Here is a 72089-nt window from a genome sequence, read left to right on the forward strand (position 1 = left end):
TATCCTTTGTAGGGACATGGATGAAATTGGAAATCATCGTTCTCAGTAAACTATCGCAAGAACAAAAAACCAAACACCACATATTCTCACTCATAGGTGGGAATTGAACAATGAGAAAACATGGATACATGAAGGGGAACATCACACTTCGGGGACTGTTGTGGGGTGGGGGGAGGGGCGAGGGACAGCATTGGGAGATATACCTAATGCTAGATGACTAGTTGGTGGGTGCAGCGCACCAGCATGGCACATGTATACACATGTAGCTTACCTGCACGGTGTGCACATGTACCATAGAGCCTCAAGTATAATAATAATAATAATAATAATAATGATAAAAAGAAAAAAAATTAAAAAAAAAAGAAAGGGATAAATTCCTCGACACATACACTCTCCCATGACTAAACCAGGTAGAAGTTGAATCTCTGAATAGACTAATAACAGGAGCTGAAATTGTGGCAATAATCAATAGCTTACCAACCAAAAAGAGTCCAGGATCAGATGGGCTCACAGCCGAATTCTACCAGAGGTCCAAGGAGGAACTGGAACCATTACTTCAGAAACTATTCCAATCAATAGAAAAAGAGGGAATCCTTCCTAACTCATTTTATGAGGCCAGCATCATGCTGATACCAAAGCTGGGCAGAGACACAATCAAAAAAGAGAATTTTAGACCAATATCCTTGATGAATATTGATGCAAAAATCCTCAATAAATTACTGGCAAACCGAATCCAGCCGCACATCAGACAGCTTATCCACCATGATCAAGTGGGCTTCATCCCTGGGATGCAAGTCTGGTTCAATATACGCAAATCAATAAATGTAATCCAGTATATAAACAGAACCAAAGTCAAAAACCACATGATTATCTCAATACGTGAAGAAAAGGACTTTGACAAAATTCAACAACCCTTCATGCTAAAAACTCTCAATAAATTAGGTATTGATGGGTCGTATCTCAAAATAATAAGAGCTATTTATGACAAACCCACAGCCAATATCATACTGAATGGGCAAAAACTGGAAGCATTCACTTTGAAAACTGGCCAAGACAGGGATGCCCTCTCTCACCACTTCTATTCAACATAGTGTTGGAAGTTCTGGCCAGGGCAATTAGGCAAGAGAAGGAAATCAAGGGTATTCAATTAGGAAAAAAGGAAGTCAAATTCTCCCTGTTTGCAGATGACGTGATAGTATATCTAGAAAACCCCATTGTCTCAGCACAAAATCTCCTTAAGCTGATAAGCAACTTCAGCCAAGTCTCAGGATACAAAATCAATGCACAAAAATCACAAGCATTCTTATACATCAATAACAGACAAACAGAGAGCCAAATCATGGGTCAACTCCCATTCACAATTGCTTCAAAGAGAATAAAATACCTAGGAATCCAACTTACAAGGGATGTGAAGGACCTCTTCAAGGAGAAAACTACAAACCACTGCTCAAGGAAATAAAAGAGGATACAAACAAATGGAAGAACATTCCATGCTCATGAGTAGGAAGAATCAATATCATGAAAATGGCCATCCTTCCCAAGGTAATTTACAGATTCAATGCCCTCCCCATCAAGTTACCAATGACTTTCTGCACAGAATTGGAAAAAACTACTTTAAAGTTCATATGGAACCAAAAAAGAGCCCGCATCACCAAGTCAATCCTAAGCCAAAAGAACAAAGCTGGAGGCATCACGCTACCTGACTTCAAACTATACTACAAGGCTACAGTAACCAAAACAGCATGGTACTTGTACCAAAACAGAGATCTAGATCAATGGAACAGAACAGAGCCGTCAGAAATAATGCCACATATCTACAACTATCTGATCTTTGACAAACCTGCGAAAAGCAAGAAATGGAGAAAGGATTCCCTATTTAATAAATGGTGCTGGGAAAACTGGCTAGCCACATGTAGAAAGCTGAAACTGGATCCCTTCCTTACACCTTATACAAAAATCAACTCAAGAGGGATTAAAGACTTAAACGTTAGACCTAAAACCATAAAAACCCTAGAAGAAATCCTAGGCAATACCATTCAGGACATAGGCATGGGCAAGGACTTCATGTCTAAAACACCAAAAGCAATGGCAACAAAAGCCAAAATTGACAAATGGGATCTAATTAAACTAAAGAGCTTCTGCACAGCAAAGGAAACTACCATCAGAGTGAACAGGCAACCTACAAAATGGGAGAAAATTTTCGCAACCTACTCATCTGACAAAGGGCTAATATCCAGAATCTACAATGAACTCCAACAAATTTACAAGAAAACACCAAACAACCCCATCAAAAAGTGGGCGAAGGACATGAACAGACACTCCTCCAAAGAAGACATTTATGCAGCCAAAAAACACATGAAAAAATGCTCACCATCACTGGCCATCAGAGAAATGCAAATCAAAACCACAATGAGATACCATCTCACACCAGTTAGAATGGCAATCATTCAAAAGTCAGGAAACAACAGGTGCTGGAGAGGATGTGGAGAAATAGGAACACTTTTACACTGTTGGTGGGACTGTAAACTAGTTCAACCCTTGTGGAAGTCACTGTGGCGATTCCTCAGGGATCTAGAACTAGAAATTCCATTTGACCCAGCCATCCCATTACTGGGTATATACCCAAAGGACTATAAATCATGCTGCTATAAAGACACATGCACACGTATGTTTATTGCGGCATTATACACAATAGCAAAGACTTGGAACCAACCCAAATGTCCAACAATGATAGACTGGATTAAGAAAATGTGGCACATATACACCATGGAATACTAGGCAGCCATAAAAATTGATGAGTTCATATCCTTTGTAGGGACATGGATGAAATTGGAAATCATCGTTCTCAGTAAACTATCGCAAGAACAAAAAACCAAACACCACATATTCTCACTCATAGGTGGGAATTGAACAATGAGAAAACATGGATATATGAAGGGGAACATCACACTTCGGGGACTGTTGTGGGGTGGGGGGAGGGGCGAGGGACAGCATTGGGAGATATACCTAATGCTAGATGACTAGTTGGTGGGTGCAGCGCACCAGCATGGCACATGTATACACATGTAGCTTACCTGCACGGTGTGCACATGTACCATAGAGCCTCAAGTATAATAATAATAATAATAATAATAATGATAAAAAGAAAAAAAATTAAAAAAAAAAGAAAGGGATAAATTCCTCGACACATACACTCTCCCATGACTAAACCAGGTAGAAGTTGAATCTCTGAATAGACTAATAACAGGAGCTGAAATTGTGGCAATAATCAATAGCTTACCAACCAAAAAGAGTCCAGGATCAGATGGGCTCACAGCCGAATTCTACCAGAGGTCCAAGGAGGAACTGGAACCATTACTTCAGAAACTATTCTAATCAATAGAAAAAGAGGGAATCCTTCCTAACTCATTTTATGAGGCCAGCATCATGCTGATACCAAAGCTGGGCAGAGACACAATCAAAAAAGAGAATTTTAGACCAATATCCTTGATGAATATTGATGCAAAAATCCTCAATAAATTACTGGCAAACCGAATCCAGCCGCACATCAGACAGCTTATCCACCATGATCAAGTGGGCTTCATCCCTGGGATGCAAGTCTGGTTCAATATACGCAAATCAATAAATGTAATCCAGTATATAAACAGAACCAAAGTCAAAAACCACATGATTATCTCAATACGTGAAGAAAAGGACTTTGACAAAATTCAACAACCCTTCATGCTAAAAACTCTCAATAAATTAGGTATTGATGGGTCGTATCTCAAAATAATAAGAGCTATTTATGACAAACCCACAGCCAATATCATACTGAATGGGCAAAAACTGGAAGCATTCACTTTGAAAACTGGCACAAGACAGGGATGCCCTCTCTCACCACTTCTATTCAACATAGTGTTGGAAGTTCTGGCCAGGGCAATTAGGCAAGAGAAGGAAATCAAGGGTATTCAATTAGGAAAAAAGGAAGTCAAATTCTCCCTGTTTGCAGATGACGTGATAGTATATCTAGAAAACCCCATTGTCTCAGCACAAAATCTCCTTAAGCTGATAAGCAACTTCAGCCAAGTCTCAGGATACAAAATCAATGCACAAAAATCACAAGCATTCTTATACATCAATAACAGACAAACAGAGAGCCAAATCATGGGTCAACTCCCATTCACAATTGCTTCAAAGAGAATAAAATACCTAGGAATCCAACTTACAAGGGATGTGAAGGACCTCTTCAAGGAGAAAACTACAAACCACTGCTCAAGGAAATAAAAGAGGATACAAACAAATGGAAGAACATTCCATGCTCATGAGTAGGAAGAATCAATATCATGAAAATGGCCATCCTTCCCAAGGTAATTTACAGATTCAATGCCCTCCCCATCAAGTTACCAATGACTTTCTGCACAGAATTGGAAAAAACTACTTTAAAGTTCATATGGAACCAAAAAAGAGCCCGCATCACCAAGTCAATCCTAAGCCAAAAGAACAAAGCTGGAGGCATCACGCTACCTGACTTCAAACTATACTACAAGGCTACAGTAACCAAAACAGCATGGTACTTGTACCAAAACAGAGATCTAGATCAATGGAACAGAACAGAGCCGTCAGAAATAATGCCACATATCTACAACTATCTGATCTTTGACAAACCTGCGAAAAGCAAGAAATGGAGAAAGGATTCCCTATTTAATAAATGGTGCTGGGAAAACTGGCTAGCCACATGTAGAAAGCTGAAACTGGATCCCTTCCTTACACCTTATACAAAAATCAACTCAAGAGGGATTAAAGACTTAAACGTTAGACCTAAAACCATAAAAACCCTAGAAGAAATCCTAGGCAATACCATTCAGGACATAGGCATGGGCAAGGACTTCATGTCTAAAACACCAAAAGCAATGGCAACAAAAGCCAAAATTGACAAATGGGATCTAATTAAACTAAAGAGCTTCTGCACAGCAAAGGAAACTACCATCAGAGTGAACAGGCAACCTACAAAATGGGAGAAAATTTTCGCAACCTACTCATCTGACAAAGGGCTAATATCCAGAATCTACAATGAACTCCAACAAATTTACAAGAAAACACCAAACAACCCCATCAAAAAGTGGGCGAAGGACATGAACAGACACTCCTCCAAAGAAGACATTTATGCAGCCAAAAAACACATGAAAAAATGCTCACCATCACTGGCCATCAGAGAAATGCAAATCAAAACCACAATGAGATACCATCTCACACCAGTTAGAATGGCAATCATTCAAAAGTCAGGAAACAACAGGTGCTGGAGAGGATGTGGAGAAATAGGAACACTTTTACACTGTTGGTGGGACTGTAAACTAGTTCAACCCTTGTGGAAGTCACTGTGGCGATTCCTCAGGGATCTAGAACTAGAAATTCCATTTGACCCAGCCATCCCATTACTGGGTATATACCCAAAGGACTATAAATCATGCTGCTATAAAGACACATGCACACGTATGTTTATTGCGGCATTATACACAATAGCAAAGACTTGGAACCAACCCAAATGTCCAACAATGATAGACTGGATTAAGAAAATGTGGCACATATACACCATGGAATACTAGGCAGCCATAAAAAATGATGAGTTCATATCCTTTGTAGGGACATGGATGAAATTGGAAATCATCGTTCTCAGTAAACTATCGCAAGAACAAAAAACCAAACACCACATATTCTCACTCATAGGTGGGAATTGAACAATGAGAAAACATGGATACATGAAGGGGAACATCACACTTCGGGGACTGTTGTGGGGTGGGGGGAGGGGCGAGGGACAGCATTGGGAGATATACCTAATGCTAGATGACTAGTTGGTGGGTGCAGCGCACCAGCATGGCACATGTATACACATGTAGCTTACCTGCACGGTGTGCACATGTACCATAGAGCCTCAAGTATAATAATAATAATAATAATAATAATAATGATAAAAAGAAAAAAAATTAAAAAAAAAAGAAAGGGATAAATTCCTCGACACATACACTCTCCCATGACTAAACCAGGTAGAAGTTGAATCTCTGAATAGACTAATAACAGGAGCTGAAATTGTGGCAATAATCAATAGCTTACCAACCAAAAAGAGTCCAGGATCAGATGGGCTCACAGCCGAATTCTACCAGAGGTCCAAGGAGGAACTGGAACCATTACTTCAGAAACTATTCCAATCAATAGAAAAAGAGGGAATCCTTCCTAACTCATTTTATGAGGCCAGCATCATGCTGATACCAAAGCTGGGCAGAGACACAATCAAAAAAGAGAATTTTAGACCAATATCCTTGATGAATATTGATGCAAAAATCCTCAATAAATTACTGGCAAACCGAATCCAGCCGCACATCAGACAGCTTATCCACCATGATCAAGTGGGCTTCATCCCTGGGATGCAAGTCTGGTTCAATATACGCAAATCAATAAATGTAATCCAGTATATAAACAGAACCAAAGTCAAAAACCACATGATTATCTCAATACGTGAAGAAAAGGACTTTGACAAAATTCAACAACCCTTCATGCTAAAAACTCTCAATAAATTAGGTATTGATGGGTCGTATCTCAAAATAATAAGAGCTATTTATGACAAACCCACAGCCAATATCATACTGAATGGGCAAAAACTGGAAGCATTCACTTTGAAAACTGGCACAAGACAGGGATGCCCTCTCTCACCACTTCTATTCAACATAGTGTTGGAAGTTCTGGCCAGGGCAATTAGGCAAGAGAAGGAAATCAAGGGTATTCAATTAGGAAAAAAGGAAGTCAAATTCTCCCTGTTTGCAGATGACGTGATAGTATATCTAGAAAACCCCATTGTCTCAGCACAAAATCTCCTTAAGCTGATAAGCAACTTCAGCCAAGTCTCAGGATACAAAATCAATGCACAAAAATCACAAGCATTCTTATACATCAATAACAGACAAACAGAGAGCCAAATCATGGGTCAACTCCCATTCACAATTGCTTCAAAGAGAATAAAATACCTAGGAATCCAACTTACAAGGGATGTGAAGGACCTCTTCAAGGAGAAAACTACAAACCACTGCTCAAGGAAATAAAAGAGGATACAAACAAATGGAAGAACATTCCATGCTCATGAGTAGGAAGAATCAATATCATGAAAATGGCCATCCTTCCCAAGGTAATTTACAGATTCAATGCCCTCCCCATCAAGTTACCAATGACTTTCTGCACAGAATTGGAAAAAACTACTTTAAAGTTCATATGGAACCAAAAAAGAGCCCGCATCACCAAGTCAATCCTAAGCCAAAAGAACAAAGCTGGAGGCATCACGCTACCTGACTTCAAACTATACTACAAGGCTACAGTAACCAAAACAGCATGGTACTTGTACCAAAACAGAGATCTAGATCAATGGAACAGAACAGAGCCGTCAGAAATAATGCCACATATCTACAACTATCTGATCTTTGACAAACCTGCCAAAAGCAAGAAATGGAGAAAGGATTCCCTATTTAATAAATGGTGCTGGGAAAACTGGCTAGCCACATGTAGAAAGCTGAAACTGGATCCCTTCCTTACACCTTATACAAAAATCAACTCAAGAGGGATTAAAGACTTAAACGTTAGACCTAAAACCATAAAAACCCTAGAAGAAATCCTAGGCAATACCATTCAGGACATAGGCATGGGCAAGGACTTCATGTCTAAAACACCAAAAGCAATGGCAACAAAAGCCAAAATTGACAAATGGGATCTAATTAAACTAAAGAGCTTCTGCACAGCAAAGGAAACTACCATCAGAGTGAACAGGCAACCTACAAAATGGGAGAAAATTTTCGCAACCTACTCATCTGACAAAGGGCTAATATCCAGAATCTACAAAGAACTCCAACAAATTTACAAGAAAACACCAAACAGCCCCATCAAAAAGTGGGCGAAGGACATGAACAGACACTCCTCCAAAGAAGACATTTATGCAGCCAAAAAACACATGAAAAAATGCTCACCATCACTGGCCATCAGAGAAATGCAAATCAAAACCACAATGAGATACCATCTCACACCTGTTAGAATGGCAATCATTAAAAAGTCAGGAAACAACAGGTGCTGGAGAGGATGTGGAGAAATAGGAACACTTTTACACTGTTGGTGGGACTGTAAACTAGTTCAACCCTTGTGGAAGTCACTGTGGCGATTCCTCAGGGATCTAGAACTAGAAATTCCATTTGACCCAGCCATCCCATTACTGGGTATATACCCAAAGGACTATAAATCATGCTGCTATAAAGACACATGCACACGTATGTTTATTGCGGCATTATACACAATAGCAAAGACTTGGAACCAACCCAAATGTCCAACAATGATAGACTGGATTAAGAAAATGTGGCACATATACACCATGGAATACTAGGCAGCCATAAAAAATGATGAGTTCATATCCTTTGTAGGGACATGGATGAAATTGGAAATCATCGTTCTCAGTAAACTATCGCAAGAACAAAAAACCAAACACCACATATTCTCACTCATAGGTGGGAATTGAACAATGAGAACACGTGGACACATGAAGGGGAACATCACACTTCGGGGACTGTTGTGGGGTGGGGGGAGGGGCGAGGGACAGCATTGGGAGATATACCTAATGCTAGATGACTAGTTGGTGGGTGCAGCGCACCAGCATGGCACATGTATACACATGTAGCTTACCTGCACGGTGTGCACATGTACCATAGAGCCTCAAGTATAATAATAATAATAATAATAATAATGATAAAAAGAAAAAAAATTAAAAAAAAAAGAAAGGGATAAATTCCTCGACACATACACTCTCCCATGACTAAACCAGGTAGAAGTTGAATCTCTGAATAGACTAATAACAGGAGCTGAAATTGTGGCAATAATCAATAGCTTACCAACCAAAAAGAGTCCAGGATCAGATGGGCTCACAGCCGAATTCTACCAGAGGTCCAAGGAGGAACTGGAACCATTACTTCAGAAACTATTCCAATCAATAGAAAAAGAGGGAATCCTTCCTAACTCATTTTATGAGGCCAGCATCATGCTGATACCAAAGCTGGGCAGAGACACAATCAAAAAAGAGAATTTTAGACCAATATCCTTGATGAATATTGATGCAAAAATCCTCAATAAATTACTGGCAAACCGAATCCAGCCGCACATCAGACAGCTTATCCACCATGATCAAGTGGGCTTCATCCCTGGGATGCAAGTCTGGTTCAATATACGCAAATCAATAAATGTAATCCAGTATATAAACAGAACCAAAGTCAAAAACCACATGATTATCTCAATACGTGAAGAAAAGGACTTTGACAAAATTCAACAACCCTTCATGCTAAAAACTCTCAATAAATTAGGTATTGATGGGTCGTATCTCAAAATAATAAGAGCTATTTATGACAAACCCACAGCCAATATCATACTGAATGGGCAAAAACTGGAAGCATTCACTTTGAAAACTGGCACAAGACAGGGATGCCCTCTCTCACCACTTCTATTCAACATAGTGTTGGAAGTTCTGGCCAGGGCAATTAGGCAAGAGAAGGAAATCAAGGGTATTCAATTAGGAAAAAAGGAAGTCAAATTCTCCCTGTTTGCAGATGACGTGATAGTATATCTAGAAAACCCCATTGTCTCAGCACAAAATCTCCTTAAGCTGATAAGCAACTTCAGCCAAGTCTCAGGATACAAAATCAATGCACAAAAATCACAAGCATTCTTATACATCAATAACAGACAAACAGAGAGCCAAATCATGGGTCAACTCCCATTCACAATTGCTTCAAAGAGAATAAAATACCTAGGAATCCAACTTACAAGGGATGTGAAGGACCTCTTCAAGGAGAAAACTACAAACCACTGCTCAAGGAAATAAAAGAGGATACAAACAAATGGAAGAACATTCCATGCTCATGAGTAGGAAGAATCAATATCATGAAAATGGCCATCCTTCCCAAGGTAATTTACAGATTCAATGCCCTCCCCATCAAGTTACCAATGACTTTCTGCACAGAATTGGAAAAAACTACTTTAAAGTTCATATGGAACCAAAAAAGAGCCCGCATCACCAAGTCAATCCTAAGCCAAAAGAACAAAGCTGGAGGCATCACGCTACCTGACTTCAAACTATACTACAAGGCTACAGTAACCAAAACAGCATGGTACTTGTACCAAAACAGAGATCTAGATCAATGGAACAGAACAGAGCCGTCAGAAATAATGCCACATATCTACAACTATCTGATCTTTGACAAACCTGCCAAAAGCAAGAAATGGAGAAAGGATTCCCTATTTAATAAATGGTGCTGGGAAAACTGGCTAGCCACATGTAGAAAGCTGAAACTGGATCCCTTCCTTACACCTTATACAAAAATCAACTCAAGAGGGATTAAAGACTTAAACGTTAGACCTAAAACCATCAAAACCCTAGAAGAAAACCTAGGCAATACCATTCAGGACATAGGCATGGGCAAGGACTTCATGTCTAAAACACCAAAAGCAATGGCAACAAAAGCCAAAATTGACAAATTGGATCTAATTAAACTAAAGAGCTTCTGCACAGCAAAGGAAACTACCATCAGAGTGAACAGGCAACCTACAAAATGGGAGAAAATTTTCGCAACCTACTCATCTGACAAAGGGCTAATATCCAGAATCTACAATGAACTCCAACAAATTTACAAGAAAACACCAAACAACCCCATCAAAAAGTGGGCGAAGGACATGAACAGACACTCCTCCAAAGAAGACATTTATGCAGCCAGAAAACACATGAAAAAATGCTCACCATCACTGGCCATCAGAGAAATGCAAATCAAAATCACAATGAGATACCATCTCACACCAGTTAGAATGGCAATCATTAAAATGTCAGGAAACAACAGGTGCTGGAGAGGATGTGGAGAAATAGGAACACTTTTACACTGTTGGTGGGACTGTAAACTAGTTCAACCCTTGTGGAAGTCACTGTGGCGATTCCTCAGGGATCTAGAACTAGAAATTCCATTTGACCCAGCCATCCCATTACTGGGTATATACCCAAAGGACTATAAATCATGCTGCTATAAAGACACATGCACACGTATGTTTATTGCGGCATTATACACAATAACAAAGACTTGGAACCAACCCAAATGTCCAACAATGATAGACTGGATTAAGAAAATGTGGCACATATACACCATGGAATACTAGGCAGCCATAAAAAATGATGAGTTCATATCCTTTGTAGGGACATGGATGAAATTGGAAATCATCGTTCTCAGTAAACTATCGCAAGAACAAAAAACAAAACACCACATATTCTCACTCATAGGTGGGAATTGAACAATGAGAACACATGGATACAAGAAGGGGAACATCACACTTCGGGGACTGTTGTGGGGTGGGGGGAGGGGCGAGGGACAGCATTGGGAGATATACCTAATGCTAGATGACGAGTTGGTGGGTGCAGCGCACCAGCATGGCACATGTATACACATGTAGCTTACCTGCACGTTGCGCACATGTACAATAAAGCCTCAAGTATAATAATAATAATAATAATAATAATGATAAAAAGAAAAAAAATTAAAAAAAAAGAAAGGGATAAATTCCTCGACACATACACTCTCTCATGACTAAACCAGGTAGAAGTTGAATCTCTGAATAGACTAATAACAGGAGCTGAAATTGTGGCAATAATCAATAGCTTACCAACCAAAAAGAGTCCAGGATCAGATGGGTTCACAGCCGAATTCTACCAGAGGTCCAAGGAGGAACTGGAACCATTACTTCAGAAACTATTCCAATCAATAGAAAAAGAGGGAATCCTTCCTAACTCATTTTATGAGGCCAGCATCATGCTGATACCAAAGCTGGGCAGAGACACAATCAAAAAAGAGAATTTTAGACCAATATCCTTGATGAATATTGATGCAAAAATCCTCAATAAATTACTGGAAACCGAATCCAGCCGCACATCAGACAGCTTATCCACCATGATCAAGTGGGCTTCATCCCTGGGATGCAAGTCTGGTTCAATATACGCAAATCAATAAATGTAATCCAGTATATAAACAGAACCAAAGTCAAAAACCACATGATTATCTCAATACGTGAAGAAAAGGACTTTGACAAAATTCAACAACCCTTCATGCTAAAAATTCTCAATAAATTAGGTATTGATGGGTCGTACCTCAAAATAATAAGAGCTATTTATGACAAACCCACAGCCAATATCATACTGAATGGGCAAAAACTGGAAGCATTCACTTTGAAAACTGGCACAAGACAGGGATGCCCTCTCTCACCACTTCTATTCAACATAGTGTTGGAAGTTCTGGCCAGGGCAATTAGGCAAGAGAAGGAAATCAAGGGTATTCAATTAGGAAAAAAGGAAGTCAAATTGTCCCTGTTTGCAGATGACGTGATAGTATATCTAGAAAACCCCATTGTCTCAGCCCAAAATCTCCTTAAGCTGATAAGCAACTTCAGCAAAGTCTCAGGATACAAAATCAATGCACAAAAATCACAAGCATTCTTATACATCAATAAGAGACAAACAGAGAGCCAAATCATGAGTGAACTCCCATTCACAATTGCTTCAAAGAGAATAAAATACCTAGGAATCCAACTTACAAGGGATGTGAAGGACCTCTTCAAGGAGAAAACTACAAACCACTGCTCAAGGAAATAAAAGAGGATACAAACAAATGGAAGAACATTCCATGCTCATGGGTAGGAAGAATCAATATCATGAAAATGGCCATCCTTCCCAAGGTAATTTACAGATTCAATGCCCTCCCCATCAAGTTACAAATGACTTTCTGCACAGAATTGGAAAAATCTACTTTAAAGTTCATATGGAACCAAAAAAGAGCCCGCATCACCAAGTCAATCCTAAGCCAAAAGAACAAAGCTGGAGGCATCACGCTACCTGACTTCAAACTATACTACAAGGCTACAGTAACCAAAACAGCATGGTACCGGTACCAAAACAGAGATCTAGATCAATGGAACAGAACAGAGCCGTCAGAAATAATGCCACATATCTACAACTATCTGATCTTTGACAAACCTGACAAAAACAAGAAATGGAGAAAGGATTCCCTATTTAATAAATGGTGCTGGGAATACTGGCTAGCCACATGTAGAAAGCTGAAACAGGATCCCTTCCTTACACCTTATACAAAAATCAACTCAAGATGGATTAAAGACTTAAACGTTAGACCTAAAACCATAAAAACCCTAGAAGAAAACCTAGGCAATACCATTCAGGACATAGGCATGGGCAAGGACTTCATGTCTAAAACACCAAAAGCAATGGCAACAAAAGCCAAAATTGACAAATGGGATCTAATTAAACTAAAGAGCTTCTGCACAGCAAAGGAAACTACCATCAGAGTGAACAGGCAACCTACAAAATGGGAGAAAATTTTCGCAACCTACTCATCTGACAAAGGGCTAATATCCAGAATCTACAATGAACTCCAACAAATTTACAAGAAAACACCAAACAACCCCATCAAAAAGTGGGCGAAGGACATGAACAGACACTCCTCCAAAGAAGACATTTATGCAGCCAAAAAACACATGAAAAAATGCTCACCATCACTGGCCATCAGAGAAATGCAAATCAAAACCACAATGAGATACCATCTCACACCAGTTAGAATGGTAATCATTAAAAAGTCAGGAAACAACAGGTGCTGGAGAGGATGTGGAGAAATAGGAACACTTTTACACTGTTGGTGGGACTGTAAACTAGTTCAACCCTTGTGGAAGTGACTGTGGCGATTCCTCAGGGATCTAGAACTAGAAATTCCATTAGACCCAGCCATCCCATTACTGGGTATACACCCAAAGGACTATAAATCATGCTGCTATAAAGACACATGCACACGTATGTTTATTGCGGCATTATACACAATAGCAAAGACTTGGAACCAACCCAAATGTCCAACAATGATAGACTGGATTAAGAAAATGTGGCACATATACACCATGGAATACTAGGCAGCCATAAAAAATGATGAGTTCATATCCTTTGTAGGGAAATGGATGAAATTGGAAATCATCGTTCTCAGTAAACTATCGCAAGAACAAAAAACCAAACACCACATATTCTCACTCATAGGTGGGAATTGAACAATGAGAAAACACGGATACAAGAAGGGGAACATCACACTTCGGGGACTGTTGTGGGGTGGGGGGAGGGGCGAGGGACAGCATTGGGAGATATACCTAATGGTAGATGACGAGTTGGTGGGTGCAGCGCACCAGCATGGCACATTTATACACATGTAGCTTACCTGCACGTTGCGCACATGTACCATAGAGCCTCAAGTATAATAATAATAATAATAATAAAAATAATAATGATAAAAAGAAAAAAAAATTAAAAAAAAAAGAAAGGGATAAATTCCTCGACACATACACTCTCCCATGACTAAACCAGGAAGAAGTTGAATCTCTGAATAGACTAATAACAGGAGCTGAAATTGTGGCAATAATCAATAGCTTACCAACCAAAAAGAGTCCAGGATCAGATGGGTTCACAGCCGAATTCTACCAGAGGTCCAAGGAGGAACTGGAACCATTACTTCAGAAACTATTCCAATCAATAGAAAAAGAGGGAATCCTTCCTGACTCATTTTATGAGGCCAGCATCATGCTGATACCAAAGCTGGGCAGAGACACAATCAAAAAAGAGAATTTTAGACCAATATCCTTGATGAATATTGATGCAAAATTCCTCAATAAATTACTGGCAAACCGAATCCAGCAGCACATCAGACAGCTTATCCACCATGATCAAGTGGGCTTCATCCCTGGGATGCAAGTCTGGTTCAATATACGCAAATCAATAAATGTAATCCAGCATATAAACAGAACCAAAGTCAAAAACCACATGATTATCTCAATACGTGAAGAAAAGGACTTTGACAAAATTCAACAACCCTTCATGCTAAAAACTCTCAATAAATTAGGTATTGATGGGTCGTATCTCAAAATAATAAGAGCTATTTATGACAAACCCACAGCCAATATCATACTGAATGGGCAAAAACTGGAAGCATTCACTTTGAAAACTGGCACAAGACAGGGATGCCCTCTCTCACCACTTCTATTCAACAAAGTGTTGGAAGTTCTGGCCAGGGCAATTAGGCAAGAGAAGGAAATCAAGGGTATTCAATTAGGAAAAAAGGAAGTCAAATTGTCCCTGTTTGCAGATGACGTGATAGTATATCTAGAAAACCCCATTGTCTCAGCCCAAAATCTCCTTAAGCTGATAAGCAATTTCAGCAAAGTCTCAGGATACAAAATCAATGCACAAAAATCACAAGCATTCTTATACATCAATAAGAGACAAACAGAGAGCCAAATCATGAGTGAAATCCCATTCACAATTGCTTCAAAGAGAATAAAATACCTAGGAATCCAACTTACAAGGGATGTGAAGGACCTCTTCAAGGAGAAAACTACAAACCACTGCTCAAGGAAATAAAAGAGGATACAAACAAATGGAAGAACATTCCATGCTCATGGGTAGGAAGAATCAATATCATGAAAATGGCCATCCTTCCCAAGGTAATTTACAGATTCAATGCCCTCCCCATCAAGTTACCAATGACTTTCTGCACAGAATTGGAAAAATCTGCTTTAAAGTTCATATGGAACCAAAAAAGAGCCCGCATCACCAAGTCAATCCTAAGCCAAAAGAACAAAGCTGGAGGCATCACGCTACCTGACTTCAAACTATACTACAAGGCTACAGTAACCAAAACAGCATGGTACCGGTACCAAAACAGAGATCTAGATCAATGGAACAGAACAGAGCCGTCAGAAATAATGCCACATATCTACAACTATCTGATCTTTGACAAACCTGACAAAAACAAGAAATGGAGAAAGGATTCCCTATTTAATAAATGGTGCTGGGAATACTGGCTAGCCACATGTAGAAAGCTGAAACAGGATCCCTTCCTTACACCTTATACAAAAATCAACTCAAGATGGATTAAAGACTTAAACGTTAGACCTAAAACCATAAAAACCCTAGAAGAAAACCTAGGCAATACCATTCAGGACATAGGCATGGGCAAGGACTTCATGTCTAAAACACCAAAAGCAATGGCAACAAAAGCCAAAATTGACAAATGGGATCTAATTAAACTAAAGAGCTTCTGCACAGCAAAGGAAACTACCATCAGAGTGAACAGGCAACCTACAAAATGGGAGAAAATTTTCGCAACCTACTCATCTGACAAAGGGCTAATATCCAGAATCTACAATGAACTCCAACAAATTTACAAGAAAACACCAAACAACCCCATCAAAAAGTGGGCGAAGGACATGAACAGACACTCCTCCAAAGAAGACATTTATGCAGCCAAAAAACACATGAAAAAATGCTCACCATCACTGGCCATCAGAGAAATGCAAATCAAAACCACAATGAGATACCATCTCACACCAGTTAGAATGGTAATCATTAAAAAGTCAGGAAACAACAGGTGCTGGAGAGGATGTGGAGAAATAGGAACACTTTTACACTGTTGGTGGGACTGTAAACTAGTTCAACCCTTGTGGAAGTCACTGTGGCGATTCCTCAGGGATCTAGAACTAGAAATTCCATTAGACCCAGCCATCCCATTACTGGGTATACACCCAAAGGACTATAAATCATGCTGCTATAAAGACACATGCACACGTATGTTTATTGCGGCATTATACACAATAGCAAAGACTTGGAACCAACCCAAATGTCCAACAATGATAGACTGGATTAAGAAAATGTGGCACATATACACCATGGAATACTAGGCAGCCATAAAAAATGATGAGTTCATATCCTTTGTAGGGAAATGGATGAAATTGGAAATCATCGTTCTCAGTAAACTATCGCAAGAACAAAAAACCAAACACCACATATTCTCACTCATAGGTGGGAATTGAACAATGAGAAAACACGGATACAAGAAGGGGAACATCACACTTCGGGGACTGTTGTGGGGTGGGGGGAGGGGCGAGGGACAGCATTGGGAGATATACCTAATGCTAGATGACGAGTTGGTGGGTGCAGCGCACCAGCATGGCACATTTATACACATGTAGCTTACCTGCACGTTGCGCACATGTACCATAGAGCCTCAAGTATAATAATAATAATAATAATAAAAATAATAATGATAAAAAGAAAAAAAAATTAAAAAAAAAAGAAAGGGATAAATTCCTCGACACATACACTCTCCCATGACTAAACCAGGAAGAAGTTGAATCTCTGAATAGACTAATAACAGGAGCTGAAATTGTGGCAATAATCAATAGCTTACCAACCAAAAAGAGTCCAGGATCAGATGGGTTCACAGCCGAATTCTACCAGAGGTCCAAGGAGGAACTGGAACCATTACTTCAGAAACTATTCCAATCAATAGAAAAAGAGGGAATCCTTCCTGACTCATTTTATGAGGCCAGCATCATGCTGATACCAAAGCTGGGCAGAGACACAATCAAAAAAGAGAATTTTAGACCAATATCCTTGATGAATATTGATGCAAAATTCCTCAATAAATTACTGGCAAACCGAATCCAGCAGCACATCAGACAGCTTATCCACCATGATCAAGTGGGCTTCATCCCTGGGATGCAAGTCTGGTTCAATATACGCAAATCAATAAATGTAATCCAGCATATAAACAGAACCAAAGTCAAAAACCACATGATTATCTCAATACGTGAAGAAAAGGACTTTGACAAAATTCAACAACCCTTCATGCTAAAAACTCTCAATAAATTAGGTATTGATGGGTCGTATCTCAAAATAATAAGAGCTATTTATGACAAACCCACAGCCAATATCATACTGAATGGGCAAAAACTGGAAGCATTCACTTTGAAAACTGGCACAAGACAGGGATGCCCTCTCTCACCACTTCTATTCAACAAAGTGTTGGAAGTTCTGGCCAGGGCAATTAGGCAAGAGAAGGAAATCAAGGGTATTCAATTAGGAAAAAAGGAAGTCAAATTGTCCCTGTTTGCAGATGACGTGATAGTATATCTAGAAAACCCCATTGTCTCAGCCCAAAATCTCCTTAAGCTGATAAGCAACTTCAGCAAAGTCTCAGGATACAAAATCAATGCACAAAAATCACAAGCATTCTTATACATCAATAACAGACAAACAGAGAGCCAAATCATGAGTGAACTCCCATTCACAATTGCTTCAAAGAGAATAAAATACCTAGGAATCCAACTTACAAGGGATGTGAAGGACCTCTTCAAGGAGAAAACTACAAACCACTGCTCAAGGAAATAAAAGAGGATACAAACAAATGGAAGAACATTCCATGCTCATGGGTAGGAAGAATCAATATCATGAAAATGGCCATCCTTCCCAAGGTAATTTACAGATTCAATGCCCTCCCCATCAAGTTACCAATGACTTTCTGCACAGAATTGGAAAAATCTGCTTTAAAGTTCATATGGAACCAAAAAAGAGCCCGCATCACCAAGTCAATCCTAAGCCAAAAGAACAAAGCTGGAGGCATCACGCTACCTGACTTCAAACTATACTACAAGGCTACAGTAACCAAAACAGCATGGTACCGGTACCAAAACAGAGATCTAGATCAATGGAACAGAACAGAGCCGTCAGAAATAATGCCACATATCTACAACTATCTGATCTTTGACAAACCTGACAAAAACAAGAAATGGAGAAAGGATTCCCTATTTAATAAATGGTGCTGGGAATACTGGCTAGCCACATGTAGAAAGCTGAAACAGGATCCCTTCCTTACACCTTATACAAAAATCAACTCAAGATGGATTAAAGACTTAAACGTTAGACCTAAAACCATAAAAACCCTAGAAGAAAACCTAGGCAATACCATTCAGGACATAGGCATGGGCAAGGACTTCATGTCTAAAACACCAAAAGCAATGGCAACAAAAGCCAAAATTGACAAATGGGATCTAATTAAACTAAAGAGCTTCTGCACAGCAAAGGAAACTACCATCAGAGTGAACAGGCAACCTACAAAATGGGAGAAAATTTTCGCAACCTACTCATCTGACAAAGGGCTAATATCCAGAATCTACAATGAACTCCAACAAATTTACAAGAAAACACCAAACAACCCCATCAAAAAGTGGGCGAAGGACATGAACAGACACTCCTCCAAAGAAGACATTTATGCAGCCAAAAAACACATGAAAAAATGCTCACCATCACTGGCCATCAGAGAAATGCAAATCAAAACCACAATGAGATACCATCTCACACCAGTTAGAATGGCAATCATTAAAAAGTCAGGAAACAACAGGTGCTGGAGAGGATGTGGAGAAATAGGAACACTTTTACACTGTTGGTGGGACTGTAAACTAGTTCAAACCTTGTGGAAGTCACTGTGGCGATTCCTCAGGGATCTAGAACTAGAAATTCCATTAGACCCAGCCATCCCATTACTGGGTATATACCCAAAGGACTATAAATCATGCTGCTATAAAGACACATGCACACGTATGTTTATTGCGGCATTATACACAATAGCAAAGACTTGGAACCAACCCAAATGTCCAACAATGATAGACTGGATTAAGAAAATGTGGCACATATACACCATGGAATACTAGGCAGCCATAAAAAATGATGAGTTCATATCCTTTGTAGGGACATGGATGAAATTGGAAATCATCGTTCTCAGTAAACTATCGCAAGAACAAAAAACCAAACACCACATATTCTCACTCATAGGTGGGAATTGAACAATGAGAAAACATGGATACAAGAAGGGGAACATCACACTTCGGGGACTGTTGTGGGGTGGGGGGAGGGGCGAGGGACAGCATTGGGAGATATACCTAATGCTAGATGACGAGTTGGTGGGTGCAGCGCACCAGGATGGCACATGTATACACATGTAGCTTACCTGCACGGTGCGCACATGTACCATAGAGCCTCAAGTATAATAATAATAATAATAATAAAAATAATAATGATAAAAAGAAAAAAAAATTAAAAAAAAAAGAAAGGGATAAATTCCTCGACACATACACTCTCCCATGACTAAACCAGGAAGAAGTTGAATCTCTGAATAGACTAATAACAGGAGCTGAAATTGTGGCAATAATCAATAGCTTACCAACCAAAAAGAGTCCAGGATCAGATGGGTTCACAGCCGAATTCTACCAGAGGTCCAAGGAGGAACTGGAACCATTACTTCAGAAACTATTCCAATCAATAGAAAAAGAGGGAATCCTTCCTGACTCATTTTATGAGGCCAGCATCATGCTGATACCAAAGCTGGGCAGAGACACAATCAAAAAAGAGAATTTTAGACCAATATCCTTGATGAATATTGATGCAAAATTCCTCAATAAATTACTGGCAAACCGAATCCAGCAGCACATCAGACAGCTTATCCACCATGATCAAGTGGGCTTCATCCCTGGGATGCAAGTCTGGTTCAATATACGCAAATCAATAAATGTAATCCAGCATATAAACAGAACCAAAGTCAAAAACCACATGATTATCTCAATACGTGAAGAAAAGGACTTTGACAAAATTCAACAACCCTTCATGCTAAAAACTCTCAATAAATTAGGTATTGATGGGTCGTATCTCAAAATAATAAGAGCTATTTATGACAAACCCACAGCCAATATCATACTGAATGGGCAAAAACTGGAAGCATTCACTTTGAAAACTGGCACAAGACAGGGTTGCCCTCTCTCACCACTTCTATTCAACAAAGTGTTGGAAGTTCTGGCCAGGGCAATTAGGCAAGAGAAGGAAATCAAGGGTATTCAATTAGGAAAAAAGGAAGTCAAATTGTCCCTGTTTGCAGATGACGTGATAGTATATCTAGAAAACCCCATTGTCTCAGCCCAAAATCTCCTTAAGCTGATAAGCAACTTCAGCAAAGTCTCAGGATACAAAATCAATGCACAAAAATCACAAGCATTCTTATACATCAATAACAGACAAACAGAGAGCCAAATCATGAGTGAACTCCCATTCACAATTGCTTCAAAGAGAATAAAATACCTAGGAATCCAACTTACAAGGGATGTGAAGGACCTCTTCAAGGAGAAAACTACAAACCACTGCTCAAGGAAATAAAAGAGGATACAAACAAATGGAAGAACATTCCATGCTCATGGGTAGGAAGAATCAATATCATGAAAATGGCCATCCTTCCCAAGGTAATTTACAGATTCAATGCCCTCCCCATCAAGTTACCAATGACTTTCTGCACAGAATTGGAAAAATCTACTTTAAAGTTCATATGGAACCAAAAAAGAGCCCGCATCACCAAGTCAATCCTAAGCCAAAAGAACAAAGCTGGAGGCATCACGCTACCTGACTTCAAACTATACTACAAGGCTACAGTAACCAAAACAGCATGGTACCGGTACCAAAACAGAGATCTAGATCAATGGAACAGAACACAGCCGTCAGAAATAATGCCACATATCTACAACTATCTGATCTTTGACAAACCTGACAAAAACAAGAAATGGAGAAAGGATTCCCTATTTAATAAATGGTGCTGGGAATACTGGCTAGCCACATGTAGAAAGCTGAAACTGGATCCCATCCTTACACCTTATACAAAAATCAACTCAAGATGGATTAAAGACTTAAACGTTAGACCTAAAACCATAAAAACCCTAGAAGAAAACCTAGGCAATACCATTCAGGACATAGGCATGGGCAAGGACTTCATGTCTAAAACACCAAAAGCAATGGCAACAAAAGCCAAAATTGACAAATGGGATCTAATTAAACTAAAGAGCTTCTGCACAGCAAAGGAAACTACCATCAGAGTGAACAGGCAACCTACAAAATGGGAGAAAATTTTCGCAACCTACTCATCTGACAAAGGGCTAATATCCAGAATCTACAATGAACTCCAACAAATTTACAAGAAAACACCAAACAACCCCATCAAAAAGTGGGCGAAGGACATGAACAGACACTCCTCCAAAGAAGACATTTATGCAGCCAAAAAACACATGAAAAAATGCTCACCATCACTGGCCATCAGAGAAATGCAAATCAAAACCACAATGAGATATCATCTCACACCAGTTAGAATGGCAATCATTCAAAAGTCAGGAAACAACAGGTGCTGGAGAGGATGTGGAGAAATAGGAACACTTTTACACTGTTGGTGGGACTGTAAACTAGTTCAACCCTTGTGGAAGTCACTGTGGCGATTCCTCAGGGATCTAGAACTAGAAATTCCATTTGACCCAGCCATCCCATTACTGCGTATATACCCAAAGGACTATAAATCATGCTGCTATAAAGACACATGCACACGTATGTTTATTGTGGCATTATACACAATAGCAAAGACTTGGAACCAACCCAAATGTCCAACAATGATAGACTGGTTTAAGAAAATGTGGCACATATACACCATGGAATACTAGGCAGCCATAAAAAATGATGAGTTCATATCCTTTGTAGGGACATGGATGAAATTGGAAATCATCGTTCTCAGTAAACTATCGCAAGAACAAAAAACCTAACACCACATATTCTCACTCATAGGTGGGAATTGAACAATGAGAAAACATGGATACAAGAAGGGGAACATCACACTTCGGGGACTGTTGTGGGGTGGGGGGAGGGGCGAGGGACAGCATTGGGAGATATACCTAATGCTAGATGACGAGTTGGTGGGTGCAGCGCACCAGCATGGCACATGTATACACATGTAGCTTACCTGCACGTTGCGCACATGTACCATAGAGCCTCAAGTATAATAATAATAATAATAATAATAATAATGATAAAAAGAAAAAAAAATTAAAAAAAAAAGAAAGGGATAAATTCCTCGACACATACACTCTCCCATGACTAAACCAGGAAGAAGTTGAATCTCTGAATAGACTAATAACAGGAGCTGAAATTGTGGCAATAATCAATAGCTTACCAACCAAAAAGAGTCCAGGATCAGATGGGTTCACAGCCGAATTCTACCAGAGGTCCAAGGAGGAACTGGAACCATTACTTCAGAAACTATTCCAATCAATAGAAAAAGAGGGAATCCTTCCTAACTCATTTTATGAGGCCAGCATCATGCTGATACCAAAGCTGGGCAGAGACACAATCAAAAAAGAGAATTTTAGACCAATATCCTTGATGAATATTGATGCAAAAACCCTCAATAAATTACTGGCAAACCGAATCCAGCAACACATCAGACAGCTTATCCACCATGATCAAGTGGGCTTCATCCCTGGGATGCAAGTCTGGTTCAATATACGCAAATCAATAAATGTAATCCAGCATATAAACAGAACCAAAGTCAAAAACCACATGATTATCTCAATACGTGAAGAAAAGGACTTTGACAAAATTCAACAACCCTTCATGCTAAAAACTCTCAATAAATTAGGTATTGATGGGTCGTATCTCAAAATAATAAGAGCTATTTATGACAAACCCACAGCCAATATCATACTGAATGGGCAAAAACTGGAAGCATTCACTTTGAAAACTGGCACAAGACAGGGATGCCCTCTCTCACCACTTCTATTCAACATAGTGTTGGAAGTTCTGGCCAGGGCAATTAGGCAAGAGAAGGAAATCAAGGGTATTCAATTAGGAAAAAAGGAAGTCAAATTCTCCCTGTTTGCAGATGACGTGGTAGTATATCTAGAAAACCCCATTGTCTCAGCCCAAAATCTCCTTAAGCTGATAAGCAACTTCAGCCAAGTCTCAGGATACAAAATCAATGCACAAAAATCACAAGCATTCTTATACATCAATAACAGACAAACAGAGAGCCAAATCATGAGTGAACTCCCATTCACAATTGCTTCAAAGAGAATAAAATACCTAGGAATCCAACTTACAAGGGATGTGAAGGACCTCTTCAAGGAGAAAACTACAAACCACTGCTCAAGGAAATAAAAGAGGATACAAACAAATGGAAGAACATTCCATGCTCATGAGTAGGAAGAATCAATATCATGAAAATGGCCATCCTTCCCAAGGTAATTTACAGATTCAATGCCCTCCCCATCAAGTTACCAATGACTTTCTGCACAGAATTGGAAAAAACTACTTTAAAGTTCATATGGAACCAAAAAAGAGCCCGCATCACCAAGTCAATCCTAAGCCAAAAGAACAAAGCTGGAGGCATCACGCTACCTGACTTCAAACTATACAACAAGGCTACAGTAACCAAAACAGCATGGTACCGGTACCAAAACAGAGATATAGATCAATGGAACGGAACAGAGCCGTCAGAAATAATGCCACATATCTACAACTATCTGATCTTTGACAAACCTGCGAAAAGCAAGAAATGGAGAAAGGATTCCCTATTTAATAAATGGTGCTGGGAAAACTGGCTAGCCACATGTAGAAAGCTGAAACTGGATCCCGTCCTTACACCTTATACAAAAATCAACTCAAGAGGGATTAAAGACTTAAACGTTAGACCTAAAACCATAAAAACCCTAGAAGAAAACCTAGGCAATACCATTCAGGACATAGGCATGGGCAAGGACTTCATGTCTAAAACACCAAAAGCAATGGCAACAAAAGCCAAAATTGACAAATGGGATCTAATTAAACTAAAGAGCTTCTGCACAGCAAAGGAAACTACCATCAGAGTGAACAGGCAACCTACAAAATGGGAGAAAATTTTCGCAACCTACTCATCTGACAAAGGGCTAATATCGAGAATCTACAATGAACTCCAACAAATTTACAAGAAAACACCAAACAACCCCATCAAAAAGTGGGCGAAGGACATGAACAGACACTACTCCAAAGAAGACATTTATGCAGCCAAAAAACACATGAAAAAATGCTCACCATCACTGGCCATCAGAGAAATGCAAATCAAAACCACAATGAGATACCATCTCACACCAGTTAGAATGGCAATCATTCAAAAGTCAGGAAACAACAGGTGCTGGAGAGGATGTGGAGAAATAGGAACACTTTTACACTGTTGGTGGGACTGTAAACTAGTTCAACCCTTGTGGAAGTCACTGTGGCGATTCCTCAGGGATCTAGAACTAGAAATTCCATTTGACCCAGCCATCCCATTACTGGGTATATACCCAAAGGACTATAAATCATGCTGCTATAAAGACACATGCACACGTATGTTTATTGCGGCATTATACACAATAGCAAAGACTTGGAACCAACCCAAATGTCCAACAATGATAGACTGGATTAAGAAAATGTGGCACATATACACCATGGAATACTAGGCAGCCATAAAAAATGATGAGTTCATATCCTTTGTAGGGACATGGATGAAATTGGAAATCATCGTTCTCAGTAAACTATCGCAAGAACAAAAAACCAAACACCACATATTCTCACTCATAGGTGGGAATTGAACAATGAGAAAACATGGATACATGAAGGGGAACATCACACTTCGGGGACTGTTGTGGGGTGGGGGGAGGGGCGAGGGACAGCATTGGGAGATATACCTAATGCTAGATGACTAGTTGGTGGGTGCAGCGCACCAGCATGGCACATGTATACACATGTAGCTTACCTGCACGGTGTGCACATGTACCATAGAGCCTCAAGTATAATAATAATAATAATAATAATGATAAAAAGAAAAAAAATTAAAAAAAAAAGAAAGGGATAAATTCCTCGACACATACACTCTCCCATGACTAAACCAGGTAGAAGTTGAATCTCTGAATAGACTAATAACAGGAGCTGAAATTGTGGCAATAATCAATAGCTTACCAACCAAAAAGAGTCCAGGATCAGATGGGTTCACAGCCGAATTCTACCAGAGGTCCAAGGAGGAACTGGAACCATTACTTCAGAAACTATTCCAATCAATAGAAAAAGAGGGAATCCTTCCTGACTCATTTTATGAGGCCAGCATCATGCTGATACCAAAGCTGGGCAGAGACACAATCAAAAAAGAGAATTTTAGACCAATATCCTTGATGAATATTGATGCAAAATTCCTCAATAAATTACTGGCAAACCGAATCCAGCAGCACATCAGACAGCTTATCCACCATCATCAAGTGGGCTTCATCTCTGGGATGCAAGTCTGGTTCAATATACGCACATCAATAAATGTAATCCAGCATATAAACAGAACCAAAGTCAAAAACCACATGATTATCTCAATACGTGAAGAAAAGGACTTTGAGAAAATTCAACAACCCTTCATGCTAAAAACTCTCAATAAATTAGGTATTGATGGGTCGTACCTCAAAATAATAAGAGCTATTTATGACAAACCCACAGCCAATATCATACTGAATGGGCAAAAACTGGAAGCATTCACTTTGAAAACTGGCACAAGACAGGGATGCCCTCTCTCACCACTTCTATTCAACATAGTGTTGGAAGTTCTGGCCAGGGCAATTAGGCAAGAGAAGGAAATCAAGGGTATTCAATTAGGAAAAAAGGAAGTCAAATTGTCCCTGTTTGCAGATGACGTGATAGTATATCTAGAAAACCCCATTGTCTCAGCCCAAAATCTCCTTAAGCTGATAAGCAACTTCAGCAAAGTCTCAGGATACAAAATCAATGCACAAAAATCACAAGCATTCTTATACATCAATAACAGACAAACAGAGAGCCAAATCATGAGTGAACTCCCATTCACAATTGCTTCAAAGAGAATAAAATACCTAGGAATCCAACTTCCAAGGGATGTGAAGGACCTCTTCAAGGAGAAAACTACAAACCACTGCTCAAGGAAATAAAAGAGGATACAAACAAATGGAAGAACATTCCATGCTCATGGGTAGGAAGAATCAATATCATGAAAATGGCCATCCTTCCCAAGGTAATTTACAGATTCAATGCCCTCCCCATCAAGTTACCAATGACTTTCTGCACAGAATTGGAAAAATCTACTTTAAAGTTCATATGGAACCAAAAAAGAGCCCGCATCACCAAGTCAATCCTAAGCCAAAAGAACAAAGCTGGAGGCATCACGCTACCTGACTTCAAACTATACTACAAGGCTACAGTAACCAAAACAGCATGGTACCGGTACCAAAACAGAGATCTAGATCAATGGAACAGAACAGAGCCGTCAGAAATAATGCCACATATCTACAACTATCTGATCTTTGACAAACCTGACAAAAACAAGAAATGGAGAAAGGATTCCCTATTTAATAAATGGTGCTGGGAATACTGGCTAGCCACATGTAGAAAGCTGAAACAGGATCCCTTCCTTACACCTTATACAAAAATCAACTCAAGATGGATTAAAGACTTAAACGTTAGACCTAAAACCATAAAAACCCTAGAAGAAAACCTAGGCAATACCATTCAGGACATAGGCATGGGCAAGGACTTCATGTCTAAAACACCAAAAGCAATGGCAACAAAAGCCAAAATTGACAAATGGGATCTAATTAAACTAAAGAGCTTCTGCACAGCAAAGGAAACTACCATCAGAGTGAACAGGCAACCTACAAAATGGGAGAAAATTTTCGCAACCTACTCATCTGACAAAGGGCTAATATCCAGAATCTACAATGAACTCCAACAAATTTACAAGAAAACACCAAACAACCCCATCAAAAAGTGGGCGAAGGACATGAACAGACACTCCTCCAAAGAAGACATTTATGCAGCCAAAAAACACATGAAAAAATGCTCACCATCACTGGCCATCAGAGAAATGCAAATCAAAACCACAATGAGATACCATCTCACACCAGTTAGAATGGCAATCATTAAAAAGTCAGGAAACAACAGGTGCTGGAGAGGATGTGGAGAAATAGGAACACTTTTACACTGTTGGTGGGACTGTAAACTAGTTCAACCCTTGTGGAAGTCACTGTGGCGATTCCTCAGGGATCTAGAACTAGAAATTCCATTAGACCCAGCCATCCCATTACTGGGTATATACCCAAAGGACTATAAATCATGCTGCTATAAAAACACATGCACACGTATGTTTATTGCGGCATTATACACAATAGCAAAGACTTGGAACCTACCCAAATGTCCAACAATGATAGACTGGATTAAGAAAATGTGGCACATATACACCATGGAATACTAGGCAGCCATAAAAAATGATGAGTTCATATCCTTTGTAGGGACATGGATGAAATTGGAAATCATCGTTCTCAGTAAACTATCGCAAGAACAAAAAACCAAACACCACATATTCTCACTCATAGGTGGGAATTGAACAATGAGAAAACATGGATACAAGAAGGGGAACATCACACTTCGGGGACTGTTGTGGGGTGGGGGGAGGGGCGAGGGACAGCATTGGGAGATATACCTAATGCTAGATGACGAGTTGGTGGGTGCAGCGCACCAGCGTGGCACATGTATACACATGTAGCTTACCTGCACGGTGCGCACATGTACCATAGAGCCTCAAGTATAATAATAATAATAATAATAAAAATAATAATGATAAAAAGAAAAAAAAATTAAAAAAAAAAGAAAGGGATAAATTCCTCGACACATACACTCTCCCATGACTAAACCAGGAAGAAGTTGAATCTCTGAATAGACTAATAACAGGAGCTGAAATTGTGGCAATAATCAATAGCTTACCAACCAAAAAGAGTCCAGGATCAGATGGGTTCACAGCCGAATTCTACCAGAGGTCCAAGGAGGAACTGGAACCATTACTTCAGAAACTATTCCAATCAATAGAAAAAGAGGGAATCCTTCCTGACTCATTTTATGAGGCCAGCATCATGCTGATACCAAAGCTGGGCAGAGACACAATCAAAAAAGAGAATTTTAGACCAATATCCTTGATGAATATTGATGCAAAATTCCTCAATAAATTACTGGCAAACCGAATCCAGCAGCACATCAGACAGCTTATCCACCATCATCAAGTGGGCTTCATCTCTGGGATGCAAGTCTGGTTCAATATACGCAAATCAATAAATGTAATCCAGCATATAAACAGAACCAAAGTCAAAAACCACATGATTATCTCAATACGTGAAGAAAAGGACTTTGACAAAATTCAACAACCCTTCATGCTAAAAACTCTCAATAAATTAGGTATTGATGGGTCGTATCTCAAAATAATAAGAGCTATTTATGACAAACCCACAGCCAATATCATACTGAATGGGCAAAAACTGGAAGCATTCACTTTGAAAACTGGCACAAGACAGGGATGCCCTCTCTCACCACTTCTATTCAACATAGTGTTGGAAGTTCTGGCCAGGGCAATTAGGCAAGAGAAGGAAATCAAGGGTATTCAATTAGGAAAAAAGGAAGTCAAATTGTCCCTGTTTGCAGATGACGTGATAGTATATCTAGAAAACCCCATTGTCTCAGCCCAAAATCTCCTTAAGCTGATAAGCAACTTCAGCAAAGTCTCAGGATACAAAATCAATGCACAAAAATCACAAGCATTCTTATACATCAATAACAGACAAACAGAGAGCCAAATCATGAGTGAACTCCCATTCACAATTGCTTCAAAGAGAATAAAATACCTAGGAATCCAACTTACAAGGGATGTGAAGGACCTCTTCAAGGAGAAAACTACAAACCACTGCTCAAGGAAATAAAAGAGGATACAAACAAATGGAAGAACATTCCATGCTCATGGGTAGGAAGAATCAATATCATGAAAATGGCCATCCTTCCCAAGGTAATTTACAGATTCAATGCCCTCCCCATCAAGCTACCAATGACTTTCTGCACAGAATTGGAAAAATCTACTTTAAAGTTCATATGGAACCAAAAAAGAGCCCGCATCACCAAGTCAATCCTAAGCCAAAAGAACAAAGCTGGAGGCATCACGCTACCTGACTTCAAACTATACTACAAGGCTACAGTAACCAAAACAGCATGGTACCGGTACCAAAACAGAGATCTAGATCAATGGAACAGAACAGAGCCGTCAGAAATAATGCCACATATCTACAACTATCTGATCTTTGACAAACCTGACAAAAACAAGAAATGGAGAAAGGATTCCCTATTTAATAAATGGTGCTGGGAATACTGGCTAGCCACATGTAGAAAGCTGAAACAGGATCCCTTCCTTACACCTTATACAAAAATCAACTCAAGATGGATTAAAGACTTAAACGTTAGACCTAAAACCATAAAAACCCTAGAAGAAAACCTAGGCAATACCATTCAGGACATAGGCATGGGCAAGGACTTCATGTCTAAAACACCAAAAGCAATGGCAACAAAAGCCAAAATTGACAAATGGGATCTAATTAAACTAAAGAGCTTCTGCACAGCAAAGGAAACTACCATCAGAGTGAACAGGCAACCTACAAAATGGGAGAAAATTTTCGCAACCTACTCATCTGACAAAGGGCTAATATCCAGAATCTACAATGAACTCCAACAAATTTACAAGAAAACACCAAACAACCCCATCAAAAAGTGGGCGAAGGACATGAACAGACACTCCTCCAAAGAAGACATTTATGCAGCCAAAAAACACATGAAAAAATGCTCACCATCACTGGCCATCAGAGAAATGCAAATCAAAACCACAATGAGATACCATCTCACACCAGTTAGAATGGCAATCATTAAAAAGTCAGGAAACAACAGGTGCTGGAGAGGATGTGGAGAAATAGGAACACTTTTACACTGTTGGTGGGACTGTAAACTAGTTCAAACCTTGTGGAAGTCACTGTGGCGATTCCTCAGGGATCTAGAACTAGAAATTCCATTAGACCCAGCCATCCCATTACTGGGTATATACCCAAAGGACTATAAATCATGCTGCTATAAAGACACATGCACACGTATGTTTATTGCGGCATTATACACAATAGCAAAGACTTGGAACCAACCCAAATGTCCAACAATGATAGACTGGATTAAGAAAATGTGGCACATATACACCATGGAATACTAGGCAGCCATAAAAAATGATGAGTTCATATCCTTTGTAGGGACATGGATGAAATTGGAAATCATCGTTCTCAGTAAACTATCGCAAGAACAAAAAACCAAACACCACATATTCTCACTCATAGGTGGGAATTGAACAATGAGAAAACATGGATACAAGAAGGGGAACATCACACTTCGGGGACTGTTGTGGGGTGGGGGGAGGGGCGAGGGACAGCATTGGGAGATATACCTAATGCTAGATGACGAGTTGGTGGGTGCAGCGCACCAGCATGGCACATGTATACACATGTAGCTTACCTGCACGGTGCGCACATGTACCATAGAGCCTCAAGTATAATAATAATAATAATAATAAAAATAATAATGATAAAAAGAAAAAAAAATTAAAAAAAAAAGAAAGGGATAAATTCCTCGACACATACACTCTCCCATGACTAAACCAGGAAGAAGTTGAATCTCTGAATAGACTAATAACAGGAGCTGAAATTGTGGCAATAATCAATAGCTTACCAACCAAAAAGAGTCCAGGATCAGATGGGTTCACAGCCGAATTCTACCAGAGGTCCAAGGAGGAACTGGAACCATTACTTCAGAAACTATTCCAATCAATAGAAAAAGAGGGAATCCTTCCTGACTCATTTTATGAGGCCAGCATCATGCTGATACCAAAGCTGGGCAGAGACACAATCAAAAAAGAGAATTTTAGACCAATATCCTTGATGAATATTGATGCAAAATTCCTCAATAAATTACTGGCAAACCGAATCCAGCAGCACATCAGACAGCTTATCCACCATGATCAAGTGGGCTTCATCCCTGGGATGCAAGTCTGGTTCAATATACGCAAATCAATAAATGTAATCCAGCATATAAACAGAACCAAAGTCAAAAACCACATGATTATCTCAATACGTGAAGAAAAGGACTTTGACAAAATTCAACAACCCTTCATGCTAAAAACTCTCAATAAATTAGGTATTGATGGGTCGTATCTCAAAATAATAAGAGCTATTTATGACAAACCCACAGCCAATATCATACTGAATGGGCAAAAACTGGAAGCATTCACTTTGAAAACTGGCACAAGACAGGGATGCCCTCTCTCACCACTTCTATTCAACAAAGTGTTGGAAGTTCTGGCCAGGGCAATTAGGCAAGAGAAGGAAATCAAGGGTATTCAATTAGGAAAAAAGGAAGTCAAATTGTCCCTGTTTGCAGATGACGTGATAGTATATCTAGAAAACCCCATTGTCTCAGCCCAAAATCTCCTTAAGCTGATAAGCAACTTCAGCAAAGTCTCAGGATACAAAATCAATGCACAAAAATCACAAGCATTCTTATACATCAATAACAGACAAACAGAGAGCCAAATCATGAGTGAACTCCCATTCACAATTGCTTCAAAGAGAATAAAATACCTAGGAATCCAACTTACAAGGGATGTGAAGGACCTCTTCAAGGAGAAAACTACAAACCACTGCTCAAGGAAATAAAAGAGGATACAAACAAATGGAAGAACATTCCATGCTCATGGGTAGGAAGAATCAATATCATGAAAATGGCCATCCTTCCCAAGGTAATTTACAGATTCAATGCCCTCCCCATCAAGTTACCAATGACTTTCTGCACAGAATTGGAAAAATCTACTTTAAAGTTCATATGGAACCAAAAAAGAGCCCGCATCACCAAGTCAATCCTAAGCCAAAAGAACAAAGCTGGAGGCATCACGCTACCTGACTTCAAACTATACTACAAGGCTACAGTAACCAAAACAGCATGGTACCGGTACCAAAACAGAGATCTAGATCAATGGAACAGAACACAGCCGTCAGAAATAATGCCACATATCTACAACTATCTGATCTTTGACAAACCTGACAAAAACAAGAAATGGAGAAAGGATTCCCTATTTAATAAATGGTGCTGGGAATACTGGCTAGCCACATGTAGAAAGCTGAAACAGGATCCCTTCCTTACACCTTATACAAAAATCAACTCAAGATGGATTAAAGACTTAAACGTTAGACCTAAAACCATAAAAACCCTAGAAGAAAACCTAGGCAATACCATTCAGGACATAGGCATGGGCAAGGACTTCATGTCTAAAACACCAAAAGCAATGGCAACAAAAGCCAAAATTGACAAATGGGATCTAATTAAACTAAAGAGCTTCTGCACAGCAAAGGAAACTACCATCAGAGTGAACAGGCAACCTACAAAATGGGAGAAAATTTTCGCAACCTACTCATCTGACAAAGGGCTAATATCCAGAATCTACAATGAACTCCAACAAATTTACAAGAAAACACCAAACAACCCCATCAAAAAGTGGGCGAAGGACATGAACAGACACTCCTCCAAAGAAGACATTTATGCAGCCAAAAAACACATGAAAAAATGCTCACCATCACTGGCCATCAGAGAAATGCAAATCAAAACCACAATGAGATACCATCTCACACCAGTTAGAATGGCAATCATTAAAAAGTCAGGAAACAACAGGTGCTGGAGAGGATGTGGAGAAATAGGAACACTTTTACACTGTTGGTGGGACTGTAAACTAGTTCAAACCTTGTGGAAGTCACTGTGGCGATTCCTCAGGGATCTAGAACTAGAAATTCCATTAGACCCAGCCATCCCATTACTGGGTATATACCCAAAGGACTATAAATCATGCTGCTATAAAGACACATGCACACGTATGTTTATTGCGGCATTATACACAATAGCAAAGACTTGGAACCAACCCAAATGTCCAACAATGATAGACTGGATTAAGAAAATGTGGCACATATACACCATGGAATACTAGGCAGCCATAAAAAATGATGAGTTCATATCCTTTGTAGGGACATGGATGAAATTGGAAATCATCGTTCTCAGTAAACTATCGCAAGAACAAAAAACCAAACACCACATATTCTCACTCATAGGTGGGAATTGAACAATGAGAAAACATGGATACAAGAAGGGGAACATCACACTTCGGGGACTGTTGTGGGGTGGGGGGAGGGGCGAGGGACAGCATTGGGAGATATACCTAATGCTAGATGACGAGTTGGTGGGTGCAGCGCACCAGCATGGCACATGTATACACATGTAGCTTACCTGCACGGTGCGCACATGTACCATAGAGCCTCAAGTATAATAATAATAATAATAATAAAAATAATAATGATAAAAAGAAAAAAAAATTAAAAAAAAAAGAAAGGGATAAATTCCTCGACACATACACTCTCCCATGACTAAACCAGGAAGAAGTTGAATCTCTGAATAGACTAATAACAGGAGCTGAAATTGTGGCAATAATCAATAGCTTACCAACCAAAAAGAGTCCAGGATCAGATGGGTTCACAGCCGAATTCTACCAGAGGTCCAAGGAGGAACTGGAACCATTACTTCAGAAACTGTTCCAATCAATAGAAAAAGAGGGAATCCTTCCTGACTCATTTTATGAGGCCAGCATCATGCTGATACCAAAGCTGGGCAGAGACACAATCAAAAAAGAGAATTTTAGACCAATATCCTTGATGAATATTGATGCAAAAATCCTCAATAAATTACTGGCAAACCGAATCCAGCAGCACATCAGAGAGCTTATCCACCATGATCAAGTGGGCTTCATCCCTGGGATGCAAGTCTGGTTCAATATACGCAAATCAATAAATGTAATCCAGCATATAAACAGAACCAGAGTCAAAAACCACATGATTATCTCAATACGTGAAGAAAAGGACTTTGACAAAATTCAACAACCCTTCATGCTAAAAACTCTCAATAAATTAGGTATTGATGGGTCGTATCTCAAAATAATAAGAGCTATTTATGACAAACCCACAGCCAATATCATACTGAATGGGCAAAAACTGGAAGCATTCACTTTGAAAACTGGCACAAGACAGGGATGCCCTCTCTCACCACTTCTATTCAACATAGTGTTGGAAGTTCTGGCCAGGGCAATTAGGCAAGAGAAGGAAATCAAGGGTATTCAATTAGGAAAAAAGGAAGTCAAATTGTCCCTGTTTGCAGATGACGTGATAGTATATCTAGAAAACCCCATTGTCTCAGCCCAAAATCTCCTTAAGCTGATAAGCAACTTCAGCCAAGTCTCAGGATACAAAATCAATGCACAAAAATCACAAGCATTCTTATACATCAATAACAGACAAACAGAGAGCCAAATCATGAGTGAACTCCCATTCACAATTGCTTCAAAGAGAATAAAATACCTAGGAATCCAACTTACAAGGGATGTGAAAGACCTCTTCAAGGAGAAAACTACAAACCACGGCTCAAGGAAATAAAAGAGGATACAAACAAATGGAAGAACATTCCATGCTCATGGGTAGGAAGAATCAATATCATGAAAATGGCCATCCTTCCCAAGGTAATTTACAGATTCAGTGCCCTCCCCATCAAGTTACCAATGACTTTCTGCACAGAATTGGAAAAAACTACTTTAAAGTTCATATGGAACCAAAAAAGAGCCCGCATCACCAAGTCAATCCTAAGCCAAAAGAACAAAGCTGGAGGCATCACGCTACCTGACTTCAAACTCTACTACAAGGCTACAGTAACCAAAACAGCATGGTACCGGTACCAAAACAGAGATCTAGATCAATGGAACAGAACAGAGCCTTCAGAAATAATGCCACATATCTACAACTATCTGATCTTTGACAAACCTGACAAAAACAAGAAATGGAGAAAGGATTCCCTATTTAATAAATGGTTCTGGGAATACTGGCTAGCCACATGTAGAAAGCTGAAACTGGATCCCGTCCTTACACCTTATACAAAAATCAACTCAAGATGGATTAAAGACTTAAACGTTAGACCTAAAACCATAAAAACCCAAGAAGAAAACCTAGGCAATACCATTCAGGACATAGGCATGGGCAAGGACTTCATGTCTAAAACACCAAAAGCAATGGCAACAAAAGCCAAAATTGACAAATGGGATCTAATTAAACTAAAGAGCTACTGCACAGCAAAGGAAACTACCATCAGAGTGAACAGGCAACCTACAAAATGGGAGAAAGTTTTCGCAACCTACTCATCTGACAAAGGGCTAATATCCAGAATCTACAATGAACTCCAACAAATTTACAAGAAAACACCAAACAACCCCATCAAAAAGTGGGCGAAGGACATGAACAGACACTCCTCCAAAGAAGACATTTATGCAGCCAAAAAACACATGAAAAAATGCTCACCATCACTGGCCATCAGAGAAATGCAAATCAAAACCACAATGAGATACCATCTCACACCAGTTAGAATGGCAATCATTAAAAAGTCAGGAAACAACAGGTGCTGGAGAGGATGTGGAGAAATAGGAACACTTTTACACTGTTGGTGGGACTGTAAACTAGTTCTACCCTTGTGGAAGTCACTGTGGCGATTCCTCAGGGATCTAGAATTAGAAATTCCATTAGACCCAGCCATCCCATTACTGGGTATATACCCAAAGGACTATAAATCATGCTGCTATAAAGACACATGCACACGTATGTTTATTGCGGCATTATACACAATAGCAAAGACTTGGAACCAACCCAAATGTCCAACAATGATAGACTGGATTAAGAAAATGTGGCACATATACACCATGGAATACTAGGCAGCCATAAAAAATGAGGAGTTCATATCCTTTGTAGGGACATGGATGAAATTGGAAATCATCGTTCTCAGTAAACTATCGCAAGAACAAAAAACCAAACACCACATATTCTCACTCATAGGTGGGAATTGAACAATGAGAAAACATGGATACAAGAAGGGGAACATCACACTTCGGGGACTGTAGTGGGGTGGGGGGAGGGGCGAGGGACAGCATTGGGAGATATACCTAATGCTAGATGACGAGTTGGTGGGTGCAGCGCACCAGCATGTCACATGTATACACATGTAGCTTACCTGCACGGTGCGCACATGTACCATAGAGCCTCAAGTATAATCATAATAATAATAATAAAAATAATAATGATAAAAAGAAAAAAAAATTAAAAAAAAAGAAAGGGATAAATTCCTCGACACATACACTCTCCCATGACTAAACCAGGAAGAAGTTGAATCTCTGAATAGACTAATAACAGGAGCTGAAATTGTGGCAATAATCAATAGCTTACCAACCAAAAAGAGTCCAGGATCAGATGGGTTCACAGCCGAATTCTACCAGAGGTCCAAGGAGGAACTGGAACCATTACTTCAGAAACTATTCCAATCAATAGAAAAAGAGGGAATCCTTCCTGACTCATTTTATGAGGCCAGCATCATGCTGATACCAAAGCTGGGCAGAGACACAATCAAAAAAGAGAATGTTAGACCAATATCCTTGATGAATATTGATGCAAAAATCCTCAATAAATTACTGGCAAACCGAATCCAGCAGCACATCAGACAGCTTATCCACCATGATCAAGTGGGCTTCATCCCTGGGATGCAAGTCTGGTTCAATATACGCAAATCAATAAATGTAATCCAGCATATAAACAGAACCAAAGTCAAAAACCACATGATTATCTCAATACGTGAAGAAAAGGACTTTGACAAAATTCAACAACCCTTCATGCTAAAAACTCTCAATAAATTAGGTATTGATGGGTCGTATCTCAAAATAATAAGAGCTATTTATGACAAACCCACAGCCAATATCATACTGAATGGGCAAAAACTGGAAGCATTCACTTTGAAAACTGGCACAAGACAGGGATGCCCTCTCTCACCACTTCTATTCAACATAGTGTTGGAAGTTCTGGCCAGGGCAATTAGGCAAGAGAAGGAAATCAAGGGTATTCAATTAGGAAAAAAGGAAGTCAAATTGTCCCTGTTTGCAGATGACGTGATAGTATATCTAGAAAACCCCATTGTCTCAGCCCAAAATCTCCTTAAGCTGATAAGCAACTTCAGCAAAGTCTCAGGATACAAAATCAATGCACAAAAATCACAAGCATTCTTATACATCAATAACAGACAAACAGAGAGCCAAATCATGAGTGAACTCCCATTCACAATTGCTTCAAAGAGAATAAAATACCTAGGAATCCAACTTACAAGGGATGTGAAGGACCTCTTCAAATAGAAAACTACAAACCACTGCTCAAGGAAATAAAAGAGGATACAAACAAATGGAAGAACATTCCATGCTCATGGGTAGGAAGAATCAATATCATGAAAATGGCCATCCTTCCCAAGGTAATTTACAGATTCAATGCCCTCCCCATCAAGTTACCAATGACTTTCTGCACAGAATTGGAAAAAACTACTTTAAAGTTCATATGGAACCAAAAAAGAGCCCGCATCACCAAGTCAATCCTAAGCCAAAAGAACAAAGCTGGAGGCATCACGCTACCTGACTTCAAACTATACTACAAGGCTACAGTAACCAAAACAGCATGGTACCGGTACCAAAACAGAGATCTAGATCAATGGAACCGAACAGAGCCGTCAAAATAATGCCACATATCTACAACTATCTGATCTTTGACAAACCTGACAAAAACAAGAAATGGAGAAAGGATTCCCTATTTAATAAATGGTTCTGGGAATACTGGCTAGCCACATGTAGAAAGCTGAAACTGGATCCCGTCCTTACACCTTATACAAAAATCAACTCAAGATGGATTAAAGACTTAAACGTTAGACCTAAAACCATAAAAACCCAAGAAGAAAACCTAGGCAATACCATTCAGGACATAGGCATGGGCAAGGACTTCATGTCTAAAACACCAAAAGCAATGGCAACAAAAGCCAAAATTGACAAATGGGATCTAATTAAACTAAAGAGCTACTGCACAGCAAAGGAAACTACCATCAGAGTGAACAGGCAACCTACAAAATGGGAGAAAGTTTTCGCAACCTACTCATCTGACAAAGGGCTAATATCCAGAATCTACAATGAACTCCAACAAATTTACAAGAAAACACCAAACAACCCCATCAAAAAGTGGGCGAAGGACATGAACAGACACTCCTCCAAAGAAGACATTTATGCAGCCAAAAAACACATGAAAAAATGCTCACCATCACTGGCCATCAGAGAAATGCAAATCAAAACCACAATGAGATACCATCTCACACCAGTTAGAATGGCAATCATTAAAAAGTCAGGAAACAACAGGTGCTGGAGAGGATGTGGAGAAATAGGAACACTTTTACACTGTTGGTGGGACTGTAAACTAGTTCTACCCTTGTGGAAGTCACTGTGGCGATTCCTCAGGGATCTAGAATTAGAAATTCCATTAGACCCAGCCATCCCATTACTGGGTATATACCCAAAGGACTATAAATCATGCTGCTATAAAGACACATGCACACGTATGTTTATTGCGGCATTATACACAATAGCAAAGACTTGGAACCAACCCAAATGTCCAACAATGATAGACTGGATTAAGAAAATGTGGCACATATACACCATGGAATACTAGGCAGCCATAAAAAATGAGGAGTTCATATCCTTTGTAGGGACATGGATGAAATTGGAAATCATCGTTCTCAGTAAACTATCGCAAGAACAAAAAACCAAACACCACATATTCTCACTCATAGGTGGGAATTGAACAATGAGAAAACATGGATACAAGAAGGGGAACATCACACTTCGGGGACTGTAGTGGGGTGGGGGGAGGGGCGAGGGACAGCATTGGGAGATATACCTAATGCTAGATGACGAGTTGGTGGGTGCAGCGCACCAGCATGTCACATGTATACACATGTAGCTTACCTGCACGGTGCGCACATGTACCATAGAGCCTCAAGTATAATCATAATAATAATAATAAAAATAATAATGATAAAAAGAAAAAAAAATTAAAAAAAAAAGAAAGGGATAAATTCCTCGACACATACACTCTCCCATGACTAAACCAGGAAGAAGTTGAATCTCTGAATAGACTAATAACAGGAGCTGAAATTGTGGCAATAATCAATAGCTTACCAACCAAAAAGAGTCCAGGATCAGATGGGTTCACAGCCGAATTCTACCAGAGGTCCAAGGAGGAACTGGAACCATTACTTCAGAAACTATTCCAATCAATAGAAAAAGAGGGAATCCTTCCTGACTCATTTTATGAGGCCAGCATCATGCTGATACCAAAGCTGGGCAGAGACACAATCAAAAAAGAGAATGTTAGACCAATATCCTTGATGAATATTGATGCAAAAATCCTCAATAAATTACTGGCAAACCGAATCCAGCAGCACATCAGACAGCTTATCCACCATGATCAAGTGGGCTTCATCCCTGGGATGCAAGTCTGGTTCAATATACGCAAATCAATAAATGTAATCCAGCATATAAACAGAACCAAAGTCAAAAACCACATGATTATCTCAATACGTGAAGAAAAGGACTTTGACAAAATTCAACAACCCTTCATGCTAAAAACTCTCAATAAATTAGGTATTGATGGGTCGTATCTCAAAATAATAAGAGCTATTTATGACAAACCCACAGCCAATATCATACTGAATGGGCAAAAACTGGAAGCATTCACTTTGAAAACTGGCACAAGACAGGGATGCCCTCTCTCACCACTTCTATTCAACATAGTGTTGGAAGTTCTGGCCAGGGCAATTAGGCAAGAGAAGGAAATCAAGGGTATTCAATTAGGAAAAAAGGAAGTCAAATTGTCCCTGTTTGCAGATGACGTGATAGTATATCTAGAAAACCCCATTGTCTCAGCCCAAAATCTCCTTAAGCTGATAAGCAACTTCAGCAAAGTCTCAGGATACAAAATCAATGCACAAAAATCACAAGCATTCTTATACATCAATAACAGACAAACAGAGAGCCAAATCATGAGTGAACTCCCATTCACAATTGCTTCAAAGAGAATAAAATACCTAGGAATCCAACTTACAAGGGATGTGAAGGACCTCTTCAAATAGAAAACTACAAACCACTGCTCAAGGAAATAAAAGAGGATACAAACAAATGGAAGAACATTCCATGCTCATGGGTAGGAAGAATCAATATCATGAAAATGGCCATCCTTCCCAAGGTAATTTACAGATTCAATGCCCTCCCCATCAAGTTACCAATGACTTTCTGCACAGAATTGGAAAAAACTACTTTAAAGTTCATATGGAACCAAAAAAGAGCCCGCATCACCAAGTCAATCCTAAGCCAAAAGAACAAAGCTGGAGGCATCACGCTACCTGACTTCAAACTCTACTACAAGGCTACAGTAACCAAAACAGCATGGTACCGGTACCAAAACAGAGATCTAGATCAATGGAACAGAACAGAGCCGTCAGAAATAATGCCACATATCTACAACTATCTGATCTTTGACAAACCTGACAAAAACAAGAAATGGAGAAAGGATTCCCTATTTAATAAATGGTGCTGGGAATACTGGCTAGCCACATGTAGAAAGCTGAAACTGGATCCCGTCCTTACACCTTATACAAAAATCAACTCAAGATGGATTAAAGACTTAAACGTTAGACCTAAAACCATAAAAACCCTAGAAGAAAACCTAGGCAATACCATTCAGGACATAGGCATGGGCAAGGACTTCATGTCTAAAACACCAAAAGCAATGGCAACAAAAGCCAAAATTGACAAATGGGATCTAATTAAACTAAAGAGCTTCTGCACAGCAAAGGAAACTACCATCAGAGTGAACAGGCAACCTACAAAATGGGAGAAAATTTTCGCAACCTACTCATCTGACAAAGGGCTAATATCCAGAATCTACAATGAACTCCAACAAATTTACAAGAAAACACCAAAGAACCCCATCAAAAAGTGGGCGAAGGACATGAACAGACACTCCTCCAAAGAAGACATTTATGCAGCCAAAAAACACATGAAAAAATGCTCACCATCACTGGCCATCAGAGAAATGCAAATCAAAACCACAATGAGATACCATCTCACACCAGTTAGAATGGCAATCATTAAAAAGTCAGGAAACAACAGGTGCTGGAGAGGATGTGGAGAAATAGGAACACTTTTACACTGTTGGTGGGACTTTAAACTAGTTCAACCCTTGTGGAAGTCACTGTGGCGATTCCTCAGGGATCTAGAACTAGAAATTCCATTAGACCCAGCCATCCCATTACTGGGTATATACCCAAAGGACTATAAATCATGCTGCTATAAAGACACATGCACACGTATGTTTATTGCGGCATTATACACAATAGCAAAGACTTGGAACCAACCCAAATGTCCAACAATGATAGACTGGATTAAGAAAATGTGGCACATATACACCATGGAATACTAGGCAGCCATAAAAAATGATGAGTTCATATCCTTTGTAGGGACATGGATGAAATTGGAAATCATCGTTCTCAGTAAACTATCGCAAGAACAAAAAACCAAACACCACATCTTCTCACTCATAGGTGGGAATTGAACAATGAGAAAACATGGATACAAGAAGGGGAACATCACACTTCGGGGACTGTTGTGGGGTGGGGGGAGGGGCGAGGGACAGCATTGGGAGATATACCTAATGCTAGATGACGAGTTGGTGGGTGCAGCGCACCAGCATGGCACATGTATACACATGTAGCTTACCTGCACGGTGCGCACATGTACCATAGAGCCTCAAGTATAATAATAATAATAATAATAAAAATAATAATGATAAAAAGAAAAAAAAATTAAAAAAAAAAGAAAGGGATAAATTCCTCGACACATACACTCTCCCATGACTAAACCAGGAAGAAGTTGAATCTCTGAATAGACTAATAACAGGAGCTGAAATTGTGGCAATAATCAATAGCTTACCAACCAAAAAGAGTCCAGGATCAGAAGGGTTCACAGCCGAATTCTACCAGAGGTCCAAGGAGGAACTGGAACCATTACTTCAGAAACTATTCCAATCAATAGAAAAAGAGGGAATCCTTCCTGACTCATTTTATGAGGCCAGCATCATGCTGATACCAAAGCTGGGCAGAGGCACAATCAAAAAAGAGAATTTTAGACCAATATCGTTGATGAATATTGATGCAAAATTCCTCAATAAATTACTGGCAAACCGAATCCAGCAGCACATCAGACAGCTTATCCACCATGATCAAGTGGGCTTCATCCCTGGGATGCAAGTCTGGTTCAATATACGCAAATCAATAAATGTAATCCAGCATATAAACAGAACCAAAGTCAAAAACCACATGATTATCTCAATACGTAAAGAAAAGGACTTTGACAAAATTCAACAACCCTTCATGCTAAAAACTCTCAATAAATTAGGTATTGATGGGTCGTATCTCAAAATAATAAGAGCTATTTATGACAAACCCACAGCCAATATCATACTGAATGGGCAAAAACTGGAAGCATTCACTTTGAAAACTGGCACAAGACAGGGATGCCCTCTCTCACCACTTCTATTCAACATAGTGTTGGAAGTTCTGGCCAGGGCAATTAGGCAAGAGAAGGAAATCAGGGGTATTCAATTAGGAAAAAAGGAAGTCAAATTGTCCCTGTTTGCAGATGACGTGATATTATATCTAGAAAACCCCATTGTCTCAGCCCAAAATCTCCTTAAGCTGATAAGCAACTTCAGGTTACAACTTTTGTAACCTCAGAATACAAAATCAATGCACAAAAATCACAAGCATTCTTATACATCAATAACAGACAAACAGAGAGCCAAATCATGAGTGAACTCCCATTCACAATTGCTTCAAAGAGAATAAAATACCTAGGAATCCAACTTACAAGGGATGTGAAGGACCTCTTCATGGAGAAAACTACAAACCACTGCTCAAGGAAATAAAAGAGGAGACAAACAAATGGAAGAACATTCCATGCTCATGGGTAGGAAGAATCAATATCATGAAAATGGCCATCCTTCCCAAGGTAATTTACAGATTCAATGCCCTCCCCATCAAGTTACCAATGACTTTCTGCACAGAATTGGAAAAATCTACTTTAAAGTTCATATGGAACCAAAAAAGAGCCCGCATCACCAAGTCAATCCTAAGCCAAAAGAACAAAGCTGGAGGCATCACGCTACCTGACTTCAAACTCTACTACAAGGCTACAGTAACCAAAACAGCATGGTACCGGTACCAAAACAGAGATCTAGATCAATGGAACAGAACAGAGCCGTCAGAAATAATGCCACATATCTACAACTATCTGATCTTTGACAAACCTGACAAAAACAAGAAATGGAGAAAGGATTCCCTATTTAATAAATGGTGCTGGGAAAACTGGCTAGCCACATGTAGAAAGCTGAAACTGGATCCCGTCCTTACACCTTATACAAAAATCAACTCAAGATGGATTAAAGACTTAAACGTTAGACCTAAAACCATAAAAACCCTAGAAGAAAACCTAGGCAATACCATTCAGGACATAGGCATGGGCAAGGACTTCATGTCTAAAACACCAAAAGCAATGGCAACAAAAGCCAAAATTGACAAATGGGATCTAATTAAACTAAAGAGCTTCTGCACAGCAAAGGAAACTACCATCAGAGTGAACAGGCAACCTACAAAATGGGAGAAAATTTTCGCAACCTACTCATCTGACAAAGGGCTAATATCCAGAATCTACAATGAACTCCAACAAATTTACAAGAAAACACCAAACAACCCCATCAAAAAGTGGGCGAAGGACATGAACAGACACTCCTCCAAAGAAGACATTTATGCAGCCAAAAAACACATGAAAAAATGCTCACCATCACTGGCCATCAGAGAAATGCAAATCAAAACCACAATGAGATACCATCTCACACCAGTTAGAATGGCAATCATTAAAAAGTCAGGAAACAACAGGTGCTGGAGAGGATGTGGAGAAATAGGAACACTTTTACACTGTTGGTGGGACTGTAAACTAGTTCAACCCTTGTGGAAGTCACTGTGGTGATTCCTCAGGGATCTAGAACTAGAAATTCCATTTGACCCAGCCATCCCATTACTGGGTATATACCCAAAGGACTATAAATCATGCTGCTATAAAGACACATGCACACGTATGTTTATTGCGGCATTATACACAATAGCAAAGACTTGGAACCAACCCAAATGTCCAACAATGATAGACTGGATTAAGAAAATGTGGCACATATACACCATGGAATACTAGGCAGCCATAAAAAATGATGAGTTCATATCCTTTGTAGGGACATGGATGAAATTGGAAATCATCGTTCTCAGTAAACTATCGCAAGAACAAAAAACCAAACACCACATCTTCTCACTCATAGGTGGGAATTGAACAATGAGAAAACATGGATACAAGAAGGGGAACATCACACTTCGGGGACTGTTGTGGGGTGGGGGGAGGGGCGAGGGACAGCATTGGGAGATATACCTAATGCTAGATGACGAGTTGGTGGGTGCACCGCACCAGCATGGTACATGTATACACATGTAGCTTACCTGCACGTTGCGCACATGTACCATAGAGCCTCAAGTATGATAATAATAATAATAATAATAATAATGATAAAAAGAAAAAAAAATTAAAAAAAAAAGAAAGGGATAAATTCCTCGACACATACACTCTCCCCTGACTAAACCATGAAGAAGTTGAATCTCTGAATAGACTAATAACAGGAGCTGAAATTGTGGCAATAATCAATAGCTTACCAACCAAAAAGAGTCCAGGATCAGATGGGTTCACAGCCGAATTCTACCAGAGGTCCAAGGAGGAACTGGAACCATTACTTCAGAAACTATTCCAATCAATAGAAAAAGAGGGAATCCTTCCTAACTCATTTTATGAGGCCAGCATCATGCTGATACCAAAGCTGGGCAGAGACACAATCAAAAAAGAGAATTTTAGACCAATATCCTTGATGAATATTGATGCAAAAATCCTCAATAAATTACTGGCAAACCGAATCCAGCAGCACATCAGACAGCTTATCCACCATGATCAAGTGGGCTTCATCCCTGGGATGCAAGTCTGGTTCAATATACGCAAATCAATAAATGTAATCCAGCATATAAACAGAACCAAAGTCAAAAACCACATGATTATCTCAATACGTGAAGAAAAGGACTTTGACGAAATTCAACAACCCTTCATGCTAAAAACTCTGAATAAATTAGGTATTGATGGGTCGTATCTCAAAATAATAAGAGCTATTTATGACAAACCCACAGCCAATATCATACTGAATGGGCAAAAACTGGAAGCATTCACTTTGAAAACTGGCACAAGACAGGGATGCCCTCTCTCACCACTTCTATTCAACATAGTGTTGGAAGTTCTGGCCAGGGCAATTAGGCAAGAGAAGGAAATCAAGGGTATTCAATTAGGAAAAAAGGAAGTCAAATTGTCCCTGTTTGCAGATGACGTGATAGTATATCTAGAAAACCCCATTGTCTCAGCCCCAAATCTCGTTAAGCTGATAAGCAACTTCAGCAAAGTCTCAGGATACAAAATCAATGCACAAAAATCACAAGCATTCTTATACATCAATAACAGACAAACAGAGAGCCAAATCATGAGTGAACTCCCATTCACAATTGCTTCAAAGAGAATAAAATACCTAGGAATCCAACTTACAAGGGATGTGAAGGACCTCTTCAAGGAGAAAACTACAAACCACTGCTCAAGGAAATAAAAGAGGAGACAAACAAATGGAAGAACATTCCATGCTCATGGGTAGGAAGAATCAATATCATGAAAATGGCCATCCTTCCCAAGGTAATTTACAGATTCAATGCCCTCCCCATCAGGTTACCAATGACTTTCTGCACAGAATTGGAAAAAACTAATTTAAAGTTCATATGGAACCAAAAAAGAGCCCGCATCACCAAGTCAATCCTAAGCCAAAAGAACAAAGCTGGAGGCATCACGCTACCTGACTTCAAACTCTACTACAAGGCTACAGTAACCAAAACAGCATGGTACTGGTACCAAAACAGAGATCTAGATCAATGGAACAGAACAGAGCCGTCAGAAATAATGCCACATATCTACAACTATCTGATCTTTGACAAACCTGACAAAAACAAGAAATGGAGAAAGGATTCCCTATTTAATAAATGGTGCTGGGAAAACTGGCTAGCCACATGTAGAAAGCTGAAACTGGATCCCTTCCTTACACCTTATACAAAAATCAACTCAAGTTGGATTAAAGACTTAAACGTTAGACCTAAAACCATAAAAACCCTAGAAGAAAACCTAGGCAATACCATTCAGGACATAGGCATGGGCAAGGACTTCATGTCTAAAACACCAAAAGCAATGGCAACAAAAGCCAAAATTGACAAATGGGATCTAATTAAACTAAAGAGCTTCTGCACAGCAAAGGAAACTACCATCAGAGTGAACAGGCAACCTACAAAATGGGAGAAAATTTTCGCAACCTACTCATCTGACAAAGGGCTAATATCCAGAATCTACAATGAACTCCAACAAATTTACAAGAAAACACCAAACAACCCCATCAAAAAGTGGGCGAAGGACATGAACAGACACTCCTCCAAAGAAGACATTTATGCAGCCAAAAAACACATGAAAAAATGCTCACCATCACTGGCCATCAGAGAAATGCAAATCAAAACCACAATGAGATACCATCTCACACCAGTTAGAATGGCAATCATTAAAAAGTCAGGAAACAACAGGTGCTGGAGAGGATGTGGAGAAATAGGAACACTTTTACACTGTTGGTGGGACTGTAAACTAGTTCAACCCTTGTGGAAGTCACTGTGGCGATTCCTCGGGGATCTAGAACTAGAAATTCCATTTGACCCAGCCATCCCATTACTGGGTATATACCCAAAGGACTATAAATCATGCTGCTATAAATACACATGCACACATATGTTTATTGCGGCATTATACACAATAGCAAAGACTTGGAACCAACCCAAATGTCCAACAAAGATAGACTGGATTAAGAAAATGTGGCACATATACACCATGGAATACTAGGCAGCCATAAAAAATGATGAGTTCATATCCTTTGTAGGGACATGGATGAAATTGGAAATCATCGTTCTCAGTAAACTATCGCAAGAACAAAAAACCAAACACCACATCTTCTCACTCATAGGTGGGAATTGAACAATGAGAAAACATGGATACAAGAAGGGGAACATCACACTTCGGGGACTGTAGTGGGGTGGGGGGAGGGGCGAGGGACAGCATTGGGAGATATACCTAATGCTAGATGACGAGTTGGTGGGTGCAGCGCACTAGCATGGCACATGTATACACATGTAGCTTACCTGCACGGTGCGCACATGTACCATAGAGCCTCAAGTATAATCATAATAATAATAATAAAAATAATAATGATAAAAAGAAAAAAAAATTAAAAAAAAAAGAAAGGGATAAATTCCTCGACACATACACTCTCCCATGACTAAACCAGGAAGAAGTTGAATCTCTGAATAGACTAATAACAGGAGCTGAAATTGTGGCAATAATCAATAGCTTACCAACCAAAAAGAGTCCAGGATCAGATGGGTTCACAGCCGAATTCTACCAGAGGTCCAAGGAGGAACTGGAACCATTACTTCAGAAACTATTCCAATCAATAGAAAAAGAGGGAATCCTTCCTGACTCATTTTATGAGGCCAGCATCATGCTGATACCAAAGCTGGGCAGAGACACAATCAAAAAAGAGAATTTTAGACCAATATCCTTGATGAATATTGATGCAAAAATCCTCAATAAATTACTGGCAAACCGAATCCAGCAGCACATCAGACAGCTTATCCACCATGATCAACTGGGCTTCATCCCTGGGATGCAAGTCTGGTTCAATATACGCAAATCAATAAATGTAATCCAGCATATAAACAGAACCAAAGTCAAAAACCACATGATTATCTCAATACGTGAAGAAAAGGACTTTGACAAAATTCAACAACCCTTCATGCTAAAAACTCTCAATAAATTAGGTATTGATGGGTCGTATCTCAAAATAATAAGAGCTATTTATGACAAACCCACAGCCAATATCATACTGAATGGGCAAAAACTGGAAGCATTCACTTTGAAAACTGGCACAAGACAGGGATGCCCTCTCTCACCACTTCTATTCAACATAGTGTTGGAAGTTCTGGCCAGGGCAATTAGGCAAGAGAAGGAAATCAAGGGTATTCAATTAGGAAAAAAGGAATTCAAATTGTCCCTGTTTGCAGATGACGTGATAGTATATCTAGAAAACCCCATTGTCTCAGCCCAAAATCTCCTTAAGCTGATAAGCAACTTCAGCAAAGTCTCAGGATACAAAATCAATGCACAAAAATCACAAGCATTCTTATACATCAATAACAGACAAACAGAGAGCCAAATCATGAGTGAACTCCCATTCACAATTGCTTCAAAGAGAATAAAATACCTAGGAATCCAACTTACAAGGGATGTGAAGGACCTCTTCAAATAGAAAACTACAAATCACTGCTCAAGGAAATAAAAGAGGATACAAACAAATGGAAGAACATTCCATGCTCATGGGTAGGAAGAATCAATATCATGAAAATGGCCATCCTTCCCAAGGTAATTTACAGATTCAATGCCCTCCCCATCAAGTTACCAATGACTTTCTGCACAGAATTGGAAAAAACTACTTTAAAGTTCATATGGAACCAAAAAAGAGCCCGCATCACCAAGTCAATCCTAAGCCAAAAGAACAAAGCTGGAGGCATCACGCTACCTGACTTCAAACTCTACTACAAGGCTACAGTAACCAAAACAGCATGGTACCGGTACCAAAACAGAGATCTAGATCAATGGAACAGAACAGAGCCGTCAGAAATAATGCCACATATCTACAACTATCTGATCTTTGACAAACCTGACAAAAACAAGAAATGGAGAAAGGATTCCCTATTTAATAAATGGTGCTGGGAAAACTGGCTAGCCACATGTAGAAAGCTGAAACTGGATCCCGTCCTTACACCTTATACAAAAATCAACTCAAGATGGATTAAAGACTTAAACGTTAGACCTAAAACCATAAAAACCCTAGAAGAAAACCTAGGCAATACCATTCAGGACATAGGCATGGGCAAGGACTTCATGTCTAAAACACCAAAAGCAATGGCAACAAAAGCCAAAATTGACAAATGGGATCTAATTAAACTAAAGAGCTTCTGCACAGCAAAGGAAACTACCATCAGAGTGAACAGGCAACCTACAAAATGGGAGAAAATTTTCGCAACCTACTCATCTGACAAAGGGCTAATATCCAGAATCTACAATGAACTCCAACAAATTTACAAGAAAACACCAAACAACCCCATCAAAAAGTGGGCGAAGGACATGAACAGACACTCCTCCAAAGAAGACATTTATGCAGCCAAAAAACACATGAAAAAATGCTCACCATCACTGGCCATCAGAGAAATGCAAATCAAAACCACAATGAGATACCATCTCACACCAGTTAGAATGGCAATCATTAAAAAGTCAGGAAACAACAGGTGCTGGAGAGGATGTGGAGAAATAGGAACACTTTTACACTGTTGGTGGGACTGTAAACTAGTTCAACCCTTGTGGAAGTCACTGTGGCGATTCCTCAGGGATCTAGAACTAGAAATTCCATTTGACCCAGCCATCCCATTACTGGGTATATACCCAAAGGACTATAAATCATGCTGCTATAAAGACACATGCACACGTATGTTTATTGCGGCATTATACACAATAGCAAAGACTTGGAACCAACCCAAATGTCCAACAAAGATAGACTGGATTAAGAAAATGTGGCACATATACACCATGGAATACTAGGCAGCCATAAAAAATGATGAGTTCATATCCTTTGTAGGGACATGGATGAAATTGGAAATCATCGTTCTCAGTAAACTATCGCAAGAACAAAAAACCAAACACCACATCTTCTCACTCATAGGTGGGAATTGAACAATGAGAAAACATGGATACAAGAAGGGGAACATCACACTTCGGGGACTGTTGTGGGGTGGGGGGAGGGGCGAGGGACAGCATTGGGAGATATACCTAATGCTAGATGACGAGTTGGTGGGTGCAGCGCACCAGCATGGCACATGTATACACATGTAGCTTACCTGCACGGTGCGCACATGTACCATAGAGCCTCAAGTATAATAATAATAATAATAATAATAATAATAATGATAAAAAGAAAAAAAAATTAAAAAAAAAAGAAAGGGATAAATTCCTCGACACATACACTCTCCCATGACTAAACCAGGAAGAAGTTGAATCTCTGAATAGACTAATAACAGGAGCTGAAATTGTGGCAATAATCAATAGCTTACCAACCAAAAAGAGTCCAGGATCAGATGGGTTCACAGCCGAATTCTACCAGAGGTCCAAGGAGGAACTGGAACCATTACTTCAGAAACTATTCCAATCAGTAGAAAAAGAGGGAATCCTTCCTAACTCATTTTATGAGGCCAGCATCATGCTGATACCAAAGCTGGGCAGAGACACAATCAAAAAAGAGAATTTTAGACCAATATCCTTGATGAATATTGATGCAAAAATCCTCAATAAATTACTGGCAAACCGAATCCAGCAGCACATCAGACAGCTTATCCACCATGATCAAGTGGGCTTCATCCCTGGGATGCAAGTCTGGTTCAATATACGCAAATCAATAAATGTAATCCAGCATATAAACAGAACCAAAGTCAAAAACCACATGATTATCTCAATACGTGAAGAAAAGGACTTTGACAAAATTCAACAACCCTTCATGCTAAAAACTCTCAATAAATTAGGTATTGATGGGTCGTATCTCAAAATAATAAGAGCTATTTATGACAAACCCACAGCCAATATCATACTGAATGGGCAAAAACTGGAAGCATTCACTTTGAAAACTTGCACAAGACAGGGATGCCCTCTCTCACCACTTCTATTCAACATAGTGTTGGAAGTTCTGGCCAGGGCAATTAGGCAAGAGAAGGAAATCAAGGGTATTCAATTAGGAAAAAAGGAAGTCAAATTCTCCCTGTTTGCAGATGACGTGATAGTATATCTAGAAAACCCCATTGTCTCAGCCCAAAATCTCCTTAAGCTGATAAGCAACTTCAGCAAAGTCTCAGGATACAAAATCAATGCACAAAAATCACAAGCATTCTTATACATCAATAACAGACAAACAGAGAGCCAAATCATGAGTGAACTCCCATTCACAATTGCTTCAAAGAGAATAAACTACCTAGGAATCCAACTTACAAGGGATGTGAAGGACCTCTTCAAGGAGAAAACTACAAACCACTGCTCAAGGAAATAAAAGAGGATACAAACAAATGGAAGAACATTCCAAGCTCATGGGTAGGAAGAATCAATATCATGAAAATGGCCATCCTTCCCAAGGTAATTTACAGATTCAATGCCCTCCCCATCAAGTTACCAATGACTTTCTGCACAGAATTGGAAAAAACTACTTTAAAGTTCATATGGAACCAAAAAAGAGCCCGCATCACCAAGTCAATCCTAAGCCAAAAGAACAAAGCTGGAGGCATCACGCTACCTGACTTCAAACTCTACTACAAGGCTACAGTAACCAAAACAGCATGGTACTGGTACCAAAACAGAGATCTAGATCAATGGAACAGAACAGAGCCGTCAGAAATAATGCCACATATCTACAACTATCTGATCTTTGACAAACCTGACAAAAACAAGAAATGGAGAAAGGATTCCCTATTTAATAAATGGTGCTGGGAAAACTGGCTAGCCACATGTAGAAAGCTGAAACTGGATCCCGTCCTTACACCTTATACAAAAATCAACTCAAGATGGATTAAAGACTTAAACGTTAGACCTAAAACCATAAAAACCCTAGAAGAAAACCTAGGCAATACCATTCAGGTCACAGGCATGGGCAAGGACTTCATGTCTAAAACACCAAAAGCAATGGCAACAAAAGCCAAAATTGACAAATGGGATCTAATTAAACTAAAGAGCTACTGCACAGCAAAGGAAACTACCATCAGAGTGAACAGGCAACCTACAAAATGGGAGAAAATTTTCGCAACCTACTCATCTGACAAAGGGCTAATATCCAGAATCTACAATGAACTCCAACAAATTTACAAGAAAACACCAAACAACCCCATCAAAAAGTGGGCGAAGGACATGAACAGACACTCCTCCAAAGAAGACATTTATGCAGCCAAAAAACACATGAAAAAATGCTCACCATCACTGGCCATCAGAGAAATGCAAATCAAAACCACAATGAGATACCATCTCACACCAGTTAGAATGGCAATCATTAAAAAGTCAGGAAACAACAGGTGCTGGAGAGGATGTGGAGAAATAGGAACACTTTTACACTGTTGGTGGGACTGTAAACTAGTTCAACCCTTGTGGAAGTCACTGTGGCGATTCCTCAGGGATCTAGAACTAGAAATTCCATTTGACCCAGCCATCCCATTACTGGGTATATACCCAAAGGACTATAAATCATGCTGCTATAAAGACACATGCACACGTATGTTTATTGCGGCATTATACACAATAGCAAAGACTTGGAACCAACCCAAATGTCCAACAATGATAGACTGGATTAAGAAAATGTGGCACATATACACCATGGAATACTAGGCAGCCATAAAAAATGATGAGTTCATATCCTTTGTAGGGACATGGATGAAATTGGAAATCATCGTTCTCAGTAAACTATCGCAAGAACAAAAAACCAAACACCACATATTCTCACTCATAGGTGGGAATTGAACAATGAGAAAACATGGATACAAGAAGGGGAACATCACACTTCGGGGACTGCTGTGGGGTGGGGGGAGGGGCGAGGGACAGCATTGGGAGATATACCTAATGCTAGATGACGAGTTGGTGGGTGCAGCGCACCAGCATGGCACATGTATACACATGTAGCTTACCTGCACGTTGCGCACATGTACCATAGAGCCTCAAGTATAATAATAATAATAATAATAATAATAATAATAATGATAAAAAGAAAAAAAAATTAAAAAAAAAAGAAAGGGATAAATTCCTCGACACATACACTCTCCCATGACTAAACCAGGAAGAAGTTGAATCTCTGAATAGACTAATAACAGGAGCTGAAATTGTGGCAATAATCAATAGCTTACCAACCAAAAAGAGTCCAGGATCAGATTTGTTCACAGCCGAATTCTACCACAGGTCCAAGGAGGAACTGGAACCATTACTTCAGAAACTATTCCAATCAATAGAAAAAGAGGGAATCCTTCCTAACTCATTTTATGAGGCCAGCATCATGCTGATACCAAAGCTGGGCAGAGACACAATCAAAAAAGAGAATTTTAGACCAATATCCTTGATGAATATTGATGCAAAAATCCTCAATAAATTACTGGCAAACCGAATCCAGCAGCACATCAGACAGCTTATCCACCATGATCAAGTGGGCTTCATCCCTGGGATGCAAGTCTGGTTCAATATACGCAAATCAATAAATGTAATCCAGCATATAAACAGAACCAAAGTCAAAAACCACAGGATTATCTCAATACGTGAAGAAAAGGACTTTGACGAAATTCAACAACCCTTCATGCTAAAAACTCTCAATAAATTAGGTATTGATGGGTCGTATCTCAAAATAATAAGAGCTATTTATGACAAACCCACAGCCAATATCATACTGAATGGGCAAAAACTGGAAGCATTCACTTTGAAAACTTGCACAAGACAGGGATGCCCTCTCTCACCACTTCTATTCAACATAGTGTTGGAAGTTCTGGCCAGGGCAATTAGGCAAGAGAAGGAAATCAAGGGTATTCAATTAGGAAAAAAGGAAGTCAAATTCTCCCTGTTTGCAGATGACGTGATAGTATATCTAGAAAACCCCATTGTCTCAGCCCAAAATCTCCTTAAGCTGATAAGCAACTTCAGCAAAGTCTCAGGATACAAAATCAATGCACAAAAATCACAAGCATTCTTATACATCAATAACAGACAAACAGAGAGCCAAATCATGAGTGAACTCCCATTCACAATTGCTTCAAAGAGAATAAACTACCTAGGAATCCAACTTACAAGGGATGTGAAGGACCTCTTCAAGGAGAAAACTACAAACCACTGCTCAAGGAAATAAAAGAGGATACAAACAAATGGAAGAACATTCCAAGCTCATGGGTAGGAAGAATCAATATCATGAAAATGGCCATCCTTCCCAAGGTAATTTACAGATTCAATGCCCTCCCCATCAAGTTACCAATGACTTTCTGCACAGAATTGGAAAAAACTACTTTAAAGTTCATATGGAACCAAAAAAGAGCCCGCATCACCAAGTCAATCCTAAGCCAAAAGAACAAAGCTGGAGGCATCACGCTACCTGACTTCAAACTCTACTACAAGGCTACAGTAACCAAAACAGCATGGTACTGGTACCAAAACAGAGATCTAGATCAATGGAACAGAACAGAGCCGTCAGAAATAATGCCACATATCTACAACTATCTGATCTTTGACAAACCTGACAAAAACAAGAAATGGAGAAAGGATTCCCTATTTAATAAATGGTGCTGGGAAAACTGGCTAGCCACATGTAGAAAGCTGAAACTGGATCCCGTCCTTACACCTTATACAAAAATCAACTCAAGATGGATTAAAGACTTAAACGTTAGACCTAAAACCATAAAAACCCTAGAAGAAAACCTAGGCAATACCATTCAGGTCACAGGCATGGGCAAGGACTTCATGTCTAAAACACCAAAAGCAATGGCAACAAAAGCCAAAATTGACAAATGGGATCTAATTAAACTAAAGAGCTACTGCACAGCAAAGGAAACTACCATCAGAGTGAACAGGCAACCTACAAAATGGGAGAAAATTTTCGCAACCTACTCATCTGACAAAGGGCTAATATCCAGAATCTACAATGAACTCCAACAAATTTACAAGAAAACACCAAACAACCCCATCAAAAAGTGGGCGAAGGACATGAACAGACACTCCTCCAAAGAAGACATTTATGCAGCCAAAAAACACATGAAAAAATGCTCACCATCACTGGCCATCAGAGAAATGCAAATCAAAACCACAATGAGATACCATCTCACACCAGTTAGAATGGCAATCATTAAAAAGTCAGGAAACAACAGGTGCTGGAGAGGATGTGGAGAAATAGGAACACTTTTACACTGTTGGTGGGACTGTAAACTAGTTCAACCCTTGTGGAAGTCACTGTGGCGATTCCTCAGGGATCTAGAACTAGAAATTCCATTTGACCCAGCCATCCCATTACTGGGTATATACCCAAAGGACTATAAATCATGCTGCTATAAAGACACATGCACACGTATGTTTATTGCGGCATTATACACAATAGCAAAGACTTGGAACCAACCCAAATGTCCAACAATGATAGACTGGATTAAGAAAATGTGGCACATATACACCATGGAATACTAGGCAGCCATAAAAAATGATGAGTTCATATCCTTTGTAGGGACATGGATGAAATTGGAAATCATCGTTCTCAGTAAACTATCGCAAGAACAAAAAACCAAACACCACATATTCTCACTCATAGGTGGGAATTGAACAATGAGAAAACATGGATACAAGAAGGGGAACATCACACTTCGGGGACTGCTGTGGGGTGGGGGGAGGGGCGAGGGACAGCATTGGGAGATATACCTAATGCTAGATGACGAGTTGGTGGGTGCAGCGCACCAGCATGGCACATGTATACACATGTAGCTTACCTGCACGTTGCGCACATGTACCATAGAGCCTCAAGTATAATAATAATAATAATAATAATAATAATAATGATAAAAAGAAAAAAAAATTAAAAAAAAAAGAAAGGGATAAATTCCTCGACACATACACTCTCCCATGACTAAACCAGGAAGAAGTTGAATCTCTGAATAGACTAATAACAGAAGCTGAAATTGTGGCAATAATCAATAGCTTACCAACCAAAAAGAGTCCAGGATCAGATTTGTTCACAGCCGAATTCTACCACAGGTCCAAGGAGGAACTGGAACCATTACTTCAGAAACTATTCCAATCAATAGAAAAAGAGGGAATCCTTCCTAACTCATTTTATGAGGCCAGCATCATGCTGATACCAAAGCTGGGCAGAGACACAATCAAAAAAGAGAATTTTAGACCAATATCCTTGATGAATATTGATGCAAAAATCCTCAATAAATTACTGGCAAACCGAATCCAGCAGCACATCAGACAGCTTATCCACCATGATCAAGTGGGCTTCATCCCTGGGATGCAAGTCTGGTTCAATATACGCAAATCAATAAATGTAATCCAGCATATAAACAGAACCAAAGTCAAAAACCACAGGATTATCTCAATACGTGAAGAAAAGGACTTTGACGAAATTCAACAACCCTTCATGCTAAAAACTCTCAATAAATTAGGTATTGATGGGTCGTATCTCAAAATAATAAGAGCTATTTATGACAAACCCACAGCCAATATCATACTGAATGGGCAAAAACTGGAAGCATTCACTTTGAAAACTGGCACAAGACAGGGATGCCCTCTCTCACCACTTCTATTCAACATAGTGTTGGAAGTTCTGGCCAGGGCAATTAGGCAAGAGAAGGAAATCAAGGGTATTCAATTAGGAAAAAAGGAAGTCAAATTGTCCCTGTTTGCAGATGACGTGATAGTATATCTAGAAAACCCCATTGTCTCAGCCCCAAATCTCCTTAAGCTGATAAGCAACTTCAGCAAAGTCTCAGGATACAAAATCAATGCACAAAAATCACAAGCATTCTTAAACATCAATAACAGACAAACAGAGAGCCAAATCATGAGTGAACTCCCATTCACAATTGCTTCAAAGTGAATAAAATACCTAGGAATCCAACTTACAAGGGATGTGAAGGACCTCTTCAAGGAGAAAACTACAAACCACTGCTCAAGCAAATAAAAGAGGATACAAACAAATGGAAGATACATTCCATGCTCATGGGTATTAAGAATCAATATCATGAAAATGGCCATCCTTCCCAAGGTAATTTACAGATTCAATGCCCTCCCCGTCAAGTTACCAATGACTTTCTGCACAGAATTGGAAAAAACTACTTTAAAGTTCATATGGAACCAAAAAAGAGCCCGCATCACCAAGTCAATCCTAAGCCAAAAGAACAAAGCTGGAGGCATCACGCTACCTGACTTCAAACTCTACTACAAGGCTACAGTAACCAAAACAGCATGGTACCGGTACCAAATCAGAGATCTAGATCAATGGAACAGAACAGAGCCGTCAGAAATAATGCCACATATCTACAACTATCTGATCTTTGACAAACCTGACAAAAACAAGAAATGGAGAAAGGATTCCCTATTTAATAAATGGTGCTGGGAAAACTGGCTAGCCACATGTAGAAAGCTGAAACTGGATCCCGTCCTTACACCTTATACAAAAATCAACTCAAGATGGATTAAAGACTTAAACGTTAGACCTAAAACCATAAAAACCCTAGAAGAAAACCTAGGCAATACCATTCAGGTCATAGGCATGGGCAAGGACTTCATGTCTAAAACACCAAAAGCAATGGCAACAAAAGCCAAAATTGACAAATGGGATCTAATTAAACTAAAGAGCTTCTGCACAGCAAAGGAAACTACCATCAGAGTGAACAGGCAACCTACAAAATGGGAGAAAATTTTCGCAACCTACTCATCTGACAAAGGGCTAATATCCAGAATCTACAATGAACTCCAACAAATTTACAAGAAAACACTAAACAACCCCATCAAAAAGTGGGCGAAGGACATGAACAGACACTCCTCCAAAGAAGACATTTATGCAGCCAAAAAACACATGAAAAAATGCTCACCATCACTGGCCATCAGAGAAATGCAAATCAAAACCACAATGAGATACCATCTCACACCAGTTAGAATGGCAATCATTAAAAAGTCAGGAAACAACAGGTGCTGGAGAGGATGTGGAGAAATAGGAACACTTTTACACTGTTGGTGGGACTGTAAACTAGTTCAACCCTTGTGGAAGTCACTGTGGCGATTCCTCAGGGATCTAGAACTAGAAATTCCATTTGACCCAGCCATCCCATTACTGGGTATATACCCAAAGGACTATAAATCATGCTGCTATAAAGACACATGCACACGTATGTTTATTGCGGCATTATACACAATAGCAAAGACTTTTATCCAACCCAAATGTCCAACAATGATAGACTGGATTAAGAAAATGTGGCACATATACACCATGGAATGCTAGGCAGCCATAAAAAATGATGAGTTCATATCCTTTGTAGGGACATGGATGAAATTGGAAATCATCGTTCTCAGTAAACTATCTCAAGAACAAAAAACCAAACACCACATATTCTCACTCATAGGTGGGAATTGAACAATGAGAAAACATGGATACAAGAAGGGGAACATCACACTTCGGGGACTGTTGTGGGGTGGGAGGAGGGGCGAGGGACAGCATTGGGAGATATACCTAATGCTAGATGACGAGTTGGTGGGTGCAGCGCACCAGCATGGCACATGTATACACATGTAGCTTACCTGCACGTTGCGCACATGTACCATAGAGCCTCAAGTATAATAATAATAATAATAATAAAAATAATAATGATAAAAAGAAAAAAAAATTAAAAAAAAAAGAAAGGGATAAATTCCTCGACACATACACTCTCCCATGACTAAACCAGGAAGAAGTTGAATCTCTGAATAGACTAATAACAGGAGCTGAAATTGTGGCAATAATCAATAGCTTACCAACCAAAAAGAGTCCAGGATCAGATGGGTTCACAGCCGAATTCTACCAGAGGTCCAAGGAGGAACTGGAACCATTACTTCAGAAACTATTCCAATCAATAGAAAAAGAGGGAATCCTTCCTGACTCATTTTATGAGGCCAGCATCATGCTGATACCAAAGCTGGGCAGAGACACAATCAAAAAAGAGAATTTTAGACCAATATCCTTGATGAATATTGATGCAAAATTCCTCAATAAATTACTGGCAAACCGAATCCAGCAGCACATCAGACAGCTTATCCACCATGATCAAGTGGGCTTCATCTCTGGGATGCAAGTCTGGTTCAATATACGCAAATCAATAAATGTAATCCAGCATATAAACAGAACCAAAGTCAAAAACCACATGATTATCTCAATACGTGAAGAAAAGGACTTTGACAAAATTCAACAACCCTTCATGCTAAAAACTCTCAATAAATTAGGTATTGATGGGTCGTACCTCAAAATAATAAGAGCTATTTATGACAAACCCACAGCCAATATCATACTGAATGGGCAAAAACTGGAAGCATTCACTTTGAAAACTGGCACAAGACAGGGATGCCCTCTCTCACCACTTCTATTCAACATAGTGTTGGAAGTTCTGGCCAGGGCAATTAGGCAAGAGAAGGAAATCAAGGGTATTCAATTAGGAAAAAAGGAAGTCAAATTGTCCCTGTTTGCAGATGACGTGATAGTATATCTAGAAAACCCCATTGTCTCAGCCCAAAATCTCCTTAAGCTGATAAGCAACTTCAGCAAAGTCTCAGGATAAAAAATCAATGCACAAAAATCACAAGCATTCTTATACATCAATAACAGACAAACAGAGAGCCAAATCATGAGTGAACTCCCATTCACAATTGCTTCAAAGAGAATAAAATACCTAGGAATCCAACTTACAAGGGATGTGAAGGACCTCTTCAAGGAGAAAACTACAAACCACTGCTCAAGGAAATAAAAGAGGTTACAAACAAATGAAAGAACATTCCATGCTCATGAGTAGGAAGAATCAATATCATGAAAATGTCCATCCTTCCCAAGGTAATTTACAGATTCAATGCCCTCCCCATCAAGTTACCAATGACTTTCTGCACAGAATTGGAAAAATCTACTTTAAAGTTCATATGGAAACAAAAAAGAGCCCGCATCACCAAGTCAATCCTAAGCCAAAAGAACAAAGCTGGAGGCATCACGCTACCTGACTTCAAACTATACTACAAGGCTACAGTAACCAAAACAGCATGGTACCGGTACCAAAACAGAGATCTAGATCAATGGAACAGAACAGAGCCGTCAGAAATAATGCCACATATCTACAACTATCTGATCTTTGACAAACCTGACAAAAACAAGAAATGGAGAAAGGATTCCCTATTTAATAAATGGTGCTGGGAATACTGGCTAGCCACATGTAGAAAGCTGAAACAGGATCCCTTCCTTACACCTTATACAAAAATCAACTCAAGATGGATTAAAGACTTAAACGTTAGACCTAAAACCATAAAAACCCTAGAAGAAAACCTAGGCAATACCATTCAGGACATAGGCATGGGCAAGGACTTCATGTCTAAAACACCAAAAGCAATGGCAACAAAAGCCAAAATTGACAAATGGGATCTAATTAAACTAAAGAGCTTCTGCACAGCAAAGGAAACTACCATCAGAGTGAACAGGCAACCTACAAAATGGGAGAAAATTTTCGCAACCTACTCATCTGACAAAGGGCTAATATCCAGAATCTACAATGAACTCCAACAAATTTACAAGAAAACACCAAACAACCCCATCAAAAAGTGGGCGAAGGACATGAACAGACACTCCTCCAAAGAAGACATTTATGCAGCCAAAAAACACATGAAAAAATGCTCACCATCACTGGCCATCAGAGAAATGCAAATCAAAACCACAATGAGATACCATCTCACACCAGTTAGAATGGCAATCATTCAAAAGTCAGGAAACAACAGGTGCTGGAGAGGATGTGGAGAAATAGGAACACTTTTACACTGTTGGTGGGACTGTAAACTAGTTCAACCCTTGTGGAAGTCACTGTGGCGATTCCTCAGGGATCTAGAATTAGAAATTCCATTAGACCCAGCCATCCCATTACTGGGTATACACCCAAAGGACTATAAATCATGCTGTTATAAAGACACATGCACACGTATGTTTATTGCGGCATTATACACAATAGCAAAGACTTGGAACCAACCCAAATGTCCAACAATGATAGACTGGATTAAGAAAATGTGGCACATATACACCATGGAATACTAGGCAGCCATAAAAAATGATGAGTTCATATCCTTTGTAGGGACATGGATGAAAGTGGAAATCATCGTTCTCAGTAAACTATCGCAAGAACAAAAAACCAAACACCACATATTCTCACTCATAGGTGGGAATTGAACAATGAGAAAACACGGATACAAGAAGGGGAACATCACACTTCGGGGACTGTTGTGGGGTGGGGGGAGGGGCGAGGGACAGCATTGGGAGATATACCTAATGCTAGATGACGAGTTGGTGGGTGCAGCGCACCAGCATGGCACATTTATACACATGTAGCTTACCTGCACGTTGCGCACATGTACCATAGAGCCTCAAGTATAATAATAATAATAATAAAAATAATAATGATAAAAAGAAAAAAAAATTAAAAAAAAAAGAAAGGGATAAATTCCTCGACACATACACTCTCCCATGACTAAACCAGGAAGAAGTTGAATCTCTGAATAGACTAATAACAGGAGCTGAAATTGTGGCAATAATCAATAGCTTACCAACCAAAAAGAGTCCAGGATCAGATGGGTTCACAGCCGAATTCTACCAGAGGTCCAAGGAGGAACTGGAACCATTACTTCAGAAACTATTCCAATCAATAGAAAAAGAGGGAATCCTTCCTGACTCATTTTATGAGGCCAGCATCATGCTGATACCAAAGCTGGGCAGAGACACAATCAAAAAAGAGAATTTTAGACCAATATCCTTGATGAATATTGATGCAAAATTCCTCAATAAATTACTGGCAAACCGAATCCAGCAGCACATCAGACAGCTTATCCACCATGATCAAGTGGGCTTCATCTCTGGGATGCAAGTCTGGTTCAATATACGCAAATCAATAAATGTAATCCAGCATATAAACAGAACCAAAGTCAAAAACCACATGATTATCTCAATACGTGAAGAAAAGGACTTTGACAAAATTCAACAACCCTTCATGCTAAAAACTCTCAATAAATTAGGTATTGATGGGTCGTACCTCAAAATAATAAGAGCTATTTATGACAAACCCACAGCCAATATCATACTGAATGGGCAAAAACTGGAAGCATTCACTTTGAAAACTGGCACAAGACAGGGATGCCCTCTCTCACCACTTCTATTCAACATAGTGTTGGAAGTTCTGGCCAGGGCAATTAGGCAAGAGAAGGAAATCAAGGGTATTCAATTAGGAAAGAAGGAAGTCAAATTGTCCCTGTTTGCAGATGACGTGATAGTATATCTAGAAAACCCCATTGTCTCAGCCCAAAATCTCCTTAAGCTGATAAGCAACTTCAGCAAAGTCTCAGGATACAAAATCAATGCACAAAAATCACAAGCATACTTATACATCAATAAGAGACAAACAGAGAGCCAAATCATGAGTGAACTCCCATTCACAATTGCTTCAAAGAGAATAAAATACCTAGGAATCCAACTTACAAGGGATGTGAAGGACCTCTTCAAGGAGAAAACTACAAACCACTGCTCAAGGAAATAAAAGAGGATACAAACAAATGGAAGAACATTCCATGCTCATGAGTCGGAAGAATCAATATCATGAAAATGGCCATCCTTCCCAAGGTAATTTACAGATTCAATGCCCTCCCCATCAAGTTACCAATGACTTTCTGCACAGAATTGGAAAAATCTACTTTAAAGTTCATATGGAACCAAAAAAGAGCCCGCATCACCAAGTCAATCCTAAGCCAAAAGAACAAAGCTGGAGGCATCACGCTACCTGACTTCAAACTATACTACAAGGCTACAGTAACCAAAACAGCATGGTACCGGTAACAAAACAGAGATCTAGATCAATGGAACAGAACAGAGCCGTCAGAAATAATGCCACATATCTACAACTATCTGATCTTTGACAAACCTGACAAAAACAAGAAATGGAGAAAGGATTCCCTATTTAATAAATGGTGCTGGGAATACTGGCTAGCCACATGTAGAAAGCTGAAACAGGATCCCTTCCTTACACCTTATACAAAAATCAACTCAAGATGGATTAAAGACTTAAACGTTAGACCTAAAACCATAAAAACCCTAGAAGAAAACCTAGGCAATACCATTCAGGACATAGGCATGGGCAAGGACTTCATGTCTAAAACACCAAAAGCAATGGCAACAAAAGCCAAAATTGACAAATGGGATCTAATTAAACTAAAGAGCTTCTGCACAGCAAAGGAAACTACCATCAGAGTGAACAGGCAACCTACAAAATGGGAGAAAATTTTCGCAACCTACTCATCTGACAAAGGGCTAATATCGAGAATCTACAATGAACTCCAACAAATTTACAAGAAAACACCAAACAACCCCATCAAAAAGTGGGCGAAGGACATGAACAGACACTCCTCCAAAGAAGACATTTATGCAGCCAAAAAACACATGAAAAAATGCTCACCATCACTGGCCATCAGAGAAATGCAAATCAAAACCACAATGAGATACCATCTCACACCAGTTAGAATGGCAATCATTCAAAAGTCAGGAAACAACAGGTGCTGGAGAGGATGTGGAGAAATAGGAACACTTTTACACTGTTGGTGGGACTGTAAACTAGTTCAACCCTTGTGGAAGTCACTGTGGCGATTCCTCAGGGATCTAGAACTAGAAATTCCATTAGACCCAGCCATCCCATTACTGGGTATATACCCAAAGGACTATAAATCATGCTGCTATAAAGACACATGCACACGTATGTTTATTGCGGCATTATACACAATAGCAAAGACTTGGAACCAACCCAAATGTCCAACAATGATAGACTGGATTAAGAAAATGTGGCACATATACACCATGGAATACTAGGCAGCCATAAAAAATGATGAGTTCATATCCTTTGTAGGGACATGGATGAAATTGGAAATCATCGTTCTCAGTAAACTATCGCAAGAACAAAAAACCAAACACCACATATTCTCACTCATAGGTGGGAATTGAACAATGAGAAAACACGGATACAAGAAGGGGAACATCACACTTCGGGGACTGTTGTGGGGTGGGGGGAGGGGCGAGGGACAGCATTGGGAGATATACCTAATGCTAGATGACGAGTTGGTGGGTGCAGCGCACCAGCGTGGCACATGTATACACATGTAGCTTACCTGCACGGTGCGCACATGTACCATAGAGCCTCAAGTATAATAATAATAATAATAATAAAAATAATAATGATAAAAAGAAAAAAAAATTAAAAAAAAAAGAAAGGGATAAATTCCTCGACACATACACTCTCCCATGACTAAACCAGGAAGAAGTTGAATCTCTGAATAGACTAATAACAGGAGCTGAAATTGTGGCAATAATCAATAGCTTACCAACCAAAAAGAGTCCAGGATCAGATGGGTTCACAGCCGAATTCTACCAGAGGTCCAAGGAGGAACTGGAACCATTACTTCAGAAACTATTCCAATCAATAGAAAAAGAGGGAATCCTTCCTGACTCATTTTATGAGGCCAGCATCATGCTGATACCAAAGCTGGGCAGAGACACAATCAAAAAAGAGTATTTTAGACCAATATCCTTGATGAATATTGATGCAAAATTCCTCAATAAATTACTGGCAAACCGAATCCAGCAGCACATCAGACAGCTTATCCACCATCATCAAGTGGGCTTCATCTCTGGGATGCAAGTCTGGTTCAATATACGCAAATCAATAAATGTAATCCAGCATATAAACAGAACCAAAGTCAAAAACCACATGATTATCTCAATACGTGAAGAAAAGGACTTTGAGAAAATTCAACAACCCTTCATGCTAAAAATTCTCAATAAATTAGGTATTGATGGGTCGTACCTCAAAATAATAAGAGCTATTTATGACAAACCCACAGCCAATATCATACTGAATGGGCAAAAACTGGAAGCATTCACTTTGAAAACTGGCACAAGACAGGGATGCCCTCTCTCACCACTTCTATTCAACATAGTGTTGGAAGTTCTGGCCAGGGCAATTAGGCAAGAGAAGGAAATCAAGGGTATTCAATTAGGAAAAAAGGAAGTCAAATTGTCCCTGTTTGCAGATGACGTGATAGTATATCTAGAAAACCCCATTGTCTCAGCCCAAAATCTCCTTAAGCTGATAAGCAACTTCAGCAAAGTCTCAGGATACAAAATCAATGCACAAAAATCACAAGCATTCTTATACATCAATAAGAGACAAACAGAGAGCCAAATCATGAGTGAACTCCCATTCACAATTGCTTCAAAGAGAATAAAATACCTAGGAATCCAACTTACAAGGGATGTGAAGGACCTCTTCAAGGAGAAAACTACAAACCACTGCTCAAGGAAATAAAAGAGGATACAAACAAATGGAAGAACATTCCATGCTCATGGGTAGGAAGAATCAATATCATGAAAATGGCCATCCTTCCCAAGGTAATTTACAGATTCAATGCCCTCCCCATCAAGTTACAAATGACTTTCTGCACAGAATTGGAAAAATCTACTTTAAAGTTCATATGGAACCAAAAAAGAGCCCGCATCACCAAGTCAATCCTAAGCCAAAAGAACAAAGCTGGAGGCATCACGCTACCTGACTTCAAACTATACTACAAGGCTACAGTAACCAAAACAGCATGGTACCGGTACCAAAACAGAGATCTAGATCAATGGAACAGAACAGAGCCGTCAGAAATAATGCCACATATCTACAACTATCTGATCTTTGACAAACCTGACAAAAACAAGAAATGGAGAAAGGATTCCCTATTTAATAAATGGTGCTGGGAATACTGGCTAGCCACATGTAGAAAGCTGAAACAGGATCCCTTCCTTACACCTTATACAAAAATCAACTCAAGATGGATTAAAGACTTAAACGTTAGACCTAAAACCATAAAAACCCTAGAAGAAAACCTAGGCAATACCATTCAGGACATAGGCATGGGCAAGGACTTCATGTCTAAAACACCAAAAGCAATGGCAACAAAAGCCAAAATTGACAAATGGGATCTAATTAAACTAAAGAGCTTCTGCACAGCAAAGGAAACTACCATCAGAGTGAACAGGCAACCTACAAAATGGGAGAAAATTTTCGCAACCTACTCATCTGACAAAGGGCTAATATCCAGAATCTACAATGAACTCCAACAAATTTACAAGAAAACACCAAACAACCCCATCAAAAAGTGGGCGAAGGACATGAACAGACACTCCTCCAAAGAAGACATTTATGCAGCCAAAAAACACATGAAAAAATGCTCACCATCACTGGCCATCAGAGAAATGCAAATCAAAACCACAATGAGATACCATCTCACACCAGTTAGAATGGTAATCATTAAAAAGTCAGGAAACAACAGGTGCTGGAGAGGATGTGGAGAAATAGGAACACTTTTACACTGTTGGTGGGACTGTAAACTAGTTCAACCCTTGTGGAAGTCACTGTGGCGATTCCTCAGGGATCTAGAACTAGAAATTCCATTAGACCCAGCCATCCCATTACTGGGTATACACCCAAAGGACTATAAATCATGCTGCTATAAAGACACATGCACACGTATGTTTATTGCGGCATTATACACAATAGCAAAGACTTGGAACCAACCCAAATGTCCAACAATGATAGACTGGATTAAGAAAATGTGGCACATATACACCATGGAATACTAGGCAGCCATAAAAAATGATGAGTTCATATCCTTTGTAGGGAAATGGATGAAATTGGAAATCATCGTTCTCAGTAAACTATCGCAAGAACAAAAAACCAAACACCACATATTCTCACTCATAGGTGGGAATTGAACAATGAGAAAACACGGATACAAGAAGGGGAACATCACACTTCGGGGACTGTTGTGGGGTGGGGGGAGGGGCGAGGGACAGCATTGGGAGATATACCTAATGCTAGATGACGAGTTGGTGGGTGCAGCGCACCAGCATGGCACATTTATACACATGTAGCTTACCTGCACGTTGCGCACATGTACCATAGAGCCTCAAGTATAATAATAATAATAATAATAAAAATAATAATGATAAAAAGAAAAAAAAATTAAAAAAAAAAGAAAGGGATAAATTCCTCGACACATACACTCTCCCATGACTAAACCAGGAAGAAGTTGAATCTCTGAATAGACTAATAACAGGAGCTGAAATTGTGGCAATAATCAATAGCTTACCAACCAAAAAGAGTCCAGGATCAGATGGGTTCACAGCCGAATTCTACCAGAGGTCCAAGGAGGAACTGGAACCATTACTTCAGAAACTATTCCAATCAATAGAAAAAGAGGGAATCCTTCCTGACTCATTTTATGAGGCCAGCATCATGCTGATACCAAAGCTGGGCAGAGACACAATCAAAAAAGAGAATTTTAGACCAATATCCTTGATGAATATTGATGCAAAATTCCTCAATAAATTACTGGCAAACCGAATCCAGCAGCACATCAGACAGCTTATCCACCATGATCAAGTGGGCTTCATCCCTGGGATGCAAGTCTGGTTCAATATACGCAAATCAATAAATGTAATCCAGCATATAAACAGAACCAAAGTCAAAAACCACATGATTATCTCAATACGTGAAGAAAAGGACTTTGACAAAATTCAACAACCCTTCATGCTAAAAACTCTCAATAAATTAGGTATTGATGGGTCGTATCTCAAAATAATAAGAGCTATTTATGACAAACCCACAGCCAATATCATACTGAATGGGCAAAAACTGGAAGCATTCACTTTGAAAACTGGCACAAGACAGGGATGCCCTCTCTCACCACTTCTATTCAACAAAGTGTTGGAAGTTCTGGCCAGGGCAATTAGGCAAGAGAAGGAAATCAAGGGTATTCAATTAGGAAAAAAGGAAGTCAAATTGTCCCTGTTTGCAGATGACGTGATAGTATATCTAGAAAACCCCATTGTCTCAGCCCAAAATCTCCTTAAGCTGATAAGCAACTTCAGCAAAGTCTCAGGATACAAAATCAATGCACAAAAATCACAAGCATTCTTACACATCAATAACAGACAAACAGAGAGCCAAATCATGAGTGAACTCCCATTCACAATTGCTTCAAAGAGAATAAAATACCTAGGAATCCAACTTACAAGGGATGTGAAGGACCTCTTCAAGGAGAAAACTACAAACCACTGCTCAAGGAAATAAAAGAGGATACAAACAAATGGAAGAACATTCCATGCTCATGGGTAGGAAGAATCAATATCATGAAAATGGCCATCCTTCCCAAGGTAATTTACAGATTCAATGCCCTCCCCATCAAGTTACCAATGACTTTCTGCACAGAATTGGAAAAATCTGCTTTAAAGTTCATATGGAACCAAAAAAGAGCTCGCATCACCAAGTCAATCCTAAGCCAAAAGAACAAAGCTGGAGGCATCACGCTACCTGACTTCAAACTATACTACAAGGCTACAGTAACCAAAACAGCATGGTACCGGTACCAAAACAGAGATCTAGATCAATGGAACAGAACAGAGCCGTCAGAAATAATGCCACATATCTACAACTATCTGATCTTTGACAAACCTGACAAAAACAAGAAATGGAGAAAGGATTCCCTATTTAATAAATGGTGCTGGGAATACTGGCTAGCCACATGTAGAAAGCTGAAACAGGATCCCTTCCTTACACCTTATACAAAAATCAACTCAAGATGGATTAAAGACTTAAACGTTAGACCTAAAACCATAAAAACCCTAGAAGAAAACCTAGGCAATACCATTCAGGACATAGGCATGGGCAAGGACTTCATGTCTAAAACACCAAAAGCAATGGCAACAAAAGCCAAAATTGACAAATGGGATCTAATTAAACTAAAGAGCTTCTGCACAGCAAAGGAAACTACCATCAGAGTGAACAGGCAACCTACAAAATGGGAGAAAATTTTCGCAACCTACTCATCTGACAAAGGGCTAATATCCAGAATCTACAATGAACTCCAACAAATTTACAAGAAAACACCAAACAACCCCATCAAAAAGTGGGCGAAGGACATGAACAGACACTCCTCCAAAGAAGACATTTATGCAGCCAAAAAACACATGAAAAAATGCTCACCATCACTGGCCATCAGAGAAATGCAAATCAAAACCACAATGAGATACCATCTCACACCAGTTAGAATGGCAATCATTAAAAAGTCAGGAAACAACAGGTGCTGGAGAGGATGTGGAGAAATAGGAACACTTTTACACTGTTGGTGGGACTGTAAACTAGTTCAAACCTTGTGGAAGTCACTGTGGCGATTCCTCAGGGATCTAGAACTAGAAATTCCATTAGACCCAGCCATCCCATTACTGGGTATATACCCAAAGGACTATAAATCATGCTGCTATAAAGACACATGCACACGTATGTTTATTGCGGCATTATACACAATAGCAAAGACTTGGAACCAACCCAAATGTCCAACAATGATAGACTGGATTAAGAAAATGTGGCACATATACACCATGGAATACTAGGCAGCCATAAAAAATGATGAGTTCATATCCTTTGTAGGGACATGGATGAAATTGGAAATCATCGTTCTCAGTAAACTATCGCAAGAACAAAAAACCAAACACCACATATTCTCACTCATAGGTGGGAATTGAACAATGAGAAAACATGGATACAAGAAGGGGAACATCACACTTCGGGGACTGTTGTGGGGTGGGGGGAGGGGCGAGGGACAGCATTGGGAGATATACCTAATGCTAGATGACGAGTTGGTGGGTGCAGCGCACCAGCATGGCACATGTATACACATGTAGCTTACCTGCACGGTGCGCACATGTACCATAGAGCCTCAAGTATAATAATAATAATAATAATAAAAAAAAAATGATAAAAAGAAAAAAAAATTAAAAAAAAAAGAAAGGGATAAATTCCTCGACACATACACTCTCCCATGACTAAACCAGGAAGAAGTTGAATCTCTGAATAGACTAATAACAGGAGCTGAAATTGTGGCAATAATCAATAGCTTACCAACCAAAAAGAGTCCAGGATCAGATGGGTTCACAGCCGAATTCTACCAGAGGTCCAAGGAGGAACTGGAACCATTACTTCAGAAACTATTCCAATCAATAGAAAAAGAGGGAATCCTTCCTGACTCATTTTATGAGGCCAGCATCATGCTGATACCAAAGCTGGGCAGAGACACAATCAAAAAAGAGAATTTTAGACCAATATCCTTGATGAATATTGATGCAAAATTCCTCAATAAATTACTGGCAAACCGAATCCAGCAGCACATCAGACAGCTTATCCACCATGATCAAGTGGGCTTCATCCCTGGGATGCAAGTCTGGTTCAATATACGCAAATCAATAAATGTAATCCAGCATATAAACAGAACCAAAGTCAAAAACCACATGATTATCTCAATACGTGAAGAAAAGGACTTTGACAAAATTCAACAACCCTTCATGCTAAAAACTCTCAATAAATTAGGTATTGATGGGTCGTATCTCAAAATAATAAGAGCTATTTATGACAAACCCACAGCCAATATCATACTGAATGGGCAAAAACTGGAAGCATTCACTTTGAAAACTGGCACAAGACAGGGTTGCCCTCTCTCACCACTTCTATTCAACAAAGTGTTGGAAGTTCTGGCCAGGGCAATTAGGCAAGAGAAGGAAATCAAGGGTATTCAATTAGGAAAAAAGGAAGTCAAATTGTCCCTGTTTGCAGATGACGTGATAGTATATCTAGAAAACCCCATTGTCTCAGCCCAAAATCTCCTTAAGCTGATAAGCAACTTCAGCAAAGTCTCAGGATACAAAATCAATGCACAAAAATCACAAGCATTCTTATACATCAATAACAGACAAACAGAGAGCCAAATCATGAGTGAACTCCCATTCACAATTGCTTCAAAGAGAATAAAATACCTAGGAATCCAACTTACAAGGGATGTGAAGGACCTCTTCAAGGAGAAAACTACAAACCACTGCTCAAGGAAATAAAAGAGGATACAAACAAATGGAAGAACATTCCATGCTCATGGGTAGGAAGAATCAATATCATGAAAATGGCCATCCTTCCCAAGGTAATTTACAGATTCAATGCCCTCCCCATCAAGTTACCAATGACTTTCTGCACAGAATTGGAAAAATCTACTTTAAAGTTCATATGGAACCAAAAAAGAGCCCGCATCACCAAGTCAATCCTAAGCCAAAAGAACAAAGCTGGAGGCATCACGCTACCTGACTTCAAACTATACTACAAGGCTACAGTAACCAAAACAGCATGGTACCGGTACCAAAACAGAGATCTAGATCAATGGAACAGAACACAGCCGTCAGAAATAATGCCACATATCTACAACTATCTGATCTTTGACAAACCTGACAAA

Source organism: Pongo abelii, chromosome 17 (assembly GCF_028885655.2).
Source record: "Pongo abelii isolate AG06213 chromosome 17, NHGRI_mPonAbe1-v2.0_pri, whole genome shotgun sequence".
Classification (NCBI taxonomy): domain Eukaryota; kingdom Metazoa; phylum Chordata; class Mammalia; order Primates; family Hominidae; genus Pongo; species Pongo abelii.